Source organism: Onychostruthus taczanowskii, unplaced genomic scaffold (assembly GCF_017590055.1).
Source record: "Onychostruthus taczanowskii isolate IOZ18803 unplaced genomic scaffold, ASM1759005v1 scaffold9, whole genome shotgun sequence".
In the NCBI taxonomy this organism is placed as follows: Eukaryota; Metazoa; Chordata; class Aves; order Passeriformes; family Passeridae; genus Onychostruthus; species Onychostruthus taczanowskii.
The window spans coordinates 16,281,197-16,352,381 of NW_024506993.1; the positions used below are offsets into that span (position 1 = coordinate 16,281,197).

Sequence of the window (71,185 nt, forward strand, 5' to 3'; positions counted from 1 at the left end):
TACCATCCAGGACAAACAGAAAAGCAAAGACAGGCAGAAGGCATGGGAAGGAAAATCAGAGCAAGCTGGTGACTGCAGAACCATGTTATTGAAGTTTGCAACCTGGGAGCTCACAGTTACATATACATTTCTCAGAGACTACCGCAGTGGGAGGTGATGCAGACTAAGACGGCTGACAGCTAAACCTGAAAAGATTGGAAATAGCTGTTTTCCTCAGGGATTTGATTAGCCCAGAATAAGTGAACTGAATCAGGGGACCAGGCCCTGCTGAAAGCCTAGAAGGGAAACCTGAGGCAGAATAGCTGTAGCATCACATCACATGGTGATGTACTGCAGATCTGCATCCTGTTAAGTTGAACTACTTTTTATTCCTTGGAGAAAGGGCTCATTAGCCCTTTTAATTATTTTCCTATCTGCTAGAACTCCAGATGCCATTATGTTACGTAAAATGACAAATGTATTTTTAACTTGTAAAGCATGTGAACTTTAAGCTCCTTCCAGTGATACGAATACAGCTCCATTTCGATGCATGACTCATCTTCACATGTAGGGAAAAAAGCTCAGCATTTCACATCCCTGGAACCACACTCTGTGCACCAGTGATGAGCGACAGTTGCTGTGGGAACCATCTCTTTTGGTATCCTGACTGTGCGTCTGAAAGTGCCGAGAAACACTGACCGCGTCTTTGGTCGCATTTAGCGATTGCATTAAGTGAGAGCACCCTTTCGGTAGCCAAGCGCCTGAAGGATCACTGCCCGCTATCGCGTCTCCTTGCAACAGCCTGTTTAACACAGGGTTTGGAGCGAGCGTGGCGATTCCCCCCCTTCCCCGAGGAGCCACCGGGGGAAGGGCCGGCGGTGCCACCGCGCGGGCGCGCTGCGGTACCAGCCCGGAGCCGCCGCCGCAGCCTCATTTCCCCCCTCTATCAGGGCCGTTTACCCCAATAAATTAATATCGTGCCTTAAATCGCCGCCTTAGATCACCTTAAAATCACCGCGGGGGTTGTTCCCCACCAGGGTTGTTCAGAGGAGCCCGAGCAGTGGAACCTGAACACGAGCCAGCTCCCGCTCCCCGCTCGGGCCCGGCCCAGTCCTGGCCGATGGTCGGGGCTCGGGCCGGTCCCGCCGCCGGCACTCCGGCGCGGCTCGGGGCGGGAAGGCGGCGCGCACCTGCCCGGGGCGGCGGGGCGGACCCAGGCAGAGCCCGCCTTCCCCGAGCCGCTCCGGGAAGCCTCGGCTGGGGCCGCGCCGCCACAGCAGGTAATCGAGCTCCGGCGTGGAGCTGCCCCCGCCCGGCTCCCGCCGCCGCCGCCACCCCCCCGCTCTCCGGCTTCGCCTCAGGGCTTTCCCGCCCTCCGCCGCCGCCTCAGCGCGGGGGGCTGAGCCAGCGGCCCCTCTGCTCGTGGTAACGGGGCTGCTGGCACCGGGACCCGCCCCGGGGATCCCCTCAAGTCCCCAGCGGGACCCTCTCGGCTTTGGGAGCCACGCCATGGCATCTCCACGGACTTCAGTTTTTGGGAGGTTTGGCGGTCCCTGACCCTAGCATGTGGACCCAGGCAATTAAAGCACAGTCCCAGGGTTCGGTGCGTGGCCAGGCAGTGCCACTCTGGGGTTCAGGCCAGGTATTCGTGGCTCTCTTGCGTAATTTGGGAGTGTCGGGATGAGGCAGGGGACCATGGTGAGGGTTTCTACATAAAACGTTGAGGCAACAAGTGGTTGATGAGGGTTTATGAGCTCGAAGCTCTCTTCTGTTGTTCAGAGCTTAGCTGTAGCGTTACTCCAAGACTCAGCAGTTACTCAGTTACTTTTTGTTGCAGTAAAAGCAGTGTTTTATACCTGCAGACCGAGAGCTGTGTGTATTGGAAGGGGGGTGACAGGTCTGTGAAGCTCAAGTGTGCTTTCCTGAGGTGACCCTTCACTTCTGTTCTCTGGCACCTGGTCATCTTGTTAAGAAAAAAGCGGTGAGGTGGGACAGCAGTTAGTTGACATCAGTTACTAACACTTGTTTACATTTTTACTCAGGACTAAATGGCGAGCAAATGGACCGCTTGAAGTGCTGGGTTTGATTGCTTAACAGAAGGGGCTCTGCTGAGGATACCCCACAGGAATCTGTTGGGTATCTCTGTCATCCCAGACTCTTCCCTGATATGGAACAAAGTGAAGGTGAACAGGAATCCCAGGCAGAGAGTCATGTGGAGAGCAAGAGCAGCGTGAAATCCTTGCCTGGGGGAACAGCCCATGTCAAACTAGAGATAAAAAAACATGCAGTTACAGATGACTACAAACTCTCCAAACGTGTGCTAGGGTTAGGAATCAATGGCAAAGTACTGGAGTGTTTCAACAAGGAGACAGGCCAGAAATGTGCTTTGAAGGTATGTGTGTTATGTCTTTTTTTCCTTATTTATGGTTTGGTGGCCAAAGTTCATTCCCTGTAAAAGCTACTTGTTCTGTGCTTACCTTTCTCAAAGAGTGATGCGTGAAGAACCTGAATACGTGGAAACATTTGCTATTGCAACACTGGAGTCCCAGTTGAGCCTTTTCCAGAATATTCTGTGTAGTTTCCAGAATAATATTATCAGCTGTGAAATTCTTGTATTCATATTTAAAAGACAAGAAAGCGGGGGAGAGAACCGTGTCTTGGTGTGTTCTGGGAGAAAACTTGTTAGATTTTGAATGAACATATTATGCAATACTCACGAAGGAAACTATTTTGGATCTTGTGCAGTGAATAGGCCTAAGCTGTGAAATACTTAAATGTTCATTGATCTTCAGTCTTTCCTCTGTATGAAGATTTTTCTTAAGGAGCATTTCTAGTTGTTCATTTATTTTCCTCCTTTATTTTTGCAATCAATTTACCAAAGGATATTTCCTGGGGAAGCACCGTTACACCAGTATGGCAAGTGAGTTTAGTAGATATTTATGGTGGTAAGTACCACTTAAATAAATGGAGCAATAACCATCTATTAGAGAGCATAAAGCTTACTTGTCTTTTGTTCTGCAGCTTTTAAAGCTGAAAATTTCCTTGCTGCTCTTAAATGACATTATTGGGAAAAAAAAAACAGCCTAAATGAGAACCAGGATGGTTCAGTACGAGAAGACTAAAAGCAGCTGAAGTAATTGTCATGAGAATTACTTATAGGTGTTACAGATTCCTTGTTGGTGTTAATCTGGTGGGTCCAGGAGGCTCTCAGGTGTCCTTCCTTTCCCTAAACGTACTCCATGTGTGCTGGGAGCAGAGTGGCTCTGCCAGTGGTCAGCTAGAGGCTCTGCCAAGGCCTGGAGATGGTCTCTAGCAAGCAGAACTGCTGTCCCCACCAAAGCCTTTGCATTATGGTAGAGCAGCCTGGAAATACCTGGCAGCTTTGGGTATTGATAAAATAATAGAGGAACTAGAAAAGCTTAAAAATAATTTGCTTGTTAATTCACGTGTTTCCAACACTCTCTTGTAGTTTATCACACTCTTCTGTGTTAGCTTCACGTAGCTGACTGACAAGTTTATGGTAGGGAAACTGGAGGTTTTGACAACAGACTGCAGGTACTGGGGTTTTGCACCTGCCATGGGGAGTGTCCCATCTTTGCATCTCTGAGATGATCCATTAATCACGTCCTTCTGGAATGCTAGCAACATTAATTTCTAAACTTAGCATACTGTGATGAAGGATAATAGTTAATGCTGAAGCTGATCTGCTGTTTCTGAAGAGTTCAGTGGCTTTGTTGCTGGTTAGAGATCATTCATACTTCAAAGGCTTTGCAGTCATAAGGGTTGGAAGAATTTTAAAACAGAAGTTGCCTTGCCAGAGGGCAATCCAGTAGCAACAAGTATGTTCCAGAGCAAATTTTGTAGCTCTGGAATGAGGTAGGAAAATATTCCAATGCATATTAGCATCTGGAAACTATTTTTTTTATTTTAGCCCTCAGAGGTGGGGAGAGGGAGAAGAGAATGGAAATTGCTGTGCCCTGATAGACTATCTTCTGCTTGATGGGTTGGAGGAACCTGTGGTGAAGTCTCTAATATCTGTTTGTGTTTAGCACTGGTTGAGTTGGCTGATTTTTTTCAGAACTTTTAATATATATTAAGGACCAAAGTTCCACTTCCCCAGTCATTACAGGTCAGCAACAGCTGATGTATCACTGAACTTACCCTGTAAATGTGCTTGTCATCCTGTTTCCCATGCAGCTGTGGAACGTGTGCACTTTTCTTCTGAATAGGACAGAAGTATGGCAGCAATATTAAGATGTTTATAAGTTCTCTAGGGAGTTTGAATGGCAGATAATAGTTTGCTGCTTGCATGTGTGCATTTCTCATCATTATGGGTTTAAGTGCTGAATAAAAAGTTACACATGCAATTAAGTAAAACTGCCAGCAGCCCAGAGAGAATCCGCTGCTCTCTGCAAAGATGGTCTAGTGAGAAGATTACCCAACAAGGAGGGATAAAAACTCCCCTTGGTTAATTTGCAGCAATAGAAAGATCTTTTCCCAGTCCTGAAGATATTTGCAAGGATGAAAATATTCAGAGGAAGTTTTTCCTTTGTTTCTTGTGAAACTTGAGTTGGGCCACACAAGTCCCAAACGTGCTCCAGATGACAGTTGAGAGCAAATCATGCAGTCAAAGCAGTTATGTAAAAGGGACAAGAAGCTTAGGAAAAAATATTCAGAAACGGTTTCACAGCAGAATTCTCCATGTATAGGACAACAGGGCCTTGCCACTGCTTGTTCTTTTCAGGTGTGATGGCAGGGTTATCATTCATGTACAGGAATAGAAAGTGGAGACTGATGAAGCTGTTACAGAGCAAACCCAACTGGTATGACAGGTAAAGAGAAATTGAAAGACTGACTTGCAAGCTGAACATGAAAAAAAGGGATGCTGGATGGATTTTTTTCTGGAGGTTGCTTGCACATATCCATTGAGATTTATATATATTTGTGGACAAATACTTCAGGCATGAGAGTGCTTGCTGTAACCTGCTCCTGGGAAAGGAAGAACATCACTCCTGCTGTTGAAGATAAAGTGTAATAGGTTGTTCCCCTTCACATCAAACTTGCCCATTAAAGCAGCTCCTGACTGGGCAGATGGCACTGCTTTCTGCCTGCAGGTTTTCTTTTATTTGGGAACACAGCCAGTGCAGCCAGGGTCTGGATAGAAATTACTCAATGGAAGGAATTTTAGCAGAGGTACTCAAGAGGAAAGGGCTTGAACAGGCAAAAATATTCATCCCCAGAGCCATGCATCAGTCAAGCACTCCATGCTGTAATTGGGAGGTCCCTGTTGTTGTTGTTAGTCCATATCCATAATTGGGACAGGTTAGAATTTCACTAATCATTTTGGAGTGGGAAAACACAGGACATCCTTTTGGAGATACTGCAGGGTTTTGGTTATTTTCCTAAAATACTGTGTGGCTTCGTTTACTCTGCTTGGCATTGTGATTTGCTGCCCAGTTTACAATGTGCTGTCAGCTTTGTTTCTGTTAAATTGAAATGCCACAGGCATTGCTGTCCTGCTCCAGAAAATCTCATCTGGTTTCTCACTTAGACACATAATGACATTTTGGCTGAACAGCACGGTTACCAAATAGTGAGAACACAGGATATAGAAAAGCAGAAGCATAAACAAAACTGCTGTGCAGGACTGTGGCCTTCTAGAAGGCAGCTATGTTTTGGTCTCTGTCTCCCTTACAAATAGAAAAGCTTCTCAGATCTCTTTCCCTCGTTGATCCAGAAATAGCTGTCAAGTGAAGTCTAGTCACTCCTATTTTTATCTCCTCTCTGCCAGCCTGCCCCCTTCTGTTCGCTTTACCTTTTCGGGCTTTAGGGCAAGTTTAACCTCCACTTCTTTAACGCTGACATCAGCCCCAGTGTTCTCTGCTGGTGTTTGCACTCCTCACTGTTTTTAGGGAGAGGAGGAAACCAAAATAGCTGGTTACCTGTGAGGACAAATGTGAAGTCCTGGGACTTGCCTTCCATGAAAAAAACCCACAACCTACAGCTCCTTGTTCTTTCTTTCCCTCTTCCTCATTTATTTTTTGGCACAAATTCCTGCTAAGTGGTGTCAAAATAATACTTCAATGCATTTGATGATCTCCTTTATTTTTGTGGAAGATGGTAGGAAGGGCTCAGAGCTGGAATTAAGAAATAATAAGAATAGAGAGAACAGAGAGGTAGAGAATCTCCTGCAGCATATTTGGGCTCCTCTGCATCTGCAGCTTCGGGATTTTGGTGGATGTTTTAGGGTGTAAAAACAGTGTTAAACATCATTGCCATACTATTTATCTTCAGTAAACAGATGGTGCTTCTTTCCAGAAGAAAAGGAAGGATGATTCAGGCATGGCCACAAAACAAGGACCCTTGGAACTTCAGGCAAGCTGAGTACCTTGGTTATGGGTGCATTGGCACTTTTGGGATGAGTAACTCCTGAGTAGCAGGAGTGAAATGCTTCTCCCCTAAGCACTGGGCACATCCCGTGTGTAGTGGAGATGCCTGCAGCCACCCAACACTTCCAGGTCCAGCTGGAAGGTGTATGAATGGACCTGCTACTTCATGGAATTGTTTAGGTTGGGAAAAAGCCTTAAAGATCAAGTCCATTAACCCAGCACTTCCAAGCCCACCACTGAATCATGTCCCCAAGTACCACATCTACACACAGACCTTATCCTCTGGAACAAATAATGAGTTGAGCCATCCCCTGCCTCATGGAAAATGTGTTGTGCTGCTGAGTGCCAGCAGAAAAGTGACTGTAACTTGCTGATTTGAAGACAAATAGGCATAGCCCAAATATTAAATAAAGCAAAAAGCAAACACAAAATTGAACTCTCCTTGCCTTTTAGGTTTGAAGAATGTTTAGTGAATGATAGAAATGATAATTGTAGAGTAGGAGTCTCTGCTGTTACGCATAAGAGTATTAGCATAACTTTCTTCTCAGAAGGAAAGAAAACAGGTAATGGAGAAAAAAATTTTCCAAAATAAGTCCTTCCCAAAATTATTCTTGGGATCTGCACATAGGACTATCTAGAGAATGTTGTTCTGCTTTCCATAGGTGAGTTGCTGTGGACAGAGACAGGCATTCTGCCTCAGTTCCATTTAGTCTTGAGCTATGTTTCTGTCTCCCACTCAATTTTAATGTTTCTGATTACGTTAAATAGTTATGCAAAAGCTATTATTGGGATAGTCTGTTTCCAGTTAGTTTACCCTGAAGCTAGGTCATGATTGCTCACAAACAGGAGACTGTACAGTCCAAAGTATTTGTTTTGCAAATTATCTAAATAGCTGGTGCTTGTAAAATACCCCGCTTGCTGCCTGAAGTAAGATGATGACCAAGGAAAATGATGCAGCAGTGGAGAAAGCACTGCACACAGTGAAAGTGAAGGTTATTTTAGGCTGATGATTGCTGGTAGAATAGGAAATGTTAACAATCTTCTTAGATGCTGCAGACTTCATTTTTAGAAGAGAATTATGCCAGATTAGGAATGAAACATTTCAACATTTTTGGCATAAGGAAGAATAATGGTGTGCTAAGCTTAGAACTGTGATGACAGTTTGGGGAACCAAGTGTAATGGTTGCTTAGGTTTTATCCAGGGTGAAGCAGCCCTTCTGGAATGATTGTGTGTTTCTGGAGGAAATCAGCACTTTCTAGTGAAGCATTCCGTAGTTCCCTCTTACCTACCATGTTTCCTGCAGAGTGTTTATGCTGGTTTCTCTCATGCTACAATAAATTCAGTGTCAGTAACACAGCTCAGTCTGAGTAACAAAGTCCAGGAGCTGTGCTGTAGATCAAAGCTGATACAGCATAGAATGAATTGGAGTTCAGAAGAGTTCTAGTTAAATGGCAGCCCTGTCTACAGAGGAGTGCCTAAAATATGGATAGCATCAGACTGGTCCTTGAATTTTATCCTTCAGTGCCAATCTTGGTGACTATTATGTAAATATGCATAAAATACCTAAAATAACTTCCAGTCGATTAAAAAGTGGGTCGTTTCTACTGCTACAAAAATTGTTTTTAAACCAGTGAGTCATTCAAGACCAGAGTCTTTGAGCACTTCGTACTTATTTGGGCCAGACTGGCACCTTTCAAAGTGTTAGTTGGACTAGTTAATTTTTAAAAAATGAGGGCTTATCCATTTACTTTGAAGATCTGGCATTCTTGACTGGTCTGCTCTTATTTGAAATATAGCAAATAATTAAAAAAATAAAAATATGGGCTCGGTCTGAAATAATGGAACCATATGTAATAAATTTATTTTTTTCAATGGCAATTAATTAAGCCTAAGAAGCAGAAAGAGAAAGCCAAATGCTATAAACCATTAAGTCATCTTGAAAAGGCAAAACTATGTTGATGCTTCTCTGTTCTCCCCCAGTCTCTCAGCAAGCTGGCACAGGTTATAGCCTGACTTGCGTGGCAACAAAGCTCGGGAAGATCAAGGCGTGTTCCCCGCCTTGCCAGGTTCAAAGACCTGATAAAGTTCCAGATAAGTGTCTTACTCAGCTGCGGGGAAGGTGCTGAAAGCAGAGCACGTGCGTGCCTCGGTCAGACGCCGCTGATCGCCTGACACCCCCTCGGGCTAGAAGGCTCTTCTCTGTCTCCCCCTCCTCGCTTTAAAGTCCAAATCCTCCTGTGCCATTTAACCAAAGGAAAACCTCGCTGATTTGTGCCAGTGGGAGTCTCGTTACAGGTAACCGGATTTTGCAAATCAGCTTAAGTGCAAAGGAGCAAGATGCAAGAATTTTAAATTTAATTTACACCACAAGTGTACTTCAGGTGTATTCACTATGGTCATATCATGTAGAGAGATTCCCAGATTGGAAAAACCTGATAACAGTTGGGAAGAATCAGGTCCACACCTGAATGCCAAGACACACACATCCCTTTTTCCTTACTGTATTTTCCTCTGTGGTAGCACCCTGTGTTAAGAGTGGCCTGGCCTGAGAATAAATGGCTTCTTGTTGTCTTTTGTGCCAGTTCAGTTTCAGCAGAAAGCAGAGATTATGTTCATGCTGCGATGAATTCATGGGAAGCGCAGGGAAGGAAGATGTCACTGTTATTGGGAACAAGAGCCAATGTGAATTTGAGGAAGTTAGTGGATTAATATCTTACCTATGAAGACTGTTCTGTTTTAATCCCTTCACTGTATACAGTGATTTCTTTTTTCTTTTAAAAAATGATACAATCTTTGATTTATTTACATCATCATGCAGCATTTTGCATCCCTAAGTATTTTTGCAGTTGGTCTTTGCTTGACCCTGAAGAAGTTCCCATTTCTCATATGACCTGAATCTGTTTCCCTATTTTGGAGGTTTTCCATGATAAATGTATCTTTAGGACAGCAGACTTTAGGATGGTGTGTAATATTCTATTAGCAACAGTACAGGTGTCTGCAGAGCTTTTTATCCTTTATGTCTTTTGGTCCTGCAGAGTTGTGTGCAGTCCGTGTGGCTCTTGCACTCCCCGCAGACACAGTGACACTGATGGGAAGGGAGGTGGCAGGGCTGTGGCCAGTGCTGGAGGTGAAGAGTAGATGACCTGCTTAATTAATTGGAAAACCGTGAGAACTTCTTTCCATCAGCAGCAGTGAAAGCTGGTGGTGTGGTCTGTCTGGATTAGGGTGTATAAACTGCAGGGATTGTGGTATTTTACACAGACTTCCTAAGCACTTAAGATGATTCAAAGCTCCGTAAATGAGATTAAGCTGTAACGCTGCAGCACTTTAATACCTCGGGAGTGAAGGGGGAGAGGATTCTTGCTCAGCATGTAAATCATGAGTGGCCTCCCAGTTCCTGAATCTTTGTGATACCTGGCATTTTGCTCTGGAGCTTTCATGGCCTGTATTAAGAAAAAACCCCAATATTAGATTTGTATAAAAGTTAACTTTTCCTCCGGAGAAGTTTGACTTGCTTTTTAAAAAACCCCAAAAACCAAACAAATCACTCTGAGTGTGCCATCTTTATGAGTAATTTCAGATTATCTGGATAAGGAACTAGTCTTATTAAAGTTGCGCTGTGCACAGATCTTAGTCTTGCCAGTTCAAACTCTGGCTCTTGTCCATGGGCTTTTTCCCAGCATTTTTTTTTTCTTGAATACTCTCTTAAGGATGTTGGCATTCCAAGTAACAGGCCCTAAAGGAGCTCCTGGGATCTGAGTCAACAAGGGCTGAGGACAGATTTATTGAGACTGTTGTAAGGGGAGAAATCAGAAAAAAAAATTGATTGTTTATGGGCTTTTTTGGATAGCATTTCTGAGATACATAAATGTTTGGGAATGGCAGGGCGTGGAGCAACTCCTGATCTCCATGGGCAGGGCTTGGTTGTGCTGAGGTTTTGGCTGGGTGTTTTGCCCAGGTGTGAGTCAGCCTGGGCCTTGTGAAAGCCCTTCAGTGCTGGTCTGTACGAGCCTTGCCTTCTGTTTTTCTGTGGGGTGGGGTTGGGTGTAGTTTTGTTTTCAAAGGAGAGCAGTTAAAAACTGGATAGGGAGCAGCTGCCTCACACACCTGTGTTCTGTGTTGGACTCCTGTGTACTCCTTAGCCCTGAATCTGCCATATATTTCAGGGATGAAATGTCCTTAAAATCCCTTTCCAGTGCCACAAGGCCTGGCATTTGCCAGTGTTGTCCTTGCCTGTTGTTCTAACACTGAGAAACGCTCCCCTTTACTTGCTTAATTTTTAACCAAAATTATATTTATTTTTTGTGTAAAGGATTAATTTCTCTCAGGGCCTTATTCCATTTTCCCACATGTTGCTTTTAGTCAATGTGGCTTTGTCAGAGGCAGTCTGGTTTCCACAGCAACGAGTTGTTAGCACCAAAGATGTCAGAGATCCAAGGTGGGGAGGGGAGGGGGCTGCATTTTCTGCCTCAGCTGCTGTGCCACGGTACCGGCCTTGCTGCAGCCACGCTACAGCACAACGTCCCCATTGTCTTGGTGAAGAGTAAAAGCCTTTCATTTGGTTCTACTCTTCCCTTTCCAATCAATTTACAGTCAAAATTTGACGCTTGGGAGGTAGATGGGGCTTGATGGTTCCTTGATGCTTTGAAGCTTCCTGTTCTTTCAAGCCTCTGTTGTAAGGGTGCTGCTGTGTCCTGTGCTTTTTAAAGAGTTTTTTTTGTGGACAAAATAGGGCTTTTGCATACATACAAACCCTGTAGCAGTAAGTTTGTGATAAAGGGGAGCGCAGAGCATTATTCTTTCTGACCCATGTTCAATGTCTGTGTGTGAATGATAACACGAAAAATTGTCAATCCTTTCACCTTGCCCAGTAATGTGAAACCTGCTCCAATTAAACCTGCTTGGTTGGGTTTTCCAAGGCACCCATTTCCTTAGGGTGGGAACTGAGCCTTGCTGCTGTTGACCTTGGAATATTGCATTATTTAAAAGGATTTTCTAAAACACAGTTAACCTGTGAAATTCATTGCCCCAGGAGCTGAGAGGTTGTGATGCTGTGGAGACCTTGAAAGAAAACAGAGCTTCTCTGAGCATTTCAAATGTGAAGAAACCCCCTGTAGTTTTAATATACTGTACAAATTTAGCTGTGATCTTCCAGATCCTGTTGTTACAACTGATAAATACAAAACTGTCAGGATAAATAATGAAACTTTGAGCTTCAGAAGGCATATTATTGTTTCTCTTGTGTTAAATGTACTGCTGCTTCAGGGGTACAATATCCTCCTGTCTAAGGAGAGGGAAATGGAGCTGTGGTCTCAACTCTGCTGGTGGCTGTGCTTCTGGGTAATGTCCATCCCTTGCACAATAGTTTCATGTTAACGGTGTGACTTCCTGGGCAACCTGTACTTGTCCAAACTTGGGTGTAAACATAAGGTGAAATAGGTTTTTTTGCAACACCTATTTATATTTAGACCCCTTTTTTTCCCCTCTTCTGAAGGGCAGGACAGGAAGGCACTTCATGAGTCTTGGCCTGTGGAAATACAAACAGTGTAATGTTATTGAAAGTTCTTTTCAGACACATTCTGCTCCTTATTTACACCTTTAATATGGATTAGGGTAAAACCCAACTCTAAAGCCACTTAAAACCAGAAGCTGAAACTTCAGACATGGGTAGTTAATACTTTAGACTGGGTTAAATATATGATGAAATCATGCACCCCAGTGCAGGTTTTAATTCAATTTTTACATGTCTGCTGTTGACTTTTGAAGACTAAGCTTTGTATCTGGAACTTGGAATAGAATTGCAAGCTACTTTGGTAGCTGGTTGTATTCTTATTCTTCATTTCACTTTGTTAACAAGTATCTGGCTTTGCATCACAGTTCATGGTACATAAGTCGTGCTTAATAAGGGCAAAATATCTGCATAGCTGTCTTGTGTACTGGAATTAAGTGGTTTTCTACGTGTATCATGTTTAGTTGGGAGGCTTTAAAGTTGATTTTTTTTTTCTTTTTGGTAGTGTTTGAAAACCTACAAAGTAGTATCTTCTAAGATTGCTGGCACCAGGGTGCAGGGAAGCAGACTGCCAAGGTTAGAGTGGCACACAGAGAAAGGTCAATTGATTTAGAAACAGTCCCAGTTCTGGTGGGTTGGTATCAAGTAGAACTTTTCTCCAGTCTCTTAGCCCTGTAATAACTTTTTCCTGGTGCTGAGATGCTGTTGTTAAAGGCCTCATGAAGGCAAAGGGAATGTGAGGGTGACTTTCCAGCTGGATTTCAGAAACCCTGCTTGCCAGGGTGTCTCTGTTGTCACAGAGACTGCCTTGGCTTGGGCTGGGCCTCTGTTATTGTTGAAAAATGACAGGACACTCGGGATGTGCAAAAGCTGACCTCTTGCTGCACTCAGGAGGAGGAGAAAACAGCAGTATACATTATTGATAAAACACTTCATACAAGAGCAATTAGTTCTGAGTCTTTCCCACCTCTGCTGTCTGAATCAGTTGTGGAGGTGTGAGGGAGGGTGAATGCTGTGTTGTGTGCACAAAAGCAAAGTTTCCCAGGGAAAATAAGGAAAAAGTTCTCGCATGTGTTGGTTCAATGAAACATCCAACGCAGCAGTAGTAATTTATTGTTAAATGCTTCTTGCTGTTTGTGGCAGTCTTCATTTTTGGCAATGTGAGGTAATAACTGTGTAGGACTACTTGGGTCTAAAACCAAAGCAGTATTTTTCCTTGGTCCTGCAAGAAAGGAGCAGGTTTCACAGGAGGGCAGTTCTGGAAGAGGAGAATGGCTCAAGCTTGGAGCCTGGGCAGTCAGCGTGAGAAAGGGCTGTGTGACAGAAATCTGAGGGTAGCATGGAAAAACATCCATGATCCTGCTCAGTGTGGAGCTTCTCTCATGTCTTCTTTCCCATCTGTCCCAAGCATCAAAGCTCATGAGGAGATTGGTGTTTCTGGTTTTGTTTATGTAAACCCCCTCAACTCGAACACCTGAGGCCACTCAGGTGCTGTGACTCTATTGTGTGCTCAACAACTGCTTTCTAACTCAGTCATGCAAGTTCCAGATATTTTTTTCTGCTTCTTGAGGATGCTGTGACTGGGCAGACCAAAAGGGAAATTTCTGTCTTTTAAACTTGATCTTGCATCTGAGCAAGTTAAAATAGGGATGGCTTGGTAGGGGGAGGTGTTGTTATTATCAACACTGGTCACCAGCTTCTCGTGTGCACAACACAGCACCTTCATCACTGAGGAGCAGTGCTCTGTTTTATATTAAAAATTAATAACATTAATGTGTCTCATCATCCCTTGGTTTCCTGCTGTGTAGGGGATTACCAGGAGACTACTGCTTGCCATTCCCCCTTTATGTGCACAAGAGCATTAAATGCTCTTTGGCTGAGATTAACACTGTTAATATATTATTAATATAAATGTTCTGGTTTATGTTGCTTCTTATTACCAAGGGCTCCTCACCTTCTCTGAAGACCAGTATTTTTTAAAGCTCCCAATTCTACCAGGTCTTGATGGTTTTGCAAAAGAGCTCACCAGGATAGAATTCCCTCAGTTTCAATTTTTTAACTTGAAAACATTCATAGGAGGAACTTTTCTGATGCAGTGACCCTACTGAGAAATTAGGCTGCATTGAGGTGTCTGTTCAAGCCTTCAAATGATACTTAAACTTTAATTAAAAAATAAATTAACTTTAATAAAATAATTTACACTTTCATACCACATGTAATCTAAATCTGCAAGTTACTCATTGAAATACCTTCTACCTGTGGACTGTAGCAATCTTTAGACTCCTGTGCACATATTGTTGCATCATCATACAGAATTCTTGACTGGTGCTTTGGGTCTGCACAGAGCAGTCATGTCCCTGCTTCAAAACTTGTGGGGTTTTTCTAATTTTCTGTTTACTTGTAGAAAATGGGTTCATTACATTTATAAAGCACTTCCCTAACCACACAACTAGAACCCTGTGCACGCTGGGAGCTGTCAGAGTGTGTTGGTCACTGATTCCTGCAGCTGAGACATCAGGAGCAGTGGTCTCTCCCACTTTGGTGGGACTGATGGCCATTAATGGTCCAGAGCTGACTGCTTGTTTGGGAGGGAGTATTTCTAGGGAGCCCAAAATCAGTATTCCTTGGAACTCTGACACCCTCCCCCTTGTTTGGGAGAACTTCATCTGCAAATACTCGTGGGTTTGTGCTTTCTTTCAGTTTATTCCACGCTTTTTAACTTTTTTCTCCTGTGTAATCAGAGCAGAAGTTGATTCCCTTCTCTTCCACCCCCACCTTTTTCTGCTATTCATTCTCTGGAAGGATTACATTTTAACTACTAAATGTCAGTAAATGTCAACTTTTGCTACCACCCCAAAACTTCAAAATTTTTATTAAAAATTATATGAGGGGAAAGTAATCTGTGAGACATCACTCTATACATCTTCCCCTTTTTCCTAAGTTCATTTAGCAGTTAATAAATATAAATTGTAGTTTTGGAGTATGATTAAATTTGCTTCTGATTTTTTTCCAAACTACTAAATTTGGTGTTTTCAATACATAACTTTTTTTTACTAAGGCACCAAAAAAGAGAAAAATTGCTTTAAAAATAAAACCAGAATTTGCAATTGAACTTTTTCTGAGGCAAGATAGAACTGTAATATCTCTACTTTTTCTTTACAGCTGATATGCTCCCCATTCAGTGAGGCTTTTCCCCCAATTTTATTTTATTTTTACTAGTTATACAGAAATATAAGCTCTGATATATTATTTGCATGTTTCTTATTTTCTGAAATCATGGACCTTGTTAGCTCGAAATCAAATACATTGGTTTGCCCTTTCTTCTTGTTTGTATGTATCTTTGTGTGAGAACATGAAAGCCAAAATTTGTATTATTTAGAGAAAAGGGAACAAATAATCATTAATTAATGGGAACTGTAGCCCACTAGAGGCTTGTTAGTAACTGCAAATATACAACAAACCCTAACTTGTAGGATGAGTAACTAAACCAAAAATTTTAGATGCCTTTCTGCCTTTTTCCTGAAAAGCCTGTTGGAGTTTGGCTCGAACTGGGAGCTCAGTTTTGAAGCTCTATTTGTTTGCTCACTGACTGTGAAAGTAGAAGTCAATAAGCATTTTGGGGAATACTCAGGCTTCTGTACATTCTGTAAATCAAGGATATAGGAGAGAGGAGTCCCAAAGCAGATGGTGCTGCTGCCGTTCCATGTAACTGTGCTGTCTTTGTGCCTCTGACCCTCCAGTAACCCAAGGTTCTTTCCTTTAACACTGTCCCCATGAGCTCTGCCTTCCAGCTTCCACATTTACATCTTCCTGTCTATCCACACAGGATTATATTTTTACATCTTAAAATTTGCCAAAAAACGTGAGCAGAAAAATTTGGAAATATGAGGCTTTTGTTCAGCGGAATATGCCAAAGTTTACCTCCTTATTTTGTTCAAGTGTTCCCATGGAAGACTTGGAGGAGCTATGAGGCACGTTTAGTATTTCTGCTGTTTGGCCAAAGTACTTTTTCCATGCAGTTGTAACTTTTCCATGCAGTGTCAGTAGGCTGGGGGAGCAGTGGGGGAGCATTCCCTGTGCTCTTTCCCTCCAGCCTGGGCTGTGAGTTGTGCTGCTCTGCACAGTGGCTGCTGCCTATGGAGCTGTTTGGGGAAGGAGCACAGTCACTGCCCCACAGTCACTGCCCCACAATCACTGCCCCACAATCACTGCCCCACAAGGACTCCATGCAAAGGACAGGCTTTCATTGCATGAGGACAAGGAGTATTCTGGGATGGGTGTATCTGTTCCCCCAATGCACATGCTCTCAGGAGGCGTCTCCGGTACCACCTCCCAAATGGCTTCTCTGCTGGGGTGACCAAGGTGCAAGGCTGAGAGCAGCTGAGTTGGTCAGGGTGATCTGCATGATGACCCCACAGATGCTGAGGGGGGGCCCAACTCAGTCTCTCAGTGTGAGTGTTCCTTATGAGGAGGAGCTGAGGGCACTTGGTTTGTCAGCCTGGAGAAGACTGAGGGGACGCCTCACTGGGGTCTCCAACATCCTTTATGAGGGGCAGTGCAGGGGAAGGTGTTGATCTCTTCACTCTCATGACCAGTGGGAGGACTCAAAGGAATGACATGAAGTCAGGAGATGTTTAGGTTACATATCAGAAAAACGTTCTTCCCCCAGGAATGGTGGGGCACTGAGCAGGCTCCCCAGGGAATGGGCCCAAGGCTGTCACAACTCCAGGAGCATTTGGATAATGCTATCAGGGACAGGCTGGGGATGGTGGGATTCTGTGCAGGGCCAGGAGCTGGACTGGATGATCCCTGTGGGTCCCTTCCCACATGAGAGCTGTAACCCAACACTAGTGTTAGGGATTTGTGTCTGCAGCTGGCTGATTGAAAACCTGATCCAGCTGTTAGCACTGCATGGCTCACAGGAAGCTTGGCTGCTCCCAGAGCTGCTTCTGTGCACTGTGCATCAGCCTGCTTCCCCTTCCCTGACACTGCTGTGGAACTGGGGTCTCTGCTGGAGCAATGGACAGAGGTATTATAAAAGCCTTAGAATTGGCCAAACAGTCTCAGACTTCTTTAGTTTGATTACATTTATTTAAAATTCTCTTCTTAAAATAGAATGTATTATTCATTGCCCTAAAAGTCAGGGAGTATGAAATAAGTATCTTCTAATTTCACCTATTTTATTGATAGCTTGAAAATGGAGAAAAAGAGGCAGCAAATTACTTACCCGTGGACTTTGTAAGATTAAAAAAGTAAGGTACACAAAGGATCTGGTATAGCCCAGTAGAACTGAGGAAAATAAAACCAACTAAAGAGTATAGTGGGGCTGAAAGACATGGAGGTAATGGCCCTTACTGAAAGAAGAGAACAATCAGATAAATGAGTTTAAGAATTATTGATTTTATTATTTCAGTTAAAACAAAATCAGAGTGGTAGAAAATTACATATTTTTTTAAAGGCAGTGTAGTGGCACAATTTTGTGTAATATAATGCTGAAATGAAGATAATTCCTAGTTTTGATTATTGGATCAATCCGGCATTAATAAAGGTATCAAGTCTTTTATTCAAGTCTTTCATTCTTTACTATACCAGAAAAATTAGGCTGTGTTTGAGCAAAGCCAATGAAGAAGTTGCAGTAAAAGATGCTGAGAGTTGTGTTAAGTAATTGATTCCTCTGCTTTTGTAAATGATTTTCAAGTAGAAGTGTGAGGTACAAATTAATAACAGTAAAGTCATCAATAAAATGTTACAAAAATAAAACAAAGTGGAAGGCATGTACTTCTCCAGAATATGTGAGAAATAGGCAGAAGTAAAATATTAAGCCTAATGCATGCAGATACTTGAGTTTATCCCTTCTGGGGATTAATTAATGACAGCACAGCGGCATTCAAGAAGTTAAAGAACTTTCTGTGGAGACCCTCAGTTATATTTGGTGCATCAGGGTTGATCTGATTTGCTGCAATAGTGCTGGAACCACTTCATGTGTGGATGGAACTGCCTTTGCAGCCTGCAGATCTCAGCATCAAGTGACAGATACTGCCTATCAAGGAAACATCAACCATCTGAATCGTTCCAAAGCAGATCCTTCTGGATAAGGGGTGTTTGAAGGGAGAGCAGTGATGAAAGCTGAATAGATGTGGTTTGAAGACAGCGTCAGGAAAAGGCATCTCAAAATGCTGATTACTTTCCTGATGTAATTAGCCTCTAGGGCAGTATCAGAGTTCATTGTGGAAAGAAACAAAAATAACCACCAAAGTCATTGTCCTTGCTCAGACAAAATATCTGTAAGTTGAGAGAGTGGTTTATCTTGGTGAAGACATCAGATCTGTGACTAATGTGATAAATCTCTTGTAAAAAAGAAAAAAAATATAGATGTCAGGGAAAATGATGCTCTTGTGAGGTCAGTGCTATGAGTGCTCTTTCCAGGGAACTCCTCTGGAAAGAGGGTGAGTTGGCCTGGACCAAGAGCTTTGCTGCCTGGTGGGATTGCCTTGGTCTGCATGGCCTCACACATGTTGGTATTTTGACAGATTTGAAGGATGGTTTTTCCTGTGCTGAACTGAAATAGTTTTGCAGGAGTTGTTTGGGCAGAATTTTTTCAACCTTTTCCAGTAATAAGACTAGAGGAAAAAGTTGTTTTGTCTGCATAAAATACAAATTTAGTGTCAGTAATTTGCCAGTTACTTGGATTTGAGGTTTATAGAAGGGTGAATTTTGTTCTGGGCCTGTCTTGCCCTGTCACCCTTAAAATCATCCCAAGTTCAGCCAAGTTCCAAATCTGTAATGATCAGTCTGCTCTCACATACACAAAGCTCTCATAAACAGCAGTTTTGTGTTGGTAAACTGAGCATTCATTTGTAGGAGATGTCAGGATCTATGCTGTGTTTATACTTCTGACTATCTTGTACTCTGTATTTTGTATCCCACTTAAGGATTTTTCAGTGCACAGACAAAAATACTGGAGTGGTAAATGATTGATTTCAATAGCTGCTTTCATTGTCCTTGTTCAGTGTATGGATTTCTCTATTTCAGGTTAGCTTAGACCTGCTCTGAAAGCAGGGTTTGGTTTTTGTTCATTTCCTCCTGGTTGTGCTTTGAGGTGTTTTCACTCTAATGCCTGGATCACAGATCACTGTTATTTTCACAGTGCAGCTTTAAGATGAGTTTGCATTGTCTCTGCTTTGTGTATGTGGAGCAGATGAAGAGGTTAAACTTACAAAATTCCACCAAATTATGTGAGCTGCCTATGAAATAGGGTGAGGGTGGCTTGGTTTTGGTTCCCCCACAGCTACAACTTGCTCTCGAGCCCAGTGGAGCTTTTCAAACCCAAGCTGTGCCCCAGCTGGGAGTGCCCGGGACTCTGGCAAATCCAGCTGCAGTCCAGGATGGAAATGAGGAAATGAGGAACAGGCAATTAGAGAGTACCTGTGTGGCTCGGCTGACCTCCTGAGCATTGCTGGAGACTTCAGCAAGAGCAAGAGGAGAATGCTCAGAGCAGCATTCAGCTGTGGTTAAACCACAAGACCCTTCTCTGTTAACTGCACTTTGCAGTGTCTGTGTGGAGCACAGAGAGATGGGAGGGGCTGCAGATGGCAGTTCCTGTCACTCTGCATCCCTGCCTGCATCCTGACTGGCTTCAGGTTGTGCTCTGCTGTAAGGATGAAGTTAAATGGGGAGGAATAGTGTGTAATAATATTGTGTTTAATACATACAAAGGGAGCAATATTCTGGTTACTCAAGCACCTTAACCATGAAGTTCACTAATGTTATAAAGGCCATTTTAATAATATTATAAAATATGTATCTTGCTTTTGGTAATTATCACAAAGACCTGTTATTAGCAAGCAGAAGATAGACAAATGGTTCTTTTTTTTTCTGCAACATTTTATTTATTATGCATTTATTGAAAGGGTATTAAATGGTTCAGAGAAAACAATTTAGAGAAACAGCAGAACTGATGGAATTGCTCAGTTCTGCTGTGTGCACAGAATTTATATTATTAGGATTTATTACAGTTTCTGTCATCGCTGTTGAAGATTGCCAAATAATTTATGCCAAAGCACCCCACTGCAGTAAAACGTGAGAAAGTGACACCCAAAGACAGGTTTTGTCCCAAAAGAAGTCTGTGATCCAGAAAAGGATCTGAGATTCCTGACTCCAGTCTCTTAATGGCAAGAGCTTAGGCTCTCAACCAAGCCCTAGCAGTCCATGAGTTGCCTACACGTAAATACATTATCCTGTCAGAAAAAATCCATGATGAAATCTTCCAGGGAATTCCAGGGCCATGAGCTGCAGGAACCTTGGAGTCAGTGCCACAGGGAGAGAGTATCACACAACAGCCTTCAAGGAACACTGCTCAGGAGTTCAGTGGTGCTCAGGTTATCATCAGTCCCTTCCAATGAAGCCTCACTGCTCTTCCTTTGTTCCTCTGAAGCCTTTCCAGTGAAACCTGTAACCTCAGCCTTGTCTGCTTTACTGCTAATTGATTTATTTTTTAGCCAGGAACGTGCAAAGATGATGACTCAGTTTTTACTTCTTCATTTTCTTTACAAAAGTTACCTCATTTGCCTAAACTGGATCAGAACTTCAGGGGTTTGAGTTGCCAAAACTTCTTTACAGGTGCTTCTGTGTGTGCAGTGGTCACAAGATGCACTGGCCCTGGTGGGAAAATACACTGTATAGGCTGGGTTTTCCTTTCCATGCTGAAAAATTTCCAATTTTTATTGGCCTGGCATGAGCAGCTCAGCTGTGTAAAAGAATATCAATGTATCAGAAAAATTTAAACATTTCTGGGGATTTGAAACTGGCAGCCCTGTGTGTCCTGTGCAATACAAAGGATCCTTTTTGGGGTATTGCAGGAGGGAGGGAAGGCTCCAGGGCTGGAACAGAGGGAGGGAAGATGTGGGATTGTGGATGTGATGCCTGCTCTCTTCCATGTCTTGGAGTGGTAGCTGACACTGTAAATTCTATACTAACTTTACTCAAATAATAAAGACTTGGAAACAAGATGTCTGAGCTAAAGGCATAATAAATAATAAATCCCCACTGAACACAAGAGATTATTGATAATAAGAAAATCTATGGTGACAGTATTAACAGGCAAAGAGCATGGAGATGGGAAAGATAGGGTGAGGAATGTGACTATTGACTGTGTGCCCTGGATTTTAGGACAGGCAAGAACAAATGTGTTTTGGAAGGTTTGCATAGTCAAAGGAGATAATGTTATCATATGTGGCCTAGATGAAATCTGGATTGAAAAATATTGCAAGAATGTGCAACACTATAGACTATTTATAAATCTGTAATATTTACATTTGATGGTATCTTTACAGAATGCAACCTTTAAATTTCACCTTTCAAGTGCCAGAGAGCACTGGGATTTAAATATATTTCTTTTTCTTCTGCCAGATATCTGTTTGACTTTGTACCTCTTGCAAGGTATGTAAGACAACTGTGTGGTTGTATCCAGGAGAATAAAGTTATTGCACACATTGCAAAACAGCCAGGAATTCAAGGCCAAGGCCTGCAGAGTTGAACAGAGCTCAAAGGTGGGGAGAATTTATTTACAGCTTCCAAAACATGGGCACAGTGCAGCTTTAAAAGTTGCAGCCAGACCTCTTTTGGGCAGAGCAAGAGGTGGGGTTGTGGTAAATGTAAAATTTCAAGTTTCCAGACATGTCTAAAGGAGCATGGCAGGCTCTGTGGCTCACTTCACTTGATTCACATTATTGGATTGGTTTCTGTTTCATTTTTAGTTCCTCTAAATCATTGCTAATTTGAAGATGAAACTTTTTTTTTTATAACTTTTTTTTTTTGGTTTGTGGGTTTGGTGCTATTCTGGGTTAGCCAGAATTTGGGTCGTGAAAAATAGGCACTTAGTCATTTGAGTTAGGCATCCAGACTTCAGTCCTGTTCCTGCAGCCAAACCTTATTCCATCTTTCTCAACGGGCAAGATAATTTTTCTTTCTGATTCAGAGGCTGAATCACCCTTTATTAGAAATTGCCTGGGTAAGCACGTTACAGAGTTATGAAGAGGCTTCACTTTCACATTCCAAATCCCAACTTCTTGTGGTCTTTTCACAGAAGGTTCCCTGGGATACGTGAGTGAAACAGATATTTCTGTAGCAGTCCTTTGGGAAATAGCAGGAGTGTTTTTGCAGTAGTTCTTGCTGTGGCTGTGTATAATCTAGAAAGTAAATGCAGCTCTGGCCTGGCATCCCCTGAGAGTCCTGGGTGCAGCTCTCTGCTTCTGCTGCTCTCGAGAAACTTGCCTTAGGGGTATCTTCCTTTTACAGGCTCTCCTCTGAATCCCCCTCACCCTGTAATGAATCCATGTATCCCTGAGGAGGTTTTCTTGCTAAGACTCACCTTTTCTTTTGTTGTGACAATTGGTTTTGGAAATACCTCCCTTAAAACTGAGCAGAAAATGATACTGTGATTTCATGAAAACTTTATCAAATACAGCAATTTGTATCCCCTGCGCTAAGAAACACCCAGGAACTTTTAAAACTCCTCGCAAGAAGTGAGAATAGCCATACTCTTCCCAAAATAGACATTGGTTCCCCCTCAGCTGGGCTCTGAGGAATTCAGGGCTATGTTCCTGTTTTACCAGCTTGTGTTTCAGGTGTGAAAACTGGGAGGCACTGCACACTGTAGGCATGCAAAGAGTTCTCTGTACGAGCTGGAAGGACTCAGGTACTGAAGTGGAAGACCCACATCTAATTCAGGCAAAGCAAGGGTCTGGAAGGAGATTTCTGCAGCCAGACTTAATAGGATTTTGTGCATTATCTGATCTGGAAATCCAGGGTCTCTTGGTGGTTTTCCATGGTGGTTCTGTCCAGGACCTAGGAATGCTTTTCTACCAATCTGCTGTAGATTTTCATGTGGAAACTTCTAGTTTTGACTAAAATAGTTCTAATCTTGCAGTTAGAAATACAGATAGTGATAATTATGAATTCTGGCAGAATACCCCCCTCCATGTTCAAAATATCACATACTCTTAGTTTGGAATAGTCACTTCTAAGAAGAAACTGAGACTTCAAGAGTTTTGAGTTTTAATGCAGTAAGGTTTGAAAAATGTCTCCAGCTCCTGCAATAGTTGGTATCATCATTTAGTATTAAGAAGTGTTTTGAAAGGGCTCGCGTTTGATGACCTGGTTGAGCTCGCCCTGCAGACCTGTATGGTGAGAACAATGCATCACTGTCTTGATGTTCTTTCCCTAGACCTTCAGGGGTTCTCCTCCCTCACCCACAGCAGAGCACTGGGTGTGGAGAAGCCTGTGGTGGCAGGGACACTGGGATGCTCTTTGGAGGTGGTCTCTTGCTGGTTGTGGGCAGCCCTCGTAACTCCCATTAGAGACTAACGGGGGGCAGGAGGGTCAAATGTGTCAAAATTTACAAACAAATTTCCCCCCCCCCCCCTTGGTTATGAAATGGTGAAATGGATCAAGAGATGGTTTCTAAATGTTTTCAAAGCAGCCCCTGCTTGGGAAAGTGTTATATGGCCATATATAAATAAACATACCACCACCTAACAGGTCTTGGACAAAATCCTGCATATTAAGCAGGTGTCATCCACATCTTCTGGGAAGCATTTTTGGTGATGGAAGAAGGATTAGCTCATGGAAGTTGAAATTACCACCACCTGACAGGTCTTGGACAAAATCCTGCATATTAAGCAGGTGTCATCCACATCTTCTGGGGCGTGGCATGATGTTCAAAATCTGCAAATTCCCCTTACCCTTGCAGTCTCCACCTGGGGATCTGTCTTCCCAGGCAGAGGGAAGAGCATCACGGCTGAGTGCCTTCTCCTGTTGCCACTGCCTGCTGTGAACTGTTGGAGCAGCTCTGTGGAGGGAGCAGCAGCTGCATGCTTGGACAATCTGTTTTCCTGTTAGCATGGCTTCAGTGCAGGGATGTTTTCCTGTTCCCTGGTGGGTCACATCCAGGAGAATGAGACTGGATGAACACACATTGTCTCTGTGAAAGCATCACCTCAGGAGTCAGGAACACTTCCATGGGGCAGCTGTTTCCAGGGTATTGATGCTAGCTGGAAGCAGGCAGGTGGCTCCTGAGTCTCTTTTCTGTTGCCCCAGCTTTGTCACTCCCTCCTCCCCCTGCCTCAACCCAGACTCTCTCTCAGACATGCTGACTTGTGGAAGTGAGCCAACATTGCAGTGTACCACAGGCAGCTACTGCTGCAGGGAGAGGAGGGGAAGGACAGTGCCTTAAGAAGGGGAGATGGATATGCTTCAGCTTGGAAACATGAAAAGGATCTAATTCCTGGAATGATTCTTGTTTTTCATCAGTGCTTTTCCTACATCTCATATTTCTGACCCCTGTGCAGTCCTCTCAGCATGGTGCTGCTTTAGACGAGACATCAAAACATCAGACTTCCAAATATTCCTGAGATCCTCCTCCTCTTCCTTTTTCATGTACAGTCATGAGGCAGCCAACACAAGGCAGGGGGGGAGAGGAAAATATTCAGGAATGGGAAGGAAATGCTCTTGATTTTGGCAAAAAAACACCCTTCCATTTAAGCTGCTCCTGCTCTGCTCTACCTTTGTAGTGTCCAGCTGCTTCCTGTCAGCTGGTTGCGGGGACCGTGGGCCATTCCTCTCTAACCTCTGTCAAAGAAATGGAACATGAATGTTGGGGAAGGAGCCCTCTGTTCACACCTCTCACTCCACAGTATATCCTGGGACAGGGAAAATCTTTAGAGTAGACAAGGTGTCTAAAAACTGAAATAAAGTGGACAGCAAAATGGAAAGATATTCCATTCCCTCGGGATGACTGGGGGAATAAAGTCTGCTTGCCTGGAGTAGCTGGGAGCTGTGACTCACCAGGAGCAGGAGTTCTCAGCTATTCCAGGAGAGTCACCAGGGACTGGGTTCTCAGACAGGCAGGGTGGGAGCCTGGATGGGCTGGGCAGATGCCAGGTTTGGATGGAGAAGGGGAGCTGTGGTCAGGAGGCTGTGGATTAGGAAGAGGGGGCATTTACCTGGTGAGGGGATCTTAATTAATGGTGGCTGGCAGGGTGTTTAAGGTTTCTGAAGGGAAGTGTGAAGGAGTGTATGGCTTTGTATGAACTGGCAGATCCCAGCTGCGTTCCAAGAAGTTTCCAGCATTGTGGATATTAAAGAGTATTTAATCAAGTAATGAGTTCTGTAAGGCTTTAGCTGCTCCAGGAGTGTGCTATGGGGCTTGAAAGGAAAGTCGTGCTGGATTCTGCTGCCATTGTGACAAAGCAGAGCTGTAACCAGAAATGGCTGAGCCAGTGCACCCAGCAAAAGCCATCAATGAGAATTGTAACATAAATTACAGTTTTACTGCAGTGTCACTTGCCTGTGTTGATTCTATCTGTTGAATTCCCCCTCCCCCTGGAGTATTTTTCTTTTCTTTTTTTGCTTTTCCTGTGTACCGGTTTACTTAGCTTTAGAACATATATTCAGACAAAATAAGAACAAGAACTCTTGGGAGAACAATCTACTTTTTCTCTTAATGCCTTCCTTTGCATTTCTGGCTCTGCTGAATGCCGCAGAGTTTTGTTTCTGTTCACAGTCACACTATTCTCTGTCATGTCGTGGCTGTACACAATAAGCAGTTCCAGGGATCTTTATGCCTGGAGGACCATTAAGTTTCCATCCACAGAGCTGTGTACTGAGTTGTGCCTTAGAAGCAGATACAGATCTTTGCTTGAAAATGCCGACAGCAGAGCTTGCACAGACACGAGTGTGAAAACACATAGCAGTGATTTGAAGCACTAAAGAAATCTTACAGATGTCCTTGCTGAAGGCTTTAGGGCTTTGTTTTATTTTTGCAGAGGAGTTAAGTTGCCACAGGTGACAGCTTTTAGGATTGAGTGTTTGATGTTGCGCTGGCCAGAGTCACTCCAGTCAGCTTCCAAGAACTGGGTCCAATCTCAGTATCTGCTGGGAGAGACGTGACGTGGAGCTGCTGTCGGTGCCACCGATGCCAGGGATTTAGCATCTCCCCTTAAGATAATGCTTAAACAAAGTAGATGAGCCCCATGGAATGGGAGAAGAGAGTTTTGGGAGTTTTGAGAGTTGTTTATTTCTGGATGATTTAGGAGTACTTGAGATAGACAGTGCAGCAGGAGAGAGACACTGCTTGGTCATGCGACAGAATGCACAAATGTGGGTGTAGAGGAAGGACAAGTCGAGGAAGAACAGCTCTGTCTAAGAGCTGGCCTGGGGTGGCACATTGCCAAGCTTTGCATGCATGGATGGCAGCCTGAAATTCATGTGGAAGGGGATGGGAAGTCAGCTAAAAGGGAGTTTAGGTGTGTGGGCAGTGGTATGACAGGACAGTAGCTTTGTTCTGAATTTCTCTGCCAAATGATGGGGCTGTGGAGGAGAACAGAGCTGCAGGTGTGGGGGGAAGCTCATTAAAGTGTCAACTGTCCCAAAATGGGGCTGGTGTGCAGAGAAGGGTGAAAAGAAATTTGCTTTGGCAAATGGCCACAGCAGGAATCCAGCAGGCAACCCAAAGAGCCTCTGTCAAGGCCTTCCTGGGAGTTCTTGAGTGATTTAATCTTCGTGACTGTAGTCACACAAGCAAAAAATACAGAGAAAGGCTGGGTGACAGCTCAGCTTTCTCTCAGAGCTGCTGTTATCTGTTGTTAATGAGATTAAACATGTTCCTAATTTCTGCTTTTACCTTGTTTATTATTATCACATCTGTGTTAATTTTCATACTGCTGATTAGCGCAAAGGCTAGGGAAGAGAACAACAGACTTGTATCTTCTCAGTGCCTTCTGCCACATCCTGCTCCAGCAAAGCTGTGCCATGGCTTACTAATGTTGGTGTCATTGCCCTGCTGTCCCACACAGCAGTACAGGTGATTTTCATGGCAGTTAGAACTGAAATTGGAGCACTCAAATAACACCTGTATTGCTCTTTCCCCTTCTTTCTGTGGAAATCATGTGTAGAATGTCACTACTAGTTAGATATGCTGTAAAGGAGTTTTGGCTTTATTAAAAAAAAGAGAGGTGTAAGATGAAAATATAACAAAATATAACAGACATGGCATGGGATAACATTATTGGGAGGAGGGGGCATTAGAATGGTTTAAATGGAGCTTAGGAACTGTGACTGTCAGTACTGGGAAGCGTGTGAGAGGGACACATCCTGGCAGGCACATTCCAGCCCATTTCATGGCCACAAAAAGTGCTGGTGTATTGTGGAGGTGTTGCTGCATCACAGTCATTGCAGAGAAGAACATCAAAGGTAAGGAAATACAACTGGCACTTCAGAAAATATAAAGAGGTTTTTGTGATGGCCATAGTTCTTGTGGAAAGCTGTGTCTCGGTCTCAGACTGGCCCCAAGACAACTCTGAGTCCTGGGCAGACAGGATGTGTCCTCATTGTGGGAGATTTCACTATGGCAGGTGTCAAAACTGCTTGCTGTGGGGTATATCTTCAAGTTTGAAGTGATCCTTTATTTGCTTTGATTCAAAGCATGAAGATCTTAGACATCTGGAAAATCAAGACTGTAGTCTTGAATTTACTTTAGTGTACTATGAATAGCTAAAGTCATAGCAGAGGGAAAGTTTGGCTGAAGATGTGAGGAAGTGCCACAGTATTTTGTACTGCTGCAATTTTCTCACACAGCAAAGTTTCACAAGCAAGGTCCATTCATTTTGCTCAGCCAAGGATTGAGTTGTATAAATTACTGAATCCAAGTCAGCTGACTCCTTGTTATGAGAATTTATGAACACATGGCTGGCAGGAGTGAAGTCTGTGTTGAGGGGTGAGGTTTTTTTCTTTTTCTTTTTTTCCTCTTTTTTTCCTTTCTCTTTTCAAAGGCAAACCTCATTTCTGACACTTGAGTAAAATTACAAAGTAAGAAATGTCATAATTTTCAGCTGGGATTTTAGGTTTCCTTTTCCTCAGTTTGGAAATTTGGGAAGAGTGAAAATAGTGGCAGAGCTAGATATTATTTTATTTTAATCACAGATTAGCATGTCTGGGTTTTGGAAAGGGCTTTAGAGCAGGTTTCCCCAGTGCTGAATATTGACTGCAGGTGTTGAATGCAGTTGTCAGTGCTGGCTAAACAGCATTTTGTGGTAGAAATTGTCATCAAGAGAAGGTAGAGAGAAGAGCTGATTTCTAGGCATTCTTGTATAAACAAGTGTTTGAGGATGTTCCTGTCTAGTAGCAGCATGTTAGTAGCTGTTGGTGATTTATTTTTCTTCTAAAATCCATTTGCAGTGTTTTGAATGCAACAGAAGCCACATGCAGCTGGTTTGTAGCCTGTCACAACTGAGAATAGCTGGAATCTTACAGTGCCAGTAGGAATATTTTTCCATCCACACAGAACAAGCACAGTATTAAAATACAAAGTAATATTATGGTTCTAGCAAAATACATAGCATGCTTTTTATTTAAATCCTTATATAGCCCATGGTATTGAATGTACAGTTGCATATGTTTGGCACTGCAGTTCAAATACATTCATGTAAGATTATCAGAGTATCAGGAAAGTCACTTTTCTTTGTGGGCATTTTGGCTCATTTTTGTGCTTCCTCTTATGTCAACCTCACATGTGCAAGGGGATACCTTTGAAATGTATCCTGGCCCCCAGCCTTGTCATTTCAGCTTCATTCCCTGTATCTCCACTAACATTTATGAGCAAAGACAGCTGACCTTTGCAGAGTGAATGGCTAGTTGCATGTGTAATTAGAGCATTAATAGTGCTATGTCTCATTTATTTACTTCAGGTTGTAGAGTCATAGCGAGTGCCTGATGGTGACTCGAGTACTGCTACAATAAATAAAATTCAGAAACCACACCAAAGTTATTTTTGGGAGACCTGGTTGATTCACTGCAGGAGAGAGGCTTGGAGCAAAATAATATTTATGTGGTGTGTGCTCTCTAGGGGTGAAGAAACAGGAGTGAGCAAAGTTCTTCAGCAGACTTTCTGTACATCCAGAGCTCAAACTCTTAGGAAAAAAAAGAAAAATCTCTCTGTTAAACTGTTCTTTTTCTCTTTGTCCATTCCAGTCTTTTCTCCTGTTTTCCCTTTAAAACATGTGTGTCAGGAATTGAAGTCAGGTGTGTCAGCAGGGAGCTGATTTCAGCGTGGCTCTGACTCCACGTGCAGAGAATCCTCCCCGAGTCCTTTGCACTTTGGTTTGTGCTGGCAAGGCCCCAGAGATCTGCTGCAGCTTCTGCCATGTCCAGGATTAGCTGAGTAGAGACTGGAAGAGTGGAGGGAAGAGGTGGATAGAGAAAGGCCCTTCAGTGCAGGCAGTACAACCCTGGCACTCAGTAGGAGAGGGAAAGGATTCGTTACCACAGGCAGGCGCGATGGAAAATTGTTCTGCTCGACTGTTGTTCCTATTATTAGCTTGGAGAAGCCCACCTTTGGGACTGGCTGTCTGTCTGAGCCCCATGGAGAGGCCAGGGAATGCCAGCTGGGGTGGCAGCTTGGACAGCTCTGCAGGAATTGGGATGACTGTTTCAATGAAGCCTCCAAGCAGGTTTAATTTCCAACAACCTAGGCTGGATTTGAAATAACAGCAGAAAAGTGAAAGGTTTACAGATGACTCTCTGCCTGTGCCTGCCCTGGTTTTAGCCCTTAGACTGATGCTTCAGTACTAAATAATTCCAGCAGAAGTGTGTTGTATTGCTTTCATTTTAAAGAACAGAATGGGTGCTTTCTTGGAGATTTGCAGGAGTGGATTCCCACTTGCTGCCATTGCAGGCACACACGTGGCTCGTGCTGCAGCTCCCCTGACGGGCACTGCTGATGCGTGAGGAAGGAAACCTTGATCATTTCAGCTCCTTGGCTGTTCTAACGCAAAGGATGGCTTTATCCCTTCTGAAGAGATCTGGAAACAGAGAAAGATTGTTAACATTGAATTAGAAGATATATTGGAAATAATCAGGATGTAATAAAAGACAAAATGTCCAAAGCCACACTGATAGCTCTTTTTTCTTTCCTTTTTTCTTTTTTTTCCCCCTTTTCTTTTAGTAGTATAGGGGAGGGAGGGGATGAAAGAAACATTATCTAAGCCTCTTTTTTGCCATCTACCCCTCTTGAATAAAGAATGACTGGAAGAACTGCTCTGCTGCAAATGGTGTCAGGTTCTGTGCATCAGTGTGAATTCAGTTCCCAAGGCTTATTTGTAGGACTCAGCATTTTTGTAACAGCCACACACAAAGAGGAAAGCAAGCAAAAAGCCCCTAAATTTAGCCCCTTAGACCATTTATTTCCCAGCTAGAGACATAAGTAAGCTAGATATAAGTGCCTGTATGTCAGTATTGCATGCTGAGGACCCTTAGGACTGAAAGTTTCTGCAGGTTCCATTTCTTTAATAATGGGAAGCCTTCCTGTGAGGAAGATAGCACAGAGATTATAAAACTGATTGTTTTGTGAAGGGGTGTTCAGATTCTGAAATTGGTGCATATAAGAAAGACATGGTTGTAGTGTCAGATGCTGCTTTATTGTAGCACATGGAGTAGATGAGAACTGAGCCTGTAACACTTCTAATCCAAGCACAGTGCCTGTTTGGAACTAGGAAGAACTGCTGAGGTTTAAAACAAGTAGAAAAACATAGTGGAGGTCTTAATCTCCTATGTAGGGAGCAGAGAGCAGGTCTGAGGGGAATCTGTGTAATCTGGCAGTGCATAATAAAGAGAAAGTACTGAGAAGTGGTTGTTTCCTGTCCTCTGCCTGTTCCCTACCCATGCCCATGATATCTTCCCTCTCAGTTGTTACAGTTTCAGTGTCCAGAAGATCACTTGCCACTCCCTGGAGCCCTGAGGTTATTTCCTGTATAGATCAGACCATGAAGGCATGAGGACTCCTGCTGTCCTTCCTTGTGTATACCACACTGAATCAATGGAAAAGCTATTAGAAGATACTGTGTCACTTCCCCCCCGCCCCCCTTTTTTTTTTTTCCTTTTTATCGAGTAGTTCTGCACAGGAAGAAATTCCACAGAGCCAGCCTTCCAAACTGCAGTTTAGAATTTGTTTGGCCGGTGCTCCCCAACCCCAGCTAGGCCAATGCCCCAGAATAAGAGTTCAGGCCTCCCTGCACTGCCCAGGCCCTGAACTGGCAGCACATCCTGGAGTGCCTGCTGGCATCTGCCCTCTTGTTCCTCAGGAACAGGCTGAGCACTCCCACTGTGCTGCTCTTTTCCCTCTTCATCTTTTTCAGAAATTGAGGACAGTCGTGTGGATCACATCCTGTACTTTCTTACCTTCCATCCATCACCCCTGGTTTTGGTGATCTCCCTGTTTCATCTGCAGCGTTTAGGCAGTGGTTTGATGATGCTCCAGCAAAACTCCAGTTTATACTGGGCAGGGCCTGCTGCAAACTGTGTTGTCTGACCACACACTCATGGAGTTGTGCAAAGGCCGCTGCACTTTGTGTCATCTGGTCTCATGAGAAATTGGGAGATGGAGCATTTCTCTTGGGGTTTGTGTGCTTTTGAAATTGGGCTGGTTCATGATCCTGCCCACAGCCTATGGTGACATGCTGTGACTCAGCTGAGCCCTGAGGGAACTTTAGGGCAGTGACTGGGGGCTCCTAAGGGCAAAGCTGCTCTTCCCTCAAACCACTGGAAAACTGGTCTGAAGTTCTGGGTTTGTTCAGAAGTGCTTCTGCACTTTGTACAATGTCAGGGAACTTGGTTGAAGTCTTATCAAAGCTATTGCAGCAATAGAAGAACAGTTGCTCTTTGGGCTCAGGAAAGTGGCAAAATACCCATTTAGGTTCCTTGCAAGTTTGTGATATTTAATCACAAGTCTAAAATGTAGACTGTGTTTCTAAATTGTCACCTAAATTTTGCAGAAATGGGTGCTTTCAAACCTACATGGCTTTCATTTTACAAGTGCCTGTGTCTCTAAAATGTCTTAAAAGGTACAGATCTGCCTTCCAGTTTTAGACATAAAGATAAGATTTAATTTATTTTTGAAGTTCAGAAGAGAAATCCAAAGGTTAACAGTTGGTTGGTACATCAGATGTTACTTGGTATGTGTATGTGCTCTTTATTTTTGAATTTCGCTTTCTCTGCTCCTCCAGGTGTCATCTTGACATGAGTGCATTCAATCTTGGCACGAAGTGTACAAAACTTACTTGAAGTGTGGAGAAAAGAAACTGCAGCATCCTTGTGTGCATCCAAATGCTTGTAAAAGCTCTTCAGAGAGGGAGAATTGAATTCTTTGAAACAAATTTTCATAAGCACTTGTACAAACCTGAAAAATAGCATCTCTGTGCACTGTGCAAGCACAATAGACACAGATAGTGCAGTTACATTAGTATAGAGAATGGGGCTGTCTGGTCAGTAGCACAGGATAGAGGAGAAGCTTTTGGAAGCGTCCTGCTCAGAAGTGGCATTAATCCAGTAATATCCAAGCAATGAACACTGTATGGCCTGGTTAGTCCTGGGGCTGTTTGGGCTTTCTCGTGGCACACATAATTTAATGAACTTTTGAAGAGACCTCTAGGCAACAGCCCAAACTCAGAAGGACAGAGGGGAAAATTCTGATGGACAGTCCTACTGAGCTAGAGCACAGAGGCTGTGAAGGAAAGGCTGCTGAATGGGCTGATGGCTGAAAGGAGCAAAGCAAGCACACTTGGACTCACTAGCGGGCTCTTTGTCCAAATTGGAGCCATCTCTCTCTTTAGGAAGTTCTTTCTGTTGGAAATGAGGCCAGAGCCAGGCTGGAGCAGGAAGGAAGAGGCAGACAGTGATCCCAAAAGGGTGTGCTCTGGGTGCAGAATGACAGCCGTGCAGAAGGAGCTTGGCTGCCAGGGCAGTGCCTTGGCCAGGGCGCTCCTGCAGCCCCGGCTCTGCTGGAATCTGGTGCCGCGCGGCAGCTCTGGAGCCCGGCTGAGGGGCCCGGGGTGGGCACAGTGGGGCTGCACACTCAGCTGCAGGGCCAGCTGCCCTCCTGAGCCCACTTGTCCCCTCCTGCAGCCTTCCTGTGCTTCACAGAAAAACAAAAATGTGCCCTCAGCAGAGGAGCACTTGTCACCCTTCTGTTCCCAGCCTGGAAGACAAGTATTTACCCTCCTTCCAGTCACTCCCAAGCCCTTCCCCAGCATTGTATGCTACAGGCCTTTCCTGCTACATCACTTTGTCTGCTCTGCTGAAAGGGATGCTGAAGTAGCAAAGAGGTGTAAGATTTTTTTACCCAGTGATGTAAATTGTCTGTATTGAAAAAACAGAATTTGCATCTTCCTTCCTGTGACCTTTCAAAAATGTGTTTGCCTGTATTGAAGGTGCCTGTGACACCATTTGTGGCTTAACTTGGCTATTGGATGGAAATAGTTTCCTGCTCTGATTCATAGGTTCCTAATGACAGGTTACATGTTAATTCTTGTTTTCAGCAATTATCATGCAGTTGTGTTTTCACTGGAACCTAATAGCAAATGTGAGTGGAAAGAGCTTCAGGCTAAGGCCTAATAGTCATTAATGATACTTTTTATTTGCCTGTCTGAAAACAGTTGTTGTGGGCCTTTTCTAACATAAATACATCAGAGGTGGTTGTTCTTTGCTTGTTTTTCATTCTGTTTCACTACATTTAACGATGCTTTATATAGCATCAGTTTTGTTGCTGCTCCATCATCACCATGATTATTACCATAGGGCATACCATATCAAACTCAGATCACAGCTGCATTGTGCAGGAGCTGTACAAATGTGCAGTAAAGGGAGTCTCTGTCACAAAGTGTTAGTGGTGTCTGGAGAGCTGAGGCAGAGAGGAACAGGCACGATTCAGCAATGTGCCCCTACTGCACAAAGCTCAGTTGTGGTGTCGGGTACAGAGCAGTGCTTCAGACAGGAGAGGACACACTTCCTGTGCAGAGGTTGCAGGATCAGGAAGGATCATCCCTGCTTGCTGCCCTTCTAGAGATCAGTGCTGCCCTTCTAGAGATCAGTGCCTTTAAAATAAACTGGCCTTGCAAGTGACAAAAAAGTTCAAGCATCTAGATAGCCAGAGGTCCCTTTCTTACCTTGGTGGGGTCAGAAGTACGTGTTGTATTTAAGAAGCACATTCAGAGTAATGAGTAAAAGTCCTCATTGTTTCAAATCTCACTTAATTTACAGGATTTGCTCAGCTCCCACCTGAAAGTCTCTTCTCCCAGCAGCTGGGGGCAGGTGGGAGAGTTATTGTCCTTAGCAGGGGGATTCTCTGTTTAAAAGTTTTGCAAACACATAAATTTGCTGTTTCCCATCCAGAAGTGGCTAAGATAAATCCCTCCTCGCTGTCATTCAAGGCCCTTCCAGCTCTAAGGGAGCAATTGTGTCTGTATTCCTCAGTCTAACACATTGGACAGCCCAGAGGAGGTGAAAATGTCGTGATGGATTCTCATCCTTTGGCTGAAGAAGGTTTTCTCATCTGGAGCTCATCTCTGAGCCCCAGAGCACGTTGGTGCCAGCTGCTAGCAGGACGATGGTGCCTTGCTGACTTTGCTCTCTGCTCTTTCTCCACAGCTCCTGTACGACAACCCCAAGGCCCGTCAGGAAGTCGAGTATCACTGGCGAGCCTCGGGGTGTCCTCACATTGTCCATGTCCTGGATGTGTATGAGAACATCCATAATGGAAAGAGATGCCTGCTCATTGTCATGGAATGGTATGGACCAGGCACTGCCTTTGGAGGGATGGAGGGAGTAGGAGAATGTGTTGGCTTAGGTGGCAGTTGGGAGGTTTCTCAGCAGCACAATTTTGGTTTGCACAGGAAATGTCTTGTTCCCTTTATGGAACTGATAAGGAAATGTGCAGCTGCTCCAGCCATCCTGTGTGCTGGAAGAATGAGGAACCTTTATCAGAAAATAAACTTTCATTGTGCTCCACAGCAATTGTCCTCATTAAAGCATTGACTGATTAATACACCTTTGAAAGATGTCTCTACCAATACATTCTGCTTTGATTGTGATCAGCTTCCAAGTTCAGATGTAAATCCAATGATCCAATGTGATCTGTCTTGTCATAGCTATTTTGACTCTAGCTTTCCCTATTCTCTCCCTAGTCTCCAATACCACAGTTATTGTCCTTTTCACTGAGGACAAATTAATAATTCTTTTAGGTGTCTTTGCTTCTTTTTTTTTTTTCTTCCTCTCCACCCTTCACATGAAACAAGATTATTGTCAGCCTTCCAGTGCCAGCATATCTGACTTCCCATCTTTGTGTGCCATATTCCCTGTGACAGGGTACATTAAACTGAAAGCATCAAATTCCCTGGTCTTATTTTGTTTTCTATTTATGCCATATTAGAATGGCTTTCTGCATTGATGTGAGTGAGTGTGATGTTTGGGAAGCACTGACATAGGAGGCAGATTGTAATCTTTATCTGTTCCTGCTGTGGTTCCATGAGATTATATGGATGCACAGTCAGGTGTTAATTTTGTCCTTTCTGCTAACATAAGGTGGGGTTTTTGTGTTCTTTGTGTTCTTTGTTTCAGCATGGAAGGAGGAGAGCTGTTTAGCAGGATCCAGGAGAGAGGAGACCAAGCTTTCACTGAGAGAGGTAAAACCTTGCAAGTTCAATTTTAAAGTTTGTGAAAGATTTCTTTCTTTCTACTCCATTTCTCTGTCCCCTGTTTCCTTTTAGGAATTTTTCTTTGATTTTAGCTATGGTGGTATTTGGTGGTGTTATTATTGTTATTTGTCCCACTGTGTGTGAAGAGTGATTTCCCGAGAACCAGGAATTATGAGAATTGGCCAAGTTCAGGCAAAATGTGGAAGGTTTAGAGAAAAATCTTTCTACAAATCTGCTCAGCTTTTTCATTTCTGTACCATGAGAGTGTCTGTTCCTCTCATTCCTGGTCCTGTGCCAGAGCACCTCTGCTGTGATCAGTGCAGCTCCTGCTGGGATCTCTGGCTGTCCCTCAAGCAGCATCACTGCACACTGTTGGGTCATGAGTATAATGAGCAAATCACATCTGATGAAACATCTCCTGTTCAAGGGTTGTAAAGCACTACTTGAAAGGAAGTGTTATTAACCACACTGTAAACAAACCTGCCTGTCTGGAGGAGGAATGAGCAAGGGTAAAGCCCTGCCACGAGGCAGGGACAGAGCTTGCACTAGATTAGTCTTGCCATTTTTATCTTCTTTGCTATTTATTTATTATTGACAGAGAATGACAGGTCTGCTTGACCATGGTTCTCCTTGCCCCCTCACAGCAGACAAGAGTTCATTTCTGCTCAGAGTTGGAACCATTAATGTTTGTAAGGTGATAGTGTTTGTAACTATTGGCCTGACAAAATGATTAGAAGCAGAAAAATACACACCTGAGCTTGCAAATTACTGTGACTTATTTTGCAGGTCTGGGGTAGAGGCCAGTCTGTTTTCTTCTCATGTGTTTCCTAGCCTGGGGTGAATCCTTTCTAGTCCTATAAGAGACTTATGCAGGGAAAATGAGCATTTTTAGAAACTTTATTTGTTCTTCTCTAAAATACAAATTCCAGGGAGAAAACTGATTCCATGAATTTTAGCAACTGCACTCTACTAAAAACATTATTTTTCTACATTATAGAGCATTGTATAACATAAATGCTTTCTCAGAAATCACCTGGTTAAACAAAAACCACCTTCATTCTTTCCTGAGGTAAATGAGCCCTGTGCCACTGGATTCCCCAGGTTCACTGCCTGTTTATATAGCCACAGCTTCCCATTAGGACCAGGAAGGAGGAGGTTGTGCAAGGCTTTCTCCAAGGAATAGGAGTGTTTCTGCATTCTGATTGTCCTTGTCTGAGATTGTATAGTTTCACTCTCAGGCCACGTGACAAAGGATTCCAGGTTGCATTACAAGTTCTGCCTATGCAGAGCCCAGAGGATCAGGTTGAAGTTTCTGTTGTTTCCCTGTCAATGGAGATGTGATATAATGCTCACATGGAAATGTCATTCCTCCCTTCTCTGGAACCCCTCCCTGTGTAACTGAACCCTTCCAGACTCCCAGAGCATTGCTGTTGCAAGGTAACTCCACCACTAGAATTTCCCACTGGGGCTATGTTAAATTTTTGAAATTATTTCAAAGGTGGCAGTTTGGCCTTTGCTGAATAGAACTGTTGATTTTGCTCCTCCTGATGAAAAACTTCTAAAGACAGTGAGGAATTAAGATGTGACCTATGCTAAAATTACTATATTGTTATGTTGCTCTATTTTTAGCAAATCTGATAGATCATCCCCCTGAACTAGAAGCTGAAAGTTAAATTTCTGTCTCAAACAACCAAGGACACGTCCTGGACAATCAGAGATAGGTTCTTGTTGGGGCTCCTTTTCTTAACAGTTGCTGCTTGTGTACCTGCTCTGCTCTTGCTGCTTTTTTTTTTTGTGAGCAAATTAAAGCATGAATTTCCTGAGGAGTCTGAGCTGTTGGGCTGCAGTGCCTGCTCAGGAGGAGACTGAGCAGCCAGGCAGTCGGGGCTTGGTGCCTGCAAACCCAAAACACAGCTGTTAGGGCTAATTTTAGGGTTTCTCTAGTCTTGATGCTTGCCCCATGTTCCAGCAAGCTGTTTGTAAGCCATAAGAATTCCCAAGCATGTCCCTGAATTACAGTGGGAATGTTAATGTGACCTTTCTCTAAAATTGTATTTATAGAGGCCTCTGAAATAATGAGAGACATTGGGACAGCCATCCAGTACCTGCACTCCATGAACATTGCACACAGAGATGTCAAGGTGAGGCCTCAAGGTGTGTGGGCTGGGGAACAGAACTTGTGGCAGGAAAAACTCTGGGCAGCAGTGATTTTAACAGAACTGGGAGTGCAGTCAGGTGGCCAAAGTGTCCATGTTCCTCTGCCAGTGTGAGAAAGGATTTGCTCACTAGTTTGCAACTAGTCCAAGGTTGGAATATTCATGTGTGCTAATGCCTTCCAGTTGTGTACGGAATGCAGAAAAATCTCATGATAGTCAGATGCTTAGTTAAAGAGGTACTGCCCACTTGCAACCCATTTGCAAGAAAATAGCACTCCTTCAAGTGAATCTATAACTCATAGAAGCCTCTAGGTACAGTCTTTGCCAGTTATTAGTTGCTTTCAGCGTCATACTTGTGTTAAAAAAATAAACCAAACCAAAAAAAAACCCCCACAAAAACCCCAAACAGCAAAACCCCCTTCAGAAAAAGGGGAAACTTCTGGGAGGAATAATATCAATTTCATGCACTTAACCTACTTCAATAAGTGTGTGAATATTTGGGAAAACAGGGAGATGTCAGTTACTGCCAGTGTTTAATGAGGTAGAGCTTGCACCCCAATCTCGTTGTGGGGCTTTGACAGAGTTTGCAGGGCTGTATTTTGTGTTCATGCTCTGGTGTGCACAGCACAAGCAAAGCTGAGCTTGCTGCACCCTGGCATTTCCAGTGCAGAGACACAGCAGGGGATGGAATGTGCAGGACAGCAGGGCTTGTAATGATACTGAGGCATCAGATCAATTCCACAGCTCTGAGCTGGTGGATTTTCTACAGATGTTTGTGTGGTTAGCTGGAGGGAGAGCTGACACATCACGGTGTCACCAGGGGGTAAACTGGGAAGCAAGTTGAACTAATTGGAAATAATGGAAATACCCTGTTGTCCCTGTTCTTGGGCACAAGAGCTTGTATTTCCCTCTGTGCCACTTCTGTCTGTATGGAGCAAGAGTGGAATTAACTCAGGTTTCAGGAGACAGAGGAGGGGGGGCAGCAAAGGGACTGTGTCTGTATCAGTTAATTTTGATGGAGCTGTGTCAGTTGCTCATGGGGGCTTTGGCTGAGGATTTCCCTTGTCCTGCCCCTCGGGTGCTTGAGGCACAGTGTGATGTCAGATCAGCTGCTGTCACCACACAGATCAGTCCCAGGAAGTGCAGGGAACTGAGAGAGGTTCAAGAAGCCAGACTGGATGCCCATTGAACAGGGTTTTGTGGTTTTCTCTCCCAAATAACCTTGCTAAGAAGGATGTTGATGCTTAGTCTGAGGAAAAGTGCTGCCTGTTGGGAGGGAACTGTCTGTGTGTTTGGTGGGGTTGTGACAGAAGTAAGAAGACCTAAATGGTGGTGGTGGGTTTTACCTGTCAGCTCATTAGAGACATCTCTTCATTGTCCTGTTTATCCTCTTTTGGTGGCCTTTCAGCCTGAAAACCTGCTTTACACATCTAAAGACAAAGATACTGTGCTCAAACTCACAGACTTCGGCTTTGCCAAAGAAACCACTGTAAATGCACTGCAGACCCCCTGTTACACTCCTTATTATGTGGGTGAGTTATCCAAGGCACATTTCTTCTGTGTTTCAGTCATTCCTTCCCTTGCAGTGGGTGGGAAATCTTCTGTTCTGGATGTAATGTGAAGTGTTAGCCTCCAGGATTAAACTGGGATCCAATCCAAACCTAAAGTCTGGTTCCAGTACAGTTCAATGCTCCTGCTTTCTGCCTTGGTGGCAGAGGAAAATGCCTTCACAGGAGATACAAATAAAGGGGAGAGAGAGAGAGGGACTTCCTTCTGATTACACATGAAGTAATCCTGATGTTTCCTCTGAATGATGCAATAAAAGCCATTATTTGAATTGAGCTCTGTGATATTTGGGTATTTCTGTGCTAAACTTCCCATAGCTTAAATTAAAGCAATAAGAGAGAAGACTATTGCCTCAGCTGTAAAACTTCTTTAAGTGGCAAATTGAGGAATTAGTAATAAAGAACCAACATGACTTAATCACAGCAGAATTTTTCCTTCATTTTGTCCAAAGTTGAAGCACTGTGTAATGAATGCCACAGCAGACTGTCCTTCATGCACTCATTTTAGTCTTGAGTTAATAGTCATTCATCATATGGTTTGACTGGGGCACTCCATGCTTGGAATTTCTTAGCTGGAAAAAGGACTTAATTTGTTTGAAAAAATTACTTCTCTGATAAAAGTTTGTGTAGTTTTCTGTATTGAAAGAGACTTATTCACTGGGAGCAGATAATCACATTAGCAATACTCTTTTTTTGATGCCTTCTTCTGTATTTTTGTGAGCTGGGTTTAGTGATAAAATGTTAAGGAGTTTACACATGTATGTTTTTATGCCTTTATATTTGTGTATAAACAAGCTGACATTTCCCTTCTCAACACCTTTTTATAAACCAGCATGATTGCTCATATGTTTAAAGAATAATTTTCCTTACAAAATCGAGCTCCCTGGCAGTTTACCTGCCCCAGGGGACAAAAGAAATTCCCCTCTAATGTATCTCTGTCTAATTTTGTTACTTAGTGGAAAAAGTATAATGCTCTGGAGGCCAAAGAAAAATACAGTGCCCTGTAGCTGCTGGAGCTAAACACACCACTCAGGTATCATTCAAAATTTTATCACAGCTCCAGTAGGGCCTTTCTATTCTGATTGCTGGAACATATGCTCCTGCCTCTTTCGGTGCAGTGTCTCCCTGCACACATTTAGCTGCAGCTCCTTCTGCTTTTTGGTAATCTTAGTACTCCCTTGAGCAGAGAGACACCAAGGTGAGGAGTAGGGCATTTTTCCAGCTCTGTTACTCCTTTTTAAAGCTACTTTAGATGCCTTTAGGAACTTGTCAATTGAAAGTGCTACCCGGTTCCTGCAGTGAGTTGTGTTTTTTTAATGCCTCTGATACCTGTTGGTGAAGTGTGCTGCTACTTACAAAGCGATGGAGATGAAGAGAAATACCTGGTATTCTATTTACTTGTGGTTTTAATCTTCCCCAGCCCCAGAAGTCCTTGGTCCTGAGAAGTATGACAAATCATGTGACATGTGGTCATTGGGTGTCATCACATATATTCTGTAAGTATTTGGGAAGGAACTTGGTGAACAGAAAGAGAACACAACTTGTTAAATCTGCACTCACAAGTAATTGTTCACTGGGATCCTGCAGCCTGCAGTAGAATATAAGCTTGAATAAAACTTTTTAAATGGTGAAAGAACTCCCCTAGTTATGAAAATTCTTTTGTCCACTCTTACAGCCTGTGTGGGTTCCCTCCGTTCTACTCCAACACTGGTCAAGCCATTTCTCCAGGGATGAAGAGAAGAATTCGGATGGGGCAATATGGATTTCCCAATCCAGAGTGGGCTGAAGTTTCAGAGGAAGGTAGAAATCCTCCCTGGTGCTGATGAGTGTGAGCATGGTGGTGTGCAGTGCTGCAGTGCTTACAAAGAGACTATTTCTAAAAATCTGTCTGAGCTTTTGTTTCCCTTTCTTCTACAATTTAAATCAATTTTTTGTAAGGTGCTGCAGAGGATGACTGGGAACTCAGATACCAGCCAGCAACCTCTGTGCTAGAAAAAGTAAATGACTACTGAAAACCTTCTTTCAAAATCCAGCTAGTGCTAGTGAATGCTGATATTAAACCCTCTTGAAACAGAAGTCTCTAATCCCAAGAAAGGAGACAGCCTGGACAGCTCCAATGCAAGCTGAGCTGGAAGAAAGGCAAACTCTCTTAAGAATTTATTCAGTCTTTGCTCTCCTTGGTGATCCAGCCAGCAAGGATGGCAAGTTTTCATGCTAGCTTTTTGGGATGTGGGAATTTGCCAGCCACCACTTAAATCAAGGTCAACAATTTATTTTGTATAAGTCATTGATCAAAAGCTGCTGGGCTCAAATCAGTGTCCTGAAAGTGGGTATTTTTGATTCCCTCTTATCCTGACAGTCTCATAAGCTGGAAGTCTTACCTGCCTGTCATATTAAAGAAAAGGGTCAGCAATATCTGGGCTTATCTGTTTTTCTTACAAGCCCTTGATATCGCTGTGATCCTGGTTTTGTCTGCTGTTTAGCAGTAACAAATTATCCTTGGACCCTGCTGGGCTCAGTGGCATCTTCACCCCTCACTGGATCCTGTGGCTGTGTGCAGCACAGCCTGCTGAACATTGATGAGGGAGATGTTTTAGTCATGGGTTTCTGGCTAAATATTTTCTCTGCTTTGGGTCTTGTTCATATTCCAGCAGTTAAAAACAGGCTAGAGGGGCACTTGGACTGTGAGTCGGGTTTCTGTATGCTTGCATGGATGGAGATAGGGGCCCTCTACCTTCCATCCTATTAAGATCATCCATCTGTTTGTGCTCTTTAGGCTGATGAGACACCTTTAGCAGGTTGCTGCTTTTTTTCCCTGTGTTGTGCTGTCCTTGTCCTTTGCAGCCTCTCTCAACAAATTAAACTTATACCTCTGGCAACTTCTTACAAGCGTTTAGTCATCTTGCATGTGATGTTCCCAGAAGAGAACTCTTATTTAGAAGTTCTTATAGTTTTCCTAAGGAAGTTTTGTGTAAGTCCTTCTGAATAACTTCCTTTGGATGCAGTGTTTCCAGTCTGTCCACCCACATTAATGGAGCTCTTGTCTAGCCTCTCACCATCTCATATCTCAGTTATTAGTGCTCTTGCTTTGGCAAATCCCGTGTTCACAGAAAGCTGCTGCAAAGCCAGTTTGTGCAATCCATTTATTTGACTTTTTTGTCTTTTTAGTGGCCTCTCAGTTGTCAAAGTTGTTGTCCCTTTTTTCCACAGCCTGTGCTAGTTGCTGTCCTCCATCATTTCTCAAAACATCAGCTTATGTATTCATTCAGCCCATAACGCCCAGCTTGTTGCCATCTTTGAGGCAGGCAGCTTAGCAGCTTTCTGTCCCTGTGCTTCTCTTTTCCTCCAGCTGTTGCTCGCAGAGTAGTTGCTTTGGTGATGTAGAGAGCATAGCTGGAATTCCCAGTCTTTTCTTTCCTTCTTGCCTCTTGTTTTGGGTGTTTTCCTGTTTTGCCCCTTTAAACACAGTAGCCTGCCCCACTGTATGTGGCTTCTTAACATGGTCACAGCAACTGAGAGGTGTTTTCAGGTCTGCAAAATTGTGTTTCTTCATTCAGCAGGTCCTTGTGTTCCCAAGGTTATTTGGGAATGCAGTCCTAGACTACACCATGCCCTATTGGTTCTGTTTTTCAGCCAAACAACTCATTCGCCATTTACTGAAGACTGACCCAACAGAGAGGATGACAGTCTCTCAGTTTATGAATCACCCTTGGATTAATGTGAGTCTTAGATCTCTTTTCACACCACAAATTGATTCTTACATGCAGAACTTGGGTATAGCTCCACACAGCACAGCAAGAGAAGGGCTGTTATTACTGCCGGTCCCTTAATTAACCTCTTGTGCCCTCCACAGAGGGTCACCTGCCCATAAAACCACAATTCTTCTTGCTGTTAGCAGAGGACACACAAGGGGAGACACCCACAGTGGTGTCCTTGGAAGCAACAGCCAAAAATGTCTCTATATTCTGTGAGCAGGCAGTCTCTGTTGACTCTGCAGCATATGCATGTGTTACTCTCTTTAAAAAATATAAAAATAAACTCTGTGTGCTTACTTCATCAGTGCAGGATTTAAAGAGCTATTATTAGTGGTCTCAGGCACCATTGTGCATAGCTGTGTTAGGGTGAACATGCTCTTGTGCTCAGTGGGAATTCTCATCCTTGCCAGAGTTTGGAAATGCATGGGGGAGGAGCAAGGGTCTCTTATTGCCATGGGAGAGATTGCCAGGTAGGGTGGTACACAGAGCTATTAATGGTCCCAGTTCAGGTTTCATTCTATGACTTGGTTGAATTTACTTCTCCTTAAAAGAATTTTTTCGGGAAAAAAAAGAAAAAAATACTTTATGAATACAATATGGACTATTTCAAATAAGAGACACAAATCCCAGAAGTTACAAGACTATGAATTTCATGATACCATCTCTGCTCTGTAGGTGTCCCTCAAAATAGTAGGTTGTACTTCTCACATTTGTGTCTAAAAAAATACCAGTCTTGTTCTTGCTGCCCAAAGAAGCACCAGCCAGGAACAGAATCATTTCTGCTGTAGAATTCCCTTTGTTCCCACAGTGCTGGTGTGTCTGTGCTGATCCTCAAAGGATGGGGCAGAAGCAGAGGTGTGGCTGATTGTCCCTGTTCCTACAATGCCTGCTGCAGGATCTGCAAGCCCTTGGAATCAAGTGAAATGCAGCTGTAGGACATCCTGATGAAGTAGAAAGGTGGTGTCATTCAGAGTTGAAAAACTGAGGTTGTAAAGTCTCTGTAGAACAGACCCCAGACAATGTTTCTGAGTATTTTTGAACCAAATAAAAATGTAATCACTGCTCAGAATAAATACCTCCAGGTTTGAGTGTCTGAAGGCCCAAGAAAGTGTTTCAGAAGTCAGCAGGTGAGGAATTTCATGGAGTGAGTGCCTAATAGCTAAGGAAGCTGCCACCTACAGTGACACTTGTTACTTGGAATATGCACAGAGCCAATTAATGAGGAGATTAGAGGCAAGGTCTGCAGACCCTGCTGCACCTGCTCCAACTGGAGCCCTGCTCCAATTCCCTTCCTGGAAGAAAGCTGCAGGTTGACTTTCTTTTCTGCTGAACCTATTGCTCACAGGGGGCAGAGGGAGGGAGAGGGAAAGACCAATACAGGGAATGTCTGTGTTCTCCCTTTTCCTAAATCCCAAAGTGGAAACATGTCTGGGGAGTTGCACAAGCAGCGGAGGAGGGTGCTTGTGTCTCCTTTTTTTTTTTTTTTCCTTTCCCCCTTTTTTTTTTTTTTCTTTTTTTTTTTTTTTTGAGAGGGATGACAGAAGTGTTTTACTGTGAAGTAGGCAAAACTGTCAGTTCAGGTGGAGCACAGACTCATTTAGTTCCTTGTCTATAAGATTTTTTTTTTAACAAGCAGCAGCTCACAGCAGAAAGGCACATTCCACAGGGAAGCAGGGACAAGGACACCACTGAAACCAGTCTGCTTGTTTTCCATTTTTCTTGTCCAGCTGTGCTTGATAAAACTGTACCCTGGCCAGCTGGGGTGCTTGTCCACAGGACGCAGGAGTCAGGATTTCTGCTTCACTTCTGTGACTGCTGCACTGCTGCTCTGAGCCCAGGGGAACATAAGCACTGGTTCCAGTGTAAGGTTTGTTTTACAGGGATCTCTTTAGACTTTGTTGACATGCAGCTGTAGGATGCCACAGCAGCAAACAGCAAGTTTGGGTAGAAAGCATAAGGAAAATAGAGTATCCAAGTGAAATTATAGTTTGGGTTATGGACTGGCAAGAATTGCCATGATTCTTGCTGAGTTCAGCCAGGGAGCTGTGCTTCATGCTTTAGAAATTGTCCCTTGTTCTAATGTAAAGTATCTCCTGATCTTTCATGGCAGGTGAGCAGAGATCTCAGTTTCATGTGGATGCACTGTCTTCTGAGCTGTGCCGTGCTCAGAACAATTGTGTCATTTTCTTTGGGGCTCACTTAGTCTGATGAAATAGTGATCTCAGTTAATGCATACTGCAAGAAAATGTCTCCTACAACAAATCCTAGGAGATAAAGGTCAAATTAACCACTTTAAGATAGTGGCTAATGAATAGTGAAATGACAGTTAAAATCTAAAACATACATAAAAATTTATCCAACACTGGTTGGATAAATTGCTCGGACTGGAAGGGAATAGAGTGAAAGAAGCTCAGCACTGATTTCTCTCTCTTTTTGTTCTTTAAATGTTGTGTGGGGAATGTAGTCCTGTTCTCCTACACATAAATTCATTTGTGGAGTGATTGGAAGCAGGAATAATGAGAGCCATTGGAAGACATTAGATCAAGTTTTATGTCCTTCATACACAGAGAAGAGCAAGAAATCACTTCCCAAATGTTGTTTTTCAGAACTTCTTTTGGTATTTTTCTTTTTTCTCAGAGATCGATGTCAGTGCCACCTACTCCTCTTCACACTGCACGGGTCCTGCAAGAGGATAAAGACCACTGGGATGAAGTTAAAGTGAGTCAATCCAAATTCAGATTTCTTTAAGTCAAGTGTGATAGGAGATGAAATGTGCTGCCTTGGATACTGTGGCTATTTTGAATACAATCATGTCAAACAAGAGTGGCATAAACAGTCTTGGTTAGAACAGTAGTGTATATGAGAACTGTTTAAAAAAAGAAGGAATGCTATTTGAGCTTCACTGGCAGCTTACAGCTGCACCAGATATCAGCAATGATGGTGTTTATGATTGAAGGATGAATGATGCTCCTGCTGAGCCACTGCATGTACCCAGGGAGGAGAAGGACAGTGCTGGGGCAGTTTGAACTTCAGTTTTACAGTGAGGAATGTGATGAAAACATAGGGGGACAGGTGGGAGGGCTGAGCTGCATTCTGGTTTTCTGCAGTGCTTTTGAATTGTGGAACAACACTGAATAACCTTAGTTTGTCTTGTTATGACATTTGGTGGGGGGAAGAGGAGAGAAAAAAGAATTATCTTAATCTAAGCAGGTGCCTCACCTACTGTGTGTACCAATGACTGCTGAATGCTTCCTGCAAAGTGAAGCTGTAGGGCACATTGAAAGTCTTAACTCTTTCCTGCTGGCCTTTAACACGTTGGCATGCTTTTGCAATTAATTCTGAATTTTCTGCACTTCAAATTTCTAGAATTTTGATAAGTTATACATTCCTGTAGTGTATTTTATTGATTACTGATTTTATTTAAATCACTGATATGTAGTCTCAGCTGTTGAGCTATGTAATGGTAAAACTTTTAGGACCTAGGCAACATTTGCCTTCTGAGTCAGAGATCAAGCAGATATTTTCACTTAGCAGCCTTATTTTCCATGTTTCTGAGAATTTCTTATGCTTGTGCTTATGTGTAGGTCCCAGAGGTATTCCCTCGAGCTACCAACATACCCATGATATTGAATTGTTTTTCCTTTCCTGAGCCAAATGCTTAGACATTTGTTTACTTAAACAGACTTTTCTTTACAACCTTATTAAAAAGTTTAAAATGTTCCTGTACTTAAGCATTAATTCAAACTGAGGAGGTGTGTGAATTTGAAGCACATACTTTTAAAGATCTTTGTGTGGAGGCGCAGAGCCAGCCAGGGAGAAATGCTGGGCGTAGGGACACGTGGAATTTAGGCCAGCAGAGCGTGGTCCTGTGTGCTCACCGTGGAATGCTGTGGGAACAGCTCCTGCTGCCTGAGCCCCTGGTGGAAGGAGCCCCCGGTGAAGTGCTCAGAGGGCTCAGCTCTTGCTGGCCAGGGGGTGACAGAGGGCTCCTCGTGTCCCTCCTCTCCAGGCTGTAGGGTGGGGTGGCTGTGGGCTCGCTGCCTCGGGGGCTTCACTACATTGCTTGCTTGCTTTCAGGAGGAGATGACCAGTGCTCTGGCTACCATGAGGGTGGACTATGATCAGGTGAAAATCAAAGACTTGAAAACGTCCAACAACCGCCTCCTGAACAAGCGGCGCAAGAAGCAGAAGCAGGCGGGCGCCTCCTCTGCGGCCCCGGGCTGCAACAACCAGTGAGGGCAGAAGCCAGAGGGACCTGTGGGTGGAGGGTAAAAGTTAAACAGAGCAATTTAAAATCATGTGATCGCCTCAGTCCACACCACAAAGGCAACGAGACCGTCAAGATGCTATCCTGCAAAGAGGGAGCAGTGTGATCATGTTTTGATAACTTGAATCACTTTTGAAGACTAATGGATCTGACATGATTCTGTTGCATATTGCAAGGGAAGGTACAGTAATGCCAGAAATGTTACAGGTTTTTGATTTGGCTTTAGCTGTGTAGGACAAGAAGAGAGAACAGGAGGCAGTCTCAGCACATTAATGCACTGAGGCTTTAACAGCCATCTACAAGAGTAACTTCTGCTGCTGTTTTAAACTGGGGAATAGGAAAGTGCCAAGTGTTCTGCTAAGAGTGTTTTAGTAGTTTAGTAGAATTGGTAATAGTCTATATTCCCAATTTACCTCCTATAGTTACAGAATATCACCTAAACTGTAAACAGATATTCTTGTTACAGGAAAAAGCATCCATACATTTCCATTTCCATAAAGTCTTCTGTGTAGCCTCATGAGTTTGCCATGGATTCCCATTTGATAACATGTAAATTTTCTGAGCTATAGCCACTGTGTTGTATCTTTGCCACGGTCAGACCCCTCTCTTAATGTTTTCAATTTAACTGGTACTTCATGTGAAGAGTTTCAGTCAGGATTTAAGTAGTTGAAAGTATCCTGCAGAAAATATTGCTGTTCCCCTTGGATCCACAACCTCCAGGGTGTGCAGCTGGACACACAAGGGATTGCTTCAGAAGAGAGACTTCTGAAATTCGGGGGAGAAGTGGCAAATGCATGTTCTCTGAATGGACCTTGGAATCTACCAGCATCCCTTTTGGTAATTATCTCCAGATCCTGTGCTTAAAATGTGCTGATCACAGCAAATTGTGGGGTGTTGGGGTTGGTTTGTTTCCTGGGGTCATGAGTGGGGAGGATGATACTTTATTTGTGGTGATTTAGTGGTGTTTCAGGATCCAAAGATTTTCGCAGCTGAAGGAAGATTACTTTTAAGCACATCCACCCATTGTTTTTTTCCTATTTTAATTCTTGTCATTTCATGGGAACCTGGCCTTGGTTTGCTGGTATGTTTTCTTTTGTGATCAAAATATTTTCTCTCACTGTATTTTGGGGTTTGGCTTTATTTTTAGTTTAGGTGAAGCAAATATTTGTGAAAGTGTTATCAGTCTGGGATGAATATGATGTGCTTCCAGTCAGGCAGGCAAATACACCTTTGAGGTAGGCACACAGTACTGGTGTGTTAATAGGCTTGCAAGAGTGTAAAAAGACAAAAAGGAAAGCAGGGCTCCAGAGTGTATCTGAATTGTCAGATCAGAGTCACACACAGCAAAGCTCAGCTCAAGGCTTTTGGACCTTGTCTGGGGAGCTCAGTTCCCATCTTCAGTGCGGAGTGAGACCTCAGTTCTCCTTTGTGAACTGGTCCTAGGGTTTTGTAACATGATTTATTAAAATCAGTTTTTAGCATTCCTTCCTTCTGTCATCCCTGTTTTTGTTGAGTTGTTGCAGAGTTTGCATTGCTTTGCAAGATACATTGTGTTGAAGGTGACAGGGAAGGGGAAAAGGAAAGTGTTCCATGATGTCCACATTTAAAGGCTGCCCAACTTTGAACATTTTATAAGATCACAACGTTTTGGTATTAAATCTCCATCTCTGTAAAGTTGTGTTTTAAAATTAATTCATGTTTCAGGTATCTGTGATTATAGCATGTCCTGTATGTTTTTGTTTTGCCATATTACTTCAATGAATTATGCAAATTCACTACTGGCAAACAAAGACTTGTGATGTGTTCAGGATGCAACAGTTGGAATTAGAGCCAGGTCCAAGTTTCTGTCCCTTTATGTAATTATTTTGAGGGAGGTATGTACATGATTGCTGCCATTCCATCTCTGTGCCCCTTTGGGGTGATGGATGTTCCCAGGGCGAGCAGTGTGTAGTGCACTGTCCTGTCTGTCTCAGGGGCAGTGCCACTGAAACTTGCAAATCAACTTTTTTTCCTCTGCCTTGGCCAAGGTTTGAGCAGAAGCTCTCAGTTCCCACCTGGTACCTCCTGGCTTGTCAGTTCAGTCTGGAGCTCAAAGATGAGTCTGTTCCTGGGTGTTTTTTTGTAAAAAAAGTGTAAAACATACCTGGGCCTAATTCCTTCCTGTGGGGTCCCAGTATTTATTGCAGATCAGAAGCTGGAACTGAGGCACTTGGCACAGCACCTTCAGCTTTCTGTCCCTGTGTAGCAGGACAATCCCATCTCATTAAACTCAGATTAACAGTTCTTGCCTTCTACCCTGCAGCAACAGCACCCAGGAATGCTGTAAAGCCCTGCACAAACCAGAGGAGGGCCTCAAAATGGCAGACATGGAAGCGTATGCAAGTATTGGACAGAAGGGTTTGTGTTTATTGCACAGAGGGAAGGAGGAGACTCCTTGGGAGCTGGGAAACAACTGCTCTGCAATGCTTGGAGCCTCAAACTGCTGCCCTGCTCCAGGCACTGCTGCCTTCTGCAGCCCAGTGGAGCAGGACAGCTCATGTTTTACCTGGCTCTGTATCACCTGGAGCTGGGAGGGGCTGCCAGGGACCAGGTTTGGGGTGCAGGCATTTCCCCAGCAGGATCTGTGTGCTCCATGGAGATGTAGGGATGTACAGAGCACCCGATGGACTCTGCTCCACCCGGCCCCGCCGCACCATCGCTCCCCTGCCCTGCTGGCTCTGAGAGCTCCCCAAAACCAGCCTGCCCTCAGCTCCCCAAAACCAGCCTGCCATCAGCTCCCCAAAACCAGCCTGCCATCAGCTCCCCAAAACCAGCCTGCCCTCAGCTCCCCAAAACCAGCCTGCCATCACCTCCTCAAAACCAGCCTGCCATCAGCTCCCCAAAACCAGCCTGCCCTCAGCTCCCCAAAACCAGCCTGCCATCAGCTCCCCAAAACCAGCCTGCCCTCAGCTCCCCAAAACCAGCCTGCCATCAGCTCCCCAAAACCAGCCTGCCCTCAGCTCCCCACCACCAGCCTTCCCTCAGCTTCCAAAAACCAGCCTGCCATCAGCTCCCAAAACCAGCCTGCCATCAGCTCCCCAAAACCAGCATGCCCTCAGCTCCCCAAAACCAGCCTACCCTCAGCTCCCCAAATCTGAGCCTGCCCTCAGCTCCCCAAATCTGAGCCTGCCCTCAGCTCCCCAAATCTGAGCCTGCTCTCAGCTCCCCACACCCTGCAGTATCTCAGGCTTGCTCTGAGTGCATGGCTCTGCAGAAGGTGTTGTCCCTGTGTCTGCCAGCAAGGCTCGGGGAGAACCCTCCTCCTCCCTGCATTCACACACGTTATAAAGAGCTCTGGTGAGCTCCTGGTGGTGTTTGGCCTCTTCCCTCAGCCATGTCATATAATAGGCTTTTTAGAACCTGCTGCTCAGGATCCAAATTTATAGCCTGTTTTTAGAAAGGATAGGCTATTACAGAACTGATTATGCATTTGCATATTCATCAGCCATATAGAGGAGGTAAAGAGCTACGAAGGGACAGAAGAAATGAATGGTCAATAGAGAAGGCTTCAAGGAGAGCACAGATTAAAAGGTCTATTTATTTTTTACAGCAGAAGCTAAAAAAAGGCCTGTGCACCATTCCCCACCCCCATCCCTTTTCACAGCGATTGCTCATGGGCCGCTGCCTCCCCTTGTGTTTCTCTGCACCGTGCTCCTCACACACGTGGTTCATGGGCTCCCACCAGGGCTCTTGCTCTCATCCACACACAAATGTGTACCCAGGCACTCAGGAAATTCCCTCCCTCACTTTCCCAGCTTTTGCACTACACACTTTCTTACCTCTTTGACCACATGTGGCACATGGTGAACCTGGGTTTGACAACTAAAAAAACACATTAATGATAAGCTCTTGGCCTAATTCTGTGTTTTTCTATTTGTCAAAACCCAGCATGCAGTCCTGGGATTGCTTTTCTGTCTTAACACTTCACTGCCTTGAGTCTGGAGGCCCAATTACATAAGTGCTTCTGACTTGTCTGACATGAGGGATAATGAGAATGCTACATACTCAGTTTGATCTAATTTCCCTGTCCTCTTTTCAATTCACACTATTTGGCCCATGTTTAGACAGAGGTGCTTTTGAGAAGAGGAAGGTTTAGTGAGGAGGAGAAAGCCAAAGCTTTAATTACTTGCAGGGAATCATGAGCACTTGTACTGTTTTAGACCTGTGGTCCAGGTGGGGAGGAGGTGTTAATGTGTGCTCAGCTGCTCTGATGTGTTCTTCTGCTTAGCCCAAGGATGGAGCCAGCTCAGCTAACAAACCTCAGGGACAAAGAGAAGAAAGCAAGCAGGGAATGAATTAACATGCAGGAAAACTCATTTTTTCTAAGAATAAATTTTTTGGGGAGTTTTATTGCGGAAATATCAGAATTTTCTCTTTTTTAGGTTCCAATATCTCCCCTCTTCACCCAACTATTCTCAGTAGTGGAGCTGGCAAAGCTGGGAATGGACATGGTTAATTCTCTTTTAGAAAGCCTAAAAAGGATGAAGGCAATGAAGCAAACTTGAAAGGCAGAGCACACATACTCAAAACAAAAAAATCTTGTTAAAAATTCTTGCAAGCTAACAGGCAAGTCGTCATCTCCATACTGAAATGCATCTCACCTGTGGAAAATAGAGGTTAGAGCAAATGTAGGTAATAACATTTGCTGAGGAAATGCTTCCCTGAAATCTTTGCAACAGGTAAGAAAATTCTTTTTGAGAATTAAGTCCAGCTTTAAAATAGGATTATTTATTTCCAGTTTGTGTGGTTAGAGGAATGTAATGGAGCAAAGGGAGCAGAAATGGGGGATGATATGTCATTTTGAAGAATAAGAAATGTCTGCTGTTGTATTCTACTCCAACTTACTTTTTTACTGCAAGTGCTACCTCTGTACAGACATAGCAAGATAGATTCAACTCTTTATTAGTCTTTTTTAGCACTGGAGAAGGAGGATGTTGCTGCACTCTAGGGAAATGTGGAAGATAACCCTGTGACTGTAGATGAACATCTATTCTGGTAGATCTGTAAATGATGCCTAGCATTAAATTTATTTTTAAATTTCCTGCCTCATGAATCTGCCAGATGCCAAAGTCTCACAGGTCTGCTCTAACTGCATGAAGGCACAGAGACATCACTGTCAGTGGGTTTCCTCCTGCAATTTGGGACCACAAGAAGAAGCAGTTGCTGAAATGTACTGCAGTGGTTTGAGTTTCCAGGAGCCAAAAGAGGAAAAAGGTGTTTTTCAAATAGCTGGAGATGATGGACAGGGCCAGGCTCTCTTTTATCAGGGGAGGGTATTCTAAAGGTATCTTGGCCTTGAGTTGAGTTCCCAGAGCTGCTGATAACAAACATGTTGTGGCTGAGTGGGGCTGCAGCCCTGGGGAAGTCTCTGCTGCTTTGGCACCACGCTGGGACCTTTCCCACTGTGAGCCAGAGAAATGCACTCATTGGGGTCAGGGTTGCAAACCATGGAGAATTCTTGGTCCTGGGGCTACACTGTAGCTGAATAATGCCAAAAAGGAGGAGCTGCATTGTTTGCTTCCATGTCTGGCTTCTGAGTATGTCTGTTGAATTTTCCTGCCTCCAAGGTCCATCCCAGTACTGCCAGTGTAGCAGCTGTTTCTTCATTTGTTAACAGGGAGCACAAATGCTTCTTTTGGGGACTGCATTTTTTTCTCTGAATTGCAAAGCTGGAATGAAACTCTTAAACAGCATGGTTATTTTGTCTAATGTGTTCTCCCCAAACTTCCAGGCTAATCCATTTGGGAAACATGGAAGATGTTCCCAAGAGACTTCTTATTGCCTAGCTACTGAAGCACCTGCTAAAACTGAGCTCTTTTAAAAACTGAAAATTATTTAAATGTGAAAAAGAGTGGGTTGATCTGGAAAAAAAACCTTCTCAAAAGACTAAAATTAGAATGGAATGTGTTAGAAGAGAAATGGGGAAACTGGTGGGGGAGGAGGACTAAGGTTTTTTAAAAATAAAAATGCTACTGCTTGAGTAATGATCAAGGAGATTCTGGTTAGGATATTAGCTGCTGCTCCAACCCAGAGCAGTTCCTGGATTCAGAAATAATTATGTTTTCCTAAAGATAGATCTACAGTACAGACTCCAGGGTTTTTTTCTGAGTTAGTCTAAAGCAAGGATCATCTTAATGTTTATAAATTAAACTTTTCTGCAAATGCTGGTAGTGAACCAAATAAATAGAGCTTTTTTTTTTTAGAGCAACTAATAACTGAATAACTAATCTTTGCAGATTAACTTCTGCTCTCCTAAAGTTGCCTGAGTAAGCTGCTTGCAGAAAGCTTGAAAGGTGAAGCTACCTTTCATTTTTGCTTTTGGAATTTTGCATTTCTATCTGCACTTTACCACTGCACATTTAACTTTTGTCTTGAATAAAATTCTAATTAGTTGTCCCAAGGCTACCATTCCATGGTGCAAGGTTTTTTTCCCTTTTCTTGGCTCAATTGCAGTTGTACCACCACTTTTTTATTTCTGAACTCTTTGTGGTGTAAAGGATTGGAAGAATTTCAAGGAATTCCATTACCTGGCAGGAAGCAAAAAACTTCATTGTCTGTAAAATGGTAAGAAGGAAAGTTCTAAGCAATGGCTAATTGCAAGAAAAGTCACCCTCTGAGGGAAAGTGGAGGTCTCTACAAAGAAATGCACTCAACTAAAAAGAGTAAAATGAGGTGGTCTGGTTATTGTCCTTTTAAATCCTCTGATTTTCTTCTGCTCCTTGATTTCAATAGTTTGATGTATTTTATACTGCCTGGAAGTCATGAGTGCTTCCTTTAGAGAGACCTGACTGCAGTAGTTCGGCTTCTTCCCTAAACATAAAAAAAAAAAAAAATCCTACAGAAGTATTATGCTGTAAGATATTTTAAATCTGAGTAGGAAGGAATTGCATTTCCTGATTTAAAGTGACTCAGCTCGGTCTGCCTCCTTCTTTCATAATAGATTCTCTGCATCCAGCTCAAACCTTGGCTGGCACTCGGGAGAGCTATCAAATGTTTTCTCCAATGATTTGTCATTCCTGCACAAAGTCAGTTTTTAAGCTGTTCCTTGTGGATCCTGGAACAGCAGTGATTAGCTCAGAAGGTGAAGCCTGTGTCACAAGGCATGTGCTGCTGTTCCTTGCAGCTTCTGTCAGCTCCCGTTGGACAGTGACGTGCCTGGCCAGCAGGAGCCCAGCAATCAGTCATCACTTTATTAATATTTGTTTTATAGTATCTGCAGCCACTCACACACATCAAACCTTATTTCCATAACCACAGTCCCACAAGAAATGTTACTTTTTTTTGTGCAGAATCTTCATGGTGGTCACGTTCTGTACCAAGTAAATTAATTTCAAAGCACTTTCTTTTAAGCCTGATACTTTTTTTGTAGGATTCCTGAGATTTTGTGTTTTCCTTTGGAGGAGACATTTTTCCCACCACCAGAAAATTATTTCCAGTGAGAATTTGAAAGGGAAGTTCATATTTGTTAAAAAGAAAGTTGATATTTGTATGCCATGTATGGATGCATATGATGAAGTCATAATGTGGAAGAATCTAATTAGTACTAGCCAGGCAACGGAAGACCTTGAACTTGCTTGATTAGAATTAACTGCTGCATACATGAAAGGAGAAATTTAATTCAAATTTCTATTAATCAGAAATACTATCCTGCCTAAATGATTAAAAAAAGAAAAAAACCCATGCTAATTTTCTGTTTGGATGATGATGAAGATGTCCGTGTCAAGAGTGATTTTCGTGTTGCTTTGGTCTTTGAAGTTATATATCCTAAAGTAATGTACAAACAGAAGTATTTCAAGTTTTGAATGCTTTCAATTCAGAAGCACAAATATACATTTATGTACATAGAAGTAGGTACTCTGGCACAAAGCCTCCAAAAATGTTGTTGTCAAGTTCCCTTTTGCCCTTTCTCACAGCACCACACAGGTAAGGTTCTCTCTGCCAGTGAAAGTTATGTGGTTCCATGTCTCAGTTTTCTCTTTCCCCTCTGCCACTGGGCATTGCCTTGTCCAAGGAAGAGGAGCAGAGGGAAGAGCCCTGGCTGGAATTGCCTGTGTTGTTCAGCACATGCAGGTGAGGCCTGGCAGGATGGGATGTTGTGGGTCTGTAAATGTTAGCTCTGCAGGAAACTGCAGCGTTGTGGGAAGCTGCCTGGCAGATCATGAGCACTTCTATGTCATATTTGGGGTTTCTTCTGGTTTTTGTTTCTGCGACAATTAGATCATAAGAAAATTATGTTCTGTTAAAATAGTCTTACATTAGGTAAAGGCTGTTGGATGTGCTGAATGCCAGCTTTGTGTTGGTTTGTGTGTCACAAGCCATCAGGGAGTGTGATGAAATAGTGACTCAATCTCAAATGCTGCCAGCCACAAGGATGCCAGCATCCTGTCTCAGATAGGTTTGGAGGCTCTCTGTCCATCTTTGTAAGTCTTGAGAAGTCCAGGTGACACAACTCAGTGTGCTGTGGCAATATCACAGACCAGGGATATATTTTAGGCAGATTACTCTGTGTACAATTGGGTCAAAAACCTCTCATGTGACCAATTGTCACAGAAAATGGAAATATACCGTTCACATGAGGAGTCATGTACGAGCTGCTGTCCTGATATGCAGTGGGAGCAGGAAAAGAAGTCATCAAATGTTGAATTTCATGTTCTGTTGGACTGTGTGTTTAGCTGAGGGGTTGAACATCACCCTCCTTGATATAAAAATTAATGGATTCTCTTTGAAAGTGGATCAGAGCAGGGTATGTTCAACTGCATCAAAGTGCAGAAATATAAACGTTAAACTAAATTCCAAAATCTCAAGCACATCTAGCAACAAAGGAGAAAAAATATGTAAAGTGCACAAGCTTAGCTTCATGCCATATTTTGAAAATAATTCATAGTAATCTTCATGTTACTTAGAGTGCCATCTCTGGGCATCAGATATTTCTTTTATGAAGGTAGCATTCCTATCCTTGAAAGTTGAAAGGGACTTACTAAACACCTTACAGTATAAAAAATTATGGTCCTAAGGTTTAGCTCTGTGTGTGCCTTTGAGGGAGGCTCGTTGATTCTGTGATTCCCAAATGAGCTGGGATGGAGTGTGAGCTGCACTGAGCACCAGTCCATCTGTACCTGCATGTCTGCAAGGGACAGTCAAACCCAGGCTTCCATGGTGGAGATAGACCTTGAACTCCTGTACTGGCAAGGCAAAACTGAGACTACACTAATTTGTTTCTCATTTAGTCCTTGATCTTCTGTCTTTATTCATGTCACTGGAGGTAGGATGGCTCTGACAGCTCTGGGGTGGCTGCCAGCCATATCCATGATAAATGGAGAGCCCTGGCCATTGCACAAAGCCAACCCCAGGACTCAGAGCATGGGCTGAGTTCCAGCCTGCTTCACATGACATCTGACCTTGTGCTGCTACAGGCAGGCCCCTATGTGTGGCATCACAGCTGTTTGTGTTTCTCACACCATTTTTTAATTTTTATTTTTTTTAATGAGAAAGGTAAAAGATTCCTGTGCTCTTCTTTTTGCCTTGCAGGTATGTTCCTTTCCACTGTTTCTGGGATTAAGGTTCCTTCCAACCCAGACTGTTGTGTGACTGCTCTATGATTAACAGTCACTGCACTCACTGTGTGAGAGTTATAAGGAACATGCAGAGATCATCCTGTGATCCTGCAGTGCAGTCACGGGCTGGGCCAGGCACCAGCCATTGACAAAGGGGGGATAATGTCCCTTTGAATGTCCCCAGTTAGGATGATTCTGGTTTTCAGCTGTTCATTCATTAGCAGAGAAGTAAACAGTGCAGCAGAAGGTTGTGAAGCAGGGTGTTTATTCACTTGTTTTCTGGCCTTCTCTCTGGATTAATGAAATGACTCATGGACAGTAACAACATGCTTGGAGGGGAAAAAAAGAAAAAGAGAATAGAAATATCTGGAGGTGGGACGTATAAGGCCAAATCCTTCTGTCAGGACACCCACAACTCACCTTACATATGTGAGCTGATTCTCTTTGTTAAATGTAAAGAATGAATCACAGCCAGAACTTCAGGGCAAAAGAATGAAATGAGCATCTAAAATGTGCAGAGTGGTTTAGATCTGTGTGGAAGAACAGGCTGGTGGAATGTGAAGCTCTGCAATTGCTGGTAAATGTTTATGTGCAACTTGGCCTTTTCTCATACCCTGTTCACTTCTGCCCAAGAGCAGGGACAGTGTGTGTGATCTCACACAGGTGAGCAACACAACACAACACAACTGACCCACTGTGGCTCTGCTCAAACCTGTACCAGTCTCACAACATGGTGAAAGGAGAATAGTGAGACTGCTCTGATTTCTCTGTGGTGCCACTCACCCCCTCTCTGCTTCTGAAGTCCCACCCCACGTGATGCTCAAACCTGCACCAGTCTCACAACATGGTGAAAGGAGAATAGTGAGACTGCTCTGATTTCAAAGATACTCAAGAACTCACTGTCCTTGGAGAATTTGGAGCTGAAAGACTTGGAAAGGTTACATGGATTTTGGGTAGAGAAGTAAACCAAACACAGAAGCAGGTATCACAGAGGCACTTGGAACACCCAACTATCTTGGTCCTCTCCACTACACCTTCCCAAGGAACACTCAGACCCATCTTTGTGAAGGTGATAGATCTGCTTCTCAATTATTTACTAATAAAAATCTAAAATTTTCCATATTAAAAGCTGCATGAGTGATGAAGCCCAGGTATCTTTTAGTTTAACAGCACAATTTTTTTTTTTGGCAAGGTTCAACAAACTGAAAGCAGGACAAGAGGGGAATAATAATTGTGGAATCCTGAGAAGAATTAATTTATAGCAGATACTACCAGGCAATTCTGATGTTGGAAAAAATAAACTGAGATGCACCTATGTGATACTTTCAAATACAGAAAATGCTGCTCAGCATTCCTATTAGAATTTATTATCAATTCAGAATCCTTGTCATCTAAGGGAACTGATTTGTGAAATGCTGTCCTAAAGACCTCTTTGGTTCTGGCTTTTTCCTCCATGGGAGTACTGATCACATGGAAACCTAAAACCCTCAGCCAGCTCCTACTCTGAAAAATGCTTAATTTATGAATTCTCAAAAATTGGTTTATAGCCAAGATGTTCTGTTATTTACTGTTTATTTCAAACTGTTTGTTGGTAGTTTCTATGTTGTTTCATTTTGAGAGGAGCCAGTATATTTAGGGTGGAGATTTAAGCCACACAAGGTGAAAAACGGGGATGAAGCTGGAGAAGGAAGAGGAACTTGTCAAAGCCTGTAGAGAAGAAGTGAGGATAATTAATCAGAAAAATGGAGATAGAGAGCAGGTGTGCAGAGGGAATAGTCTGATGGAACAAAAAATGAATGTCAGAAGAGGTGAGTCTCTATTTTATGCATTATAAGCTATGACAAGAAACGTTTTCCTTAACAGGCTGAATTTTTATTTTTTGAAAAATACCCTTACAAACTTTAATCAAAACATGAGCATTTAAATTTTTTTATTGTTAATTGTTTATGTAATATAAATAAATGGATTCAATTCTGGCCACCTAAACAGTGAAGATGGAGTCCCCTCACAAGCCTATGAATTCCAGCAAATTACTAAAATATGTTATGTGAAAAACAAGTTCACATAGTTTGTGTAAGTGAAATATGTTAGAGACACTAAACTGGGAAGAGAAGGGGAAATGTAGGGCAAGGGCAAAACCAATTTTCCCTTGATATGTTTGTAAACCAAACATTTTGCAGTATTTAGGTCAGCACAGGAGGCAGGAGCAGAGTTTATAAACTGCAGAGAGGGAGCAGCTGAGGTTCACTCTCGAGCAGGCAGGGTGAGGTCAGGTCCCCTGTTTCTCTGAGCAACAGGGCAGTGTCACCTCCTTCTCCAGGGAGCAGGATGTGGCTGGCAGCCCAGAGCCCCGCAGCAATGGGAATTCATTCACTGCTTTTGCAAAGAGAAACAACTGGTGTCACTTCCTGCTTGGAGATGGAGGGGAAACACTCCCTGGCTCCATGTTTTCTTTGCAGTTCCCCCACAGAGCCTGTTGCTGGATTACAGGGTCTTGGGTCCTGCCTGCACTTTTTCCCTTCTCAGGGCAGCACTCAAGTGTTTTGTTGTTCCTGGAGGCCAGAAGGCTGAAAAGGGATGAGCGCACCCAGAAGGGTTGGCTTTCCCAGGTGATTGAAAAGGAAAATTTGGAGGAGTAACTTAAAATTAATAAGAAGAATTAATTTTAATTAAATTTTAAAAGAAGCAGGGAGGAGGGAAACTTGAGGGATCCAGAGACCATGGCCCTACAGATTTGCAGGTGGGATCATCTCAGGTGATAACAGACACGAGATGGTTATCTGTGGTGCCTGCCCAGAGTGATGCTCTGATTCAGATCATTTCTCCCTTTCATTTGATCCAAGTCCTGCCTTCATCCTAAAATTTAAACTGGCACTAAATAACAAAAAAATGTATCTTGAGCCAGGTGAATGTCAGTGTCTAATAACTGCAATCTAATAGTGTGATTTTCTGTGCTCACAATGATGGCAGAGGCCCAGGGTGGTTCTCTAGGTGTCCCATAGAATGCATAGAATTTTTATTTGTAAAAATACTTGACTTACCAGATATCAGAGTGTTCCAGCTTTCTGCATGAGCAATCAAAGTCTGTGTTCTAGATAAGAAGGAAAGTTACAGAAGTTTTCTGGTTTAGCTGGTTTAGCAAAGGAAGCAAACTAACAAAGTTATTGCAATTATTAGCCTTTTACTTTTCTTTCCTTTTTTTTTTTAAGGAGTATTTTTTCAATTATTATTTTAAATTAGAGGAAATATCAGTAGAGACTGATCTGGACTGAACACTGTCTTCATTGTTCTCTGTGCAATCTTAGCTAGGCAGACTGTCTTAATCCTTTCCTCTGTCCCTGTGGATTTATCAGGATGCAGTGTCCAGAGCCTTGTTCAGGAATGACTTGCTTTGCCCTGAGGGTCACAGCATCTCAGGAATTGGTGTCAGGGGGAGCAGGAGAGAATTGTCAGACATGGTTTAGTGTGGCCTTGGCAGTGTTAGGTTTACAGTTGGACTCGATTATCTTAAAGGTCTTTTCCAACCTAACGACTCTGATTCTATGTTTAGAACCAGGTTTAAGGAAAAAAAGAGGGAAGAGACACAGTGGGAACACAACTGTGATATTTGCAGCAGTTTGCCTTCCCTCAGAAGTTCTGCATGGAGATGACAAAAGGTAAAATCACCATTTCTCAGTGTTAAAATAGACTGGCCAGCACAGCTTTTCCAAGGTCATCTGTTCTCAGACTCTGTACTGCAGCTTTTCTGCACACAGTTGGAGTTTGTACTCTTCATTAACTGGTAACCATACACAGTACATTAAACCAAACCACATTCTTCCAAGCTTTTCATTCCTTTCATGGCAGATGCTTTCTTAACCTCTGCCATGTTTAATCATGAACTTAACACTATGTTGATGAACTTTCTGAGACCAGGGGATTTTTTAGAGGTGTTTATTTTTGGAGTTCTTAAAAATAATCAGGCTGTGCATGCTGTGATAACAGACCTAGAGCCTTGAAAAGGGTTTCCTCAGTTCCATGTAATACCAAAGTCCAGGAACATTTTTCCTGGATTAAAAATAATTTTTAAAAGGAAGTTACACCATGTGAACTTAGTGCTTGTGCAAGAAGCAGATTCAGCATCATCAGTGAGCTGTCCTTTGCTTGGCTATGAGGCAGAGCTGTTACAAACAGCTTTATTCTGTCTTCTTCAGCCCTACCTGAGACTTTCACAAAACCCTTCAAACTCATTCCTGGTGTAAAATATATCTGAATTCCACATCCAGCCTTGGCATCTAGAGTTGTGGCATCCATGATCCAGGAGCTCTCTACACTGGCATTTACATCTCCCTTGTGGCAGGGTGACAGCTGTGGTAGGGAATGCAATTCCACTCTGAATGTTCTCTCCCCTTATCCATAGACAGACCTATACATGGAGTTTGCAGTCCAGTTGCCCTTGAGAAGTAAGTGGTGTTAGTAGCTTGTAGATTAGCACTTTTCTGTTCACTTTATTACCAGTACCTGCATGTTTGCTAAGTTATTTAAAAGTTTGTCTGGATAATTATTTGTGATTTACACATAGGACATGCCCCCAAACCAAACCAAAATATAAAACCTGTAAGGCTTCCACATAGATGCTGGTGGATGATGGTTTTTTTCTGATTTCCCCAAAGGAAGCCATAAATCCTTGGTTCTGATCCAGTAAGTTAATACTGCAAATGTTGAAAGCAGTCACAAATCTTAATTTGAGTAACCAGGAACCCACAGAAATATCAGAACAAGTTCATGAGAAAAATTACTCCCATAGAGAAATCTCTTGTCTGTCTCTTTTCATACATGGTCCCTACTCTAATCCAAGGTGAATTTCTTCTAATTCTTTAGAGACTGAAAAACCAAGAGTCATCTTTGATCTGCTTGCTAAAGATAAAACTGTGCCTAGAATAGTTTAGGGCTGCTGTGTGCCACAGGGTCCCTGTTGTGCTGTCTGTGATGTGCTCATGGCTCACCAGGGCTGTTCTGTTATGACTTCAGGTTTTTGTGAGGCCACCATATTTTTAGAATGAGATGCTCTGCTGCAGGGCCCCCAAGTTGCATGGATAAACAGATGAGAGAAAATTGTTACCATAAATCAGTCTTAAAAGAAAGAGATCACAGAAGTAGGACAAGGTATCATCTTCAGATATTAGAAGGAAAGAAAAAAAAAAGAGGGGAGACTTGAATTAGTCCTAAAGTGAGTGTCTAGATGGTTTCTTGGCTAAAGTACCAGTGTGACTTTAATTCAGCTGTAGGTGATGTATTTCCATGGTGTGCAGCAGAAACAGTAAAGAAGTTGGTGTTGAGTGATGAACACTGACCTTGGTAGCACAACAATCCAGCCAGCACTGCAGGGATACCTCTGGAAAGTTGTGCAGAGCAGGTCCTGGCAGGGAGCTCTCACCTGGAACACAGCAGATCTTCATGTCACAGGTGACACATGGAGCAGCAGGCTGGCATTGCCAGTGAGGGAGAGAGATCTGTGCTCCTCAGGTAATGGATTAGGGACATGCTGGAGGAGAGAGAGAGATCCATGCTCCTCAGGTAATGGATTAGGAACCTGCTGGAGGAGAGAGAGAGATCCATGCTGCCCAGGTAATGGATTAGGGACATGCTGGAGGAGAGAGAGAGATCCATGCTCCTCAGGTAATGGATTAGGGACATGCTGGAGGAGAGAGATCTGTGCTCCTCAGGTAATGGATTAGGGACATACTGGAGGAGAGAGATCCATGCTCCCTAGGTAATGGATTAGGAACCTGCTGGAGGAGAGAGAGAGATCCATGCTGCCCAGGTAATGGATTAGGGACATGCTGGAGGAGAGAGATCTGTGCTCCCCAGGTAATGGATTAGGGACATGCTGGAGATGGAAGGAGATGGGAGGATGATGACACAGCAGTAGAGCTCTGGGGAAGCACCGGGTACATGGCAGTGATGGTGAGAACAATTCCCTGCTACTTTCAAGAAGCTCCTGTCACTTCTCTTGATTCACACACAAGCTTTGGTATTGTTAGAGTTGTATTCAAACTCAAAATTAATATTTTTTAAGATTTTATTTATTGTGTTTTTCATTTTGTTTTGGTTTCATTTGATTTGAGTGTAAAATTACTCATGGAAGTAATATTTTAAAGTTAGTTCTTGTGCCACAGCTTAAAATCCATGAGTCTGTCATGCCTCTGTTGTTTTCTCTGATTAGAATGGCTTTTCTCCCCTGGCTGGCTGCTGGGCTGGAGTTCTGTGTTACAGAACAGGCAGTGTTCAGTGCCTAGATGAGTATAAAACATCCCAGGACAGGCAGTAACAGCACACAAATCTTGTAAATAATGTCTCATAAATCTGAGGGAGCAAACAAGGTTTGCTGAGTTTGTCTTGTTGACAGGTGAGGTTGGGAGGCTCCTCTATGCCTGGTTCACTCTTTCCCTGCTGTGTCAGGGGAAGATTTATCCAAGTGCTCAGGAACCCTGAGCAGTGATCTTACAGCATCACCTCGGAGCAGGAGGAGCTGCCAATTCCTCTCTCCCCACCTTGCCTAACCAATGAATCAGAGGGAGAGTTGTGTTCCACTCTGGTAGATTGTGTTCCTGCTCACAGGAAGGAAAGCTTGTGCTGATTAATGAGAGTTATGCTGTGAGCAATAGAAAAATAATTCCTCTAAATTCTCTAGAACTTGCACTATTTCTTAAAAACAAGACTTTAAAAAAAGCCAGGCAGTAATGAGGCACACCTGATGAGATCTGAGCAAACATGCTCCTGGTGTTAGACTAAGAGATATGATGCCTGTTGCCAACAGGTGCATTGATTTGGATATTGGCCAGTATATTTTTGGTTTTCACACAGTTCAGGTGTTTCTTTGTGTAATGTGGGCAATATTGTTCCTTTTAACATCTCTTACTTCTTATCTTGCTCTGATGTAAGGTAAAATTGCCAAGTTTCCCATTCTGTTCTATGGTTTATATTTTAATTCTCCAAGAATTTAGGATTTAGATTGTGTTGTAATTTTCTCAGTTAAATTCAGGAAACTGTGTGTTTGTATGTCTGTGTGCACACATATGTACACATAAAAACTGGAGAGTTGCATTCTTGCTGTAAGTGTATAAGAGCTGGCAGGAACTGAGTTAAAAGCTGTAGGAGCATGTGAGTATCCTGTGTTTGATGTTCAGCAAAGGAAGGTGACTTCCAGGACCTAAGAAAATTTGAAAAGTAGCCATAAGACACAGCATAGCTGAATTTGGGCACTCTGCTACTGAGAACTCAGCAAGTCTGGTTCTTTTAGCTTAATTCTCTCTAAGTAAATTAAATTCCCCTGAAATAAGTGTGTGTAGGAACAGTTCTGTTTAAAATTCATACAGTATTTTAATCTGATTTAACTTGCTAGATAGACAACCAATAATTTTCCCCTTATCTTGAATAATTCTGTATGTGGGTAACACTGTAGGGTGAAATAAATAAGATTACTTTTTTAATTTGACTGGGTTCATTTTAGGATAAAAAACCCCCAATTGTTATGAAAATACAGCATGCTAGCACCTTTCTGTGTTCGCTTTTTGCACATTCCTCATCTACAGTATTAAAAGGAAATGATTATGGTTCCTTTTCTGCTCCTCTTTCAGTGATTATTTAGAGCTAGGAGATTATTCAGCTTGATAGTGATCCCTTCTTGTTAATCTGCTGTGCTTGAAAATGAATTAGGATTAGGAAAATAACCCTTTATCATGAATGACAAAGACTCAAAGGTCACCAGCAGGTCACCTACAGACCTCTCTGTGGTCAGTCTTGTAGACAGTTTGGGCTGGAAGGATTCTGCTGATACATTTTTCTGAATCCATTTGATTCAGCTTTTCTCTTATTGCTGCACCACAACTCAAATCATCTGCAAATCCTTCACATGTTACTCTAATTATTCTTCTAAATTTCTCTTTTCTCTCCTCCTTCAGTGCAACTCAGTCTCATCTTTATTAATAAGCCTCTAGTAGCTTCAGAATACTTTGAGAACAGTAAGTTGTTTGTAGCGTGCAAATTGTGCACCAATGAGGCAAATGAAATTAGAAGAATTAAGTGATTTTCCTTGGGGGAAGTTTGGTGAGCAGCCCAGGATTAGAAAACTGCTCCTAACCTTCCATTTTGTGATTCATTTGTCTCTTTCCTCTTTCTTTGCTGCTTTCTCCCCTTTCTTTCTTGACCCGCGTTCCCTTTCCTTCCGTCCCTCTCAATCCCCTCCGCCTGCAGAGCGGGGCCTTTGCCCGGCGCTCCCACCCGGGCGGCTCTGAGGGGACAAGCGGCTTTGTGCAGGGACAGAGCCCGCTGGAAATGCTGGGAACGGCTGGAGCTGCACCCAGCCGCGGGTCTTTAGCAGCGCCCGAGCCTGGCCATGAGCCTGGCCATGAGCTCGGCTTAGCGAGGCCAGCCCGGGGCCGTGCCCGCTGCTGCTCGGGCTGAGCTCGGGCCCTGCCCCTCTGCCTGGCCTGCAGCAGCGTCCTGAGGCCTGAAACCCGCCCTAGGCACGGCCTCGGCTCTGCTCGCTCCTGTCCACTGCTACAGCTCCAGGCCTGTCTCTGCCCACTCTGCTCCACGAGGACTTTTCACAAGCAGATTCTGGATTTTCTTTTTTTTTTAATTTTTACTTCAACAGATAACATTTTAACTTAATTACTAACAATTCTGTAACTCCTGAAGACAGCTGGTTATGTCTGTTCATCCTTTCTTCCCCATGAGAAATTGAGATGACGGTTAAAGAGGTCCCTTCTGGTGTAGTTGTCTCATGAAGTCTTCAAAGTGCTTTTGAGTTATGTCAGGGAAATAAGGTTTTGAGGCATTCAGAATTTCCTTTATTCATGTTGGTTTCACTGCAATTTCGCAAAATTAAAATGGAGGTTCTGGATGAAACTTAGTTTCTCCAAAATAGTTCCTGGAAAATCGTATAAGCTCTCTTCCAGTTAAGTAGCATAAAAAGATAAAAGAACTTCAAGTGTGATTGAAATTTATCTGCTTTTTCTTCTACATTTGGGCAGACAGTTCCATTCCTGTAAATTGGGGAGGGAAAACTTTTAAAGACATTTTATGGTCCAAATTCTGTGTTATTAACTGAAGTCCATATGGCAAGAAAAAAAATCCCAATTATTATGTACCGTACATTCTATCTGTGCTACTGTAAGGCAAAAAAGATGAACATTGGTGTACGAATGTAGAGCTGACCCTACAGCTTTGCAGCTAGAGCTGATGGGTCTCAACTCTGAGTCATCCCAGGGAGCACAGTGGGATGACTTAAAACACGAATTGAGACAAAAACTCTGGGAATTGGAAGTCCAGGGTCCCCTGACTTCAGACAATGGTAGAACCAAATCCAGCTTTTAAAGTGCAGTGAAAACCACTGGAAGAGCTTCATAAGAACACACATCAGAAAAATGGAACAAGAACCCATCTTATTTGTGTGTATTCTGTTTGTACAGAATGTTTTAAGTAAGAAAATCCCTTATTTTTTAGTAAATTTATAGATATTATTTGCACTTAACCTTCTGTTCAGAGCACACTAAGAGATGAATATAGTGGCCAGTTTAAAAGTTCTGTGCAAGTTAGTCCAGCAACAAAGCCACTGTTCACTGTTAAACTCAGTGGGTAGATGGAAGGGCTGTGTGAGGAGGAAGAGAATCATTTGTCATCCAGTTCAGTCCCCAGTTGTCCAGCCTGTGGTTTCTAGAGACAGACACCACTCAGAGCAGTTACCAGTTTGTGATCTGGGGATTTCCAGGGAGTTTAAGGACTGTTTCTAAGGACACTGCTAAAAGAACAGTTATAGGCTGCTGTAGATCAAACTTCAGAGTTATGTGGGCATTGTAAAATATTTCTGTAAGCAGTGTGCAGGAGGGTTGGAGAAGGCATGTGCATGCTCAGGGAGAAACAGGAGCTCCATCAATTAAGGAACTCAGAAGTACTCACAGGGCACCTGGCTCCTGACCACTGGAACCACCAGCTCTTCCCTTCACCCTGGCTGAGCTCATTTACCTGGAGCCTGGGCCTGGCTGGCTGCTCTGAGGAAGGTGATGTTGCACAAGGGCAGAATTGGCTTCAAGGGCTTCTTAGGAGCAGGGAGAAGGGAAATACCTTCTGTTCCTTCCTCCAGAACTACTGTTTAATTGGTAAGTTGGATTCTTTGGGCACTTCTTGTGGCATAGCTGGATGTGGTTTTGCACTCTGCAGCATGTAAATTTGTACTTGTGTTTCTTTCCTAAAGCAAACTTAAATCTCCCAAGAAATCTGCCCAAATTCCATGGATGTTTGAAAGATGACACTGAGTATTCTTTGAGCTCTAATGCAAGAACATTGCATAGTACAGCTTCAGAAAGTTAATATGAACACAAGAGAGTGCTTCCCCTCTAAACTGCTGTTTCCTTTTTGGAAGCTGGGAAAAGCAAACCATATAACTTATTCTAAAATACAGTTTTTACTGATCCCATGGCTTTCTGCATGGCATGTTCAGAATGTCAATGCATATAAAAACCAGACACTTGCCTACGTTCCTGAGACACCACTGCTTACAAAAGGACAGCAGTAGGGCAGGGGGATTGTAATTATGTGTTGACCTCTCACTTCCTGAGAGAACTCCATGAAATTCAAAATAATTGCCCAGTGCCCTGGTACATATTGGTCTCTCCCTTTGGAATTAATAAACTCAGGGATCTTTGGCCTCTGAGGTGCCTGACCTTGGTGGGACACACACAGAGGCACCATTTGGATGAGCATGAAGAAGGATCAAAGCTGAGAGAGGGAGCAGTGGTGGTCAGTGCCCCATATGGCACAGAGAGATTTTGGTTCTTTGTCTCTTATGGGCTCCATAGACTTCAAACATTTGTCACTGCTTTGCCAGGGAAGAGCTGTTGCCATGAGATTACAAATTTTCCAGTGGCTAGGAAAAAAAAACTAAAAACAAATCAAGGAAGTTGAAGAGAATAAGAGGGAGAAAAACTTCCTAGAGTGGTGGAGAGACCATGCAAGGTCTGAGTTTCACTTCAGGGCTGGTGATATTTGGTGCTTTTTTAGAGGGATAAAATCCATAACCACTTTTCCCCCAGTAAAGCTGATTAGTGTTCATGCAACCCTTGGCCCTTTCCAGTTCCAGCACTCACTCAGCTCTTCACTCTCTGCAGTGCAGGTTTATCCTTAAGCCAGCCAGGTTAATCCCAGGTCTCAAATGTCTTTGCAAGAGGGTGTGTTAGACCAGGGGAGATTTGATTTTTGAGAAAACTCTTCAGTCTCTGCTGTTGGTTGGCTGAAGTGTTGCACCACCCTGCATATTCTCTCTTGTCACACCTGCCTTTAGGAGCCTGACTTTTTTGGGTGAATCATGCAGAAAGCTCTTTCCCAAGTGTGAGCTGGGTGATCCCAAGTGGGAGCAGGGGTGATGACCCTCCCTATCCCCACAGAGCTGTCCTCACCTGGGTCCAGCCCACTGAGCACTTTGATCAGCATCTCTCCTGCTGGTAGAGTAAAAACAGTCAATTATTTCTGCAGGAATTAAATTATGGCTGCACTGTATATCACATAGTGAGATGTGGGTTTTTGCAATTGTCTCAAAACACATTTAAATGCAATATTTTACTGAAAAGCTAATTTGTACTGAGACATGACAGAGGTAGTTCTGTAAGCTCTGATATTAATAAAAGTATTGTCTTCTTATTCACATCTCACTTGAGTGACCCCAGTATCTCATGTGGTGCAGGTTCAAAACAATTTTTCTTTTCTATGTGTTTATCTATCAGGACTCACTCTGTTGTTCTGAGAAGGTGTGTTACATCAGTGTTTTCCCTTCAAACTGCCTGTTTTATGAATTTGTAGGATGTGGATGTGTGCTCAAATCAATCAAAAGGTTGTGGGTGGAACAAAAGGAAAAGGCAAAAGATAGGAGTAGTGTTTCAAGAAAATATCTGGTTATGTGGTTAATTTTCTTGATGGAAAAACTGACTAAAATTGCCTGTTCATTATGTTTCCATAATTTGAGATTGGAATGGAGTTTGGGTTTTGGCTTTTTTTGTGTTTGTTCTCTGTTTCACTAAAAACACAGAAAGGCAATTTTATTGTTTTCATGCTTAGGAGGTACTGAACTTTGGACAAGTAGACTTTTTATTTTTTCCAAAGCCTCCATCTGAAATTTTCAAGCTCAAAAATATGTTTTTATCCTTGGAATTACTTTGGTAATCATGTGACAGCTTTTCCTCCCCATGAAATTGTTTTATTATCTGAATGAATGTGAATATACACCACCAGTGAAGTTCCTAAGCTGCAGGAAAATGGCTTTGTTTTGTTTAGGTTTTTGTTGCCCATTTGTGTTCCCTGATAAGGATTGTACAGCAGAAAGGTTTATTTACTCTGGGCAGTTTTCAAACACAGACATCTCTGATGACAAGAGTTTAGCAAGTGCAATTCTCTTCCAAAAATTCCTTTCTTTCAGAAGATGCACACCAGTTATTACAGTTGTCATGAAAAGTCAACCTTTTAACTGGTTTGATTAATTATTGAGGACTTGTAAAATCCTTGACACCAAAATGCAGAAACGTGACTTGATCCACCAAGGAAAATGGAAGTGGCACATAACTCCTGCTTTGCACCCCAAATCAAGCTGTACTAATCTCATGACAGATCACATTTTACACAGCTTTTATCTGAAGAGCCCCAGAGGGTTTGCCCTGAAATATTCACCTGTAAGGTGAATTGATGTTTATCGGCTCAATGTCTTGTATTAGGAAGACACCATGACCCTGTTAGCCTAAAAGTGGTAGTGAATCCAATGAGCTGAGAGTAACCTTGCTAACCACTGCTTAAGGGGAAACCAGAATGCCAGAAATTCTGCACTGGGCTTACCAACTAACTGGTATTCAATTAATCTTAGGATTAAAATTAAAGAAATCTAAATAGTCATTTTAAATATTCCACTTCTGACAAACTTCTCTCAAATCCATTAAAAAAAACTGCAGCCTGACTTTTGAGAGGAGTTTAGGAGCCCTCTAAAATGACAGTGTATAATTGAAATTCCAGCCATGTGTCATCAGATTTGAAGTAGCACATTGTCTTCTGTCTGATAACACACAGTGATACCGAACCAGCCCTGAGGAAATCCACTCTCTGTTAAAGCTCCAAGGAAATAAAAGGAAGAGGCACCACTTGGGTCAAGAGTCCAAGCCATTCCTATCATGAGCAATAATATCAGTGTAAACCCTTCTGGCAAGTGGATTAGGCTTACTCTCAGAAATCTAAGTTGCCCCTGAAGCTCTTCTTGGAGGACTCTAGCAGATTCTTATTCCAGCTTTCATTTTACTTCTGCCAGTTTCCAGCCATTGATTTGGGATGCAGATGTTTTAGCCTTTCCTCCTCCTCACTTGTCTGAGTATTTGTCTTTTTAAAGTGTTTAACACAAAAAATAATTCTCATCTTCACCCTTTTGTTAGACAAGCTGGCTGTTCTACTCTCCTAAAAAAGACAGGCTTTCAATTCTTCATCTTGTCATAGTGGTTCCTCAAACTGGCCTCACTGAGGAAATTATTCCTTATGAAACCCCACTCCCAGAATTCTAGAGGAAGGTAGATTACCCAGTGGTTGATACTTCTCTGCCTCCTCCTTACCTTTCTCTCCCCAGCTAGGCACTCCCATGTCCTGCCCACGGTGCACAGGGGACTTGGGATCAGCTTCAGATTTCCTAATAAAGAGAAGGGTCTTTCCTCTGGCACTGGCCACAGGCAAGGCTAAGGCCCATAGTAACCTTTTTTTTTTATTACAAGTAGCTGTGTACTAATAAATTTTTATCCTCCTTATTTATTCTCTTAAACAAAATCCTCCACAAATAAAATTCCTGTATATAATGTAGCCTCAGCATATGCTGACGATGCCTCTCTCAGTCATCAGGAACTCCCACAAGTGCTCCCCTACTTTTTGAACCAACACTATTAATTAAAGTACTAAATAAACACGGTCCCAGATGTGAAGCTGAAGAACACCAGTAGTGATCATCTTCATGCACAGCATTTTCCTTTTCAGAACAGTTGTAAGGGTTTTAGCCTTTTTTCAAAAAAAGAAACCCTATCTTGCATTTTTTATACTGGTCCCTTCTCCATTTTCATAATTCCATTATTTCTGATCTGGTTCTACATTGTCTGTTTTTCACAGGCACAGACTGTGGCATTCAGGTTACAGCTCTCTTTAGATATTAATACATTTTACATCATAAGCAAAGCCAAGTGCCTTAGAGTTTTCTTATCTGAGGTTGTCTATGCCAATGTGTTCATAGCCTACCATATAATCTAGGAAATGTAATTTTTTCCATGCTTTTAATAGTTTTTATTGAAAACAGAATAAGCATAAATTAAGTTGCTCAAAGATGAAAAATGCAGTAACTAAACTGATTCAGCTTAGACTGAAACAACAAATTAATTCAAGTGAGTATATCTACAAATTAATC

At 43.0% G+C, this 71,185-nt stretch overlaps 1 protein-coding gene across 2 annotated transcripts; it reads left to right on the top strand.

Annotated features, from left to right (window-relative positions):
• Positions 1-1,117: 1,117 nt before the first annotated feature.
• On the top strand, positions 1,118-48,624 carry MAPKAPK3 (MAPK activated protein kinase 3). 2 transcript variants are annotated; one of them, XM_041426022.1, is made up of 11 exons: positions 1,118-1,259; positions 2,022-2,371; positions 34,352-34,491; positions 35,321-35,385; positions 37,459-37,538; positions 38,962-39,085; positions 40,539-40,614; positions 40,794-40,918; positions 42,752-42,837; positions 45,511-45,591; positions 46,951-48,624. In XM_041426022.1, the coding sequence occupies exons 2-11, from the start codon at positions 2,147-2,149 to the stop codon at positions 47,107-47,109; spliced, it is 1,161 nt and encodes a 386-aa protein (XP_041281956.1). In that variant the 5' UTR covers positions 1,118-1,259; positions 2,022-2,146; the 3' UTR covers positions 47,110-48,624. The 2 variants fall into 2 exon arrangements, with proteins under 2 accessions (XP_041281956.1, XP_041281957.1); XM_041426023.1 differs by lacking the exon at positions 1,118-1,259 and adding an exon at positions 1,290-1,621.
• Positions 48,625-71,185: the final 22,561 nt, after the last annotated feature.

Excerpts from the sequence above, each read along its gene's own strand:
- MAPKAPK3 (XM_041426022.1), top strand. The coding sequence starts at position 2,147 with ATGGAACAAAGTGAAGGTGAACAGGAATCCCAGGCAGAGAGTCATGTG. Across the intron at positions 34,492-35,320 it reads CTGCTCATTGTCATGGAATG|CATGGAAGGAGGAGAGCTGT; the intron begins GTATGGACCAGG and ends TCTTTGTTTCAG. Across the intron at positions 40,919-42,751 it reads GGCTGAAGTTTCAGAGGAAG|CCAAACAACTCATTCGCCAT; the intron begins GTAGAAATCCTC and ends TCTGTTTTTCAG.